The sequence below is a fragment of the Pseudorca crassidens genome, chromosome 4 (genome assembly GCF_039906515.1).
Source record: "Pseudorca crassidens isolate mPseCra1 chromosome 4, mPseCra1.hap1, whole genome shotgun sequence".
In the NCBI taxonomy this organism is placed as follows: Eukaryota; Metazoa; Chordata; class Mammalia; order Artiodactyla; family Delphinidae; genus Pseudorca; species Pseudorca crassidens.
In genome coordinates, this window is record NC_090299.1 from 28,028,272 (window position 1) to 28,100,360 (window position 72,089).

Sequence of the window (72,089 nt, forward strand, 5' to 3'; positions counted from 1 at the left end):
ATGGAACACAGTGAAATGTTAAGTCTCTCTCTCCCCTGTGCCCCAGTTTCCCTACTCAGAAGCAACGTCTATTACCAGTGTCTGGTATAATCTTCCAGAGATGTTACACATACAGACACACACACACACACACACACACACACACACACACACACACACACACGTGTTTTAAAGTTCTCTTTATAGTATTTATTGGTGAAAATTATACATCATGGATGGTTTAAGACAATGGGTCCCTTTTCTGGTCTAATGTGGTTTCTTTTTCTTTTTGTTTGCTCCACTTCTGTTGATCCTATTCTTTGCCTATTATTTTGCAGAATTACCAGTCTCTTTGTGTATGTTCCATATTCTCTTGAAGTATTGAGTTTTTATAAATGGTATTCCTAAGAAAGTATACTTCTACAATATGCTCTGTAAAATATCTGTAGTAGTTACACAAAGAAAAGTTTTACCTTTCATAGTTTCCTTAAACTTGCTCTGAGTGCTCTAATTTATACCTCTATAGGGACTGGAGAAGGCATTTTAAATTCTGTTCCTTTTGGCAGAAAAAGTAATTTCTTGATTGAGCCTTAGCCAGTAATGGATTTCTCCATTGAGCAGAAGCGTGGGCATCTTTATCCTGACTGTGAAATACTATTAATACTTCCTAGGGGCATAAGGTTTAACTATTTCACTCTCAGTATCATGTATCTTACAAATATACAGAGAAGCTGGGAATGTTTCTGCGTTTGAATTGATAATAAATTTGGCTTTCTGGAATTTGTTGCTGATACTTTGCTGTGAAATCTTCCTGAAGCAGAGTTAAACTTTTTCTGAAATAAGCATTTTCTACTACTTTTTCTTTTTTTCTTCCTTCCTTCCACCATTGACTATTTCATCCTTCCTTTCATAAGAGGATGGGAATTTAGGGATTTTAGACATAAAATTAACTTTCTCATGGTACCATTTCCCTTACCTGTAGTTTAGTTCTGTAATATCTGATCATCTGTGATGGTGTCAGAGAAAATGTAATTTTTTGAGTAAATTACTATATATTGACTTTCTGGACTTAAGAAACTCCCACATTATTTACATACCCACTGCAATTTGAAAACTTTCATATTGGTTGTCTGTCTTATTAACAAAATATCCTCTTAATTAAAATGCATAAAGACACTCATACTTAATGTATCCTTGATCTTTATTATGTATATTAAGAAATAAAAAAAATTAAATGAACTCCCAAAGCATACCGTTGAATTGTAGACTTTTTTCTTTGGTGATTTTACTTCAGTTGTAATATGAAGACAGCAGGGAGGCTGGAACGACCATGTGACCAGACGCCTTGAGACCTGTGTGGTTATCCCAGGTCTGGAACAAAGAAGCTGGCTTCACTTGGGCAAATTACTAATCTGAGCCATAGTTTTCTCACTTCTAAAATGACACAGATGGACTTAGTATTCAGTGTCCCTCTCAACTTGTAAGGCCATGATTTTAGTTCAAAAAAATTGATAGAATGAAAAAGAAAGATCCCAGGGGAGAGACAGGATGACTAATGGCAAAGCGAAACAAAAGATGAAATTAAAGAAAGGGGCTGGCAGACAAACACTGAAGACAAATTCCAGTTCATCATAATTTCTTTGCCTACCTTTGTTACCTCAGTAGCATGTAGCTCAATAATACTGCCCAGTGGGTTTCTGTCTGCCTGTGACTCTGAAGTGGAAGGATTTGCCCTTAATCTCTCTCCCTGACAGACTCAGTTCAGGACTGGTAGATAGGGAATCAAGACTGGGTCCTACTGAGCTGTAAGGAGCTAGCAAACATCACATCTAGTCAAATTCTGTTAATAGAGACCTAAGCAAGTAAGTCAAGGACTGAGAAAATAGTAACTGCGCTGTTGGGTATTTATAAGAAGCCAGACTCATTATCCCTAGCTGTCAGAACATCTCAACAAGGTACAGATGAGAAAATTGAGAGATCAGAAATTAGGAGGTAGGGAAGCTGAGATTTAGACCCAGGTCTGTTTTGTTCTAGAGTCCATGCTCTATCCTGATTTATGCAGCTCTCTGTATATGAGTGAGTCCAGGCTCACCTAAACCCAGATGTAGGAGTTCTGCATCTCCAGTCCAATCAAGGAAAGCAGTGGTTCTTCTTTCCAGAAGTGCATGGGAGAGCAGCTAAAACTATAATTTCTAACATTAGGGGAAGGAACTAAGGTTAGTGTCTCCAAGGAGGGAAAGGAGCAATTCCTAGTGGAGGGAGCTAATCTGGAGTCTAGGTCTGCAGAGTCTAGCTTGGTGCTGGAGAGGGCTGGGGGCCTGGGGCCGCGAGAGCCAGCCTGGTGCTGGGGTAGGTTGAAAGCCTGCGTCTGTGGTAATTGGCCTGGCCCTGGGCCCCGTTGGGAACCTGGGTTTGCAGGGGAGGAGTGGGGGCTGACTTGGAGCCTGGGGCTTGGGAGCTGTCCTGCACGGGGGTGAGCTGGGAGCCTGGTGCTGCAAGAGCTGCCTGGGGCCTCAGGAGTTACCTGCGGCTGCTGGAACCAGTAGACACTGGGGTGAGCCCGGGGCCTGGTTTCACAGAAGCCCACATGGAGCCAGCTAGGGCTGTGGGAGTCATCCTGGTGCTGGGGTCTGAGGTTAAGGCGGCTGGTCCCTTCACTCTCCTTCCACGGGGAGGGTCCTCTCTCCATGTTCGGGGGCCTGGGCTTGGGGGAGGAGTGATGGGGATAATGTGAATCTATCTTTCCTGTCTTCCTCACTGCATCTTTTCTTATTTCTATGCTTTACCCAGGTGCTGTAATCCCTCGCCTGGAATCCTTGGCTCTGTGAAGGTAAATATTTTCATGCATGGATAATTGTTCAATTTGATGGTTTGTTTTTTTGGCGGGGGGCAAGCACTAGAAATTCCTATGCCACGATTTTGCTGATGTCACTCCCCCATATAATAGTATTCTAACTTTATCATATTCAACCACAGAATTGGAACTATAACCTATTTTTATCTCTTGTTGCTATTAAAATTTTCACATTTATTTCTGATTTCTTCCAGCTAGATTATAAACTCTGTAACAGCTAATACCAGGCTTTATAATTTGAATTTCTTATAGCATGTCATGCCTGCGTTGTTTTGCAGATTGTAGGTGTTTCATAAGTGTTTGCAGGTTGAGTGATTCAACAGAAAAAGCAGACCTACAAAATTTTTCCATAATAAAACAAAACCCCAAAATCTCAGTACAGAAAGCAAATGCCAAGTGAAGGCGCAGACTGCTTTTCCAAAGGGTTCTCCTCCCTGCAAATGTCTGGATAACATATAGGTGAGAAATTTTTACTTTGCCCATTGTTTTGAGAAAATATTGAAGAAAGTAAGAAAATCTTCTAAAAATCTGTAACTGGGGCTTCCCTGGTGGCGCAGTGGTCGAGAGTCCGCCTGCCGATGCAGGGGACACGGGTTCATGCCCCGGTCCGGGAAGATCCCACATGCCGCGGAGAGGCGGGGCCCGTGAGCCATGGCCACTGAGCCTGCGCGTCCGGAGCCTGTGCTCCACAACGGGAGAGGCCACAGCAGTAAGAGGCCTGCGTACCGCAAAAAAAAAAAAAAAAATCTGTAACTGAACTTTTTTTTTTTTTTACTTTTGCAATATTTAAATAAGTTCTGTACAATTTTACATGAAAGGAAATGAGGAAAGCAGTCATAATGTTTGGGAGATAGACACTTAGACTTGAGCAAATCACTTGAGAGCTGGGCCGTATTATTTAGTTTCAGCTACTACCTAACTCCCAGACTATCCAGAATGTGGCAAAGCCTGGTTAAGCAGGTCTGCAAGGCACTTTGATTATGTATAAGGGAAGAATTAAGATTTAAGAAATAAGAATTTTGGACTTGCTGTTTATTTGATTAGTTAGATTAAAATAGGCATTTTTGCCAACTTGAGGGAGAGAACAGGACTGCTCCAGCAGATGGTCCAAGTGGGCTTCAAAAGGAACTTGTCTTGGCCTTGTTTGGAATTATTCCCCTCTTTCCTAGCATTCTGTTATGATGGGAGTGGAAGAGCAGCAGAGGTAAGGAACTCCCTGAAAAATGTTTTCAGGGATTCCAGAATTTAAACTTTCATTATTTGTCCTGGGTATGCAAACAGTTGAACAAAATAACTGTATAAAAATTACGTTCAGGGCTTCCCTGGTGGTGCAGTGGTTGAGAGTCTGCCTGCCGATGCAGGGGACACGGGTTTGTGCCCCGGTCCGGGAGGATCCCACATGCCGCGGAGCGGCTCGGCCCGTGAGCCATGGCCGCTGAGCCTGCGCGTCCGGAGCCTGTGCTCCGCAGCGGGAGAGGCCACAACAGTGAGAGGGCCGCGAACCGCAAAAAAAAAAAAAAAAAAAAAAATTACGTTCAAAGTACAGTGATAAGAAGTTATTTCAAATGGTTTTCAGTGTTACGATTGACCTTTCTGTGACATTAAGCTCATTTTCCCAACAACAAATTACGACATCAGCTTTGGAGAACTTTGGGCTCCCATAGACCAGGTGCAGTGCAAAGAAAACAGCTCAGCATATGGGCCTTATTATCCTTTTTGTCATCTAGGCATCACCAAGTTTCCCCATCTGTGTTCAGGCCTGACCACTCATGCAATTTTTATAGTAGCAAGTGAAAACAGTTTGGAAATTTCCATCTTGAAGGCCAATACCTCATGGAAAACTTCGAGAAGCATTTTATTTATGAATAAAAACTCAGTTTATTAACATTGTTAGTATGTATTTTTGCAGGTTTTCTATTTCATTAAATAGAGTATCCTTTAAAAAAATCACTTTTCTGCCAGGCAGGGAGCAGATAGAAGGTAGAGAAATTTAATGTACTGAAGGCATAAATTAGCATAGATTAAAAACAATAGCCTTTTGCTACTAGTGTACATGGACTGCATTGTAGAAAATAAATTAAGCAAAAATGATTAAATAAAAACATGTCCACCACTGTTAACACCTTACTATGTCTTCTGGAAAATGTATATAAAAATTAAATAAGTATAATAAATATTCATAATAAATATATATATAACTGTAACCCAATAATTTAAATTTAATATTTAACCAAAGTCAAGATGTTTTTTAAACCTTATCTGATACTGTTTTACCCCTTTGAGAGTTAGATTAAATTGACATTTACAAACAGGAAAACCAAAGCACAGCCTGCTTCCTCGAGGGCAGGAGTGAAGAATAGATTGCAAGTGAAATTCCTTCTTCTCTGTTATGTCACCTGTTCATTGTATAGATAGTCTCCATAATCACCATTGGATAGTTAGAATCGCTGACCTTCAAAAAATGATAGGGAATATACTGAAGATACTCAGGCAGAAATAGTTTCAAACGCTCAGAAAGCACAAGATCGCTTAATGAGAAGAAAACAGGTGTTGCTGTCAGAAGCAGTTATCAAACCTTGTAAAGCCTTACCCTATAGAGAGTACCCAGCACCTGTTATTCTCCCCTGAGAAGGCCTCTTAGTGACATGCAGATATGAGTGCAAAAGGAAGTTGCCAGGCTGCAGGACCCATCCTTGCATGCTTCCTCTCCAGGGTCCTTAAGGCTGCAGGGGCATATTGATATGAACCTTGGAGGCTGCCCTGGAAAGACTTTTAAAGATGTTTACAGCCTAGGAACTCTCTTCTGGGTAGGCTCTAAGATTAAGACTTTTCTTTGGGTGTTGGTGGGGGAAGGAGACGGCGTTCCAGTTTGGTGTGTCCTGAGCAGGTCAGAACACTCAACAGTGGTAAGGCTCGTCAGGACCTCTGAGCCAGCAGACTCTCTGTTGCATTCACAGTGTGTCCACTTCCAGGGCATTCTGGAAGCACACTCCACACCCAGAAGGAACATCTACAAGTACAGGAGTATATGTCAAACCCAAAGGCTCTCTTGGGTATGAGCTAATTGCTTTGTATCAGGACATTTAGATTCCTATTCTTTTCCCTTCCCCTGGAAATTTATTAAGCATTAATCAGATGCTCACATGGAAAGTTACAGGTCAATGATTTTTCAAAGAAGAGTGAATTAGCATGAATTTCATATTGCTGTTATAAAATAATATATAAAGAGGATGAAAGGAAATCATCAGAAACTCATGTTGTCTGATAACACAAATTAAATTTACAGTAAAGGGGATAATACACAGTTACTGACATGACTAAGGGTTTAGGTGGAATTCATTAAATTACTTTTTTAAAAATAAACTTTTAATTCTAGAATAGTTTTAGATTTGTGGAAAAGTTGCAAAGATTGTACATAGGGTTCCTATCTATCCAAGCATCCAGTTTCTCCTATTAACATCTTACATTTACATTTGTACTTATAGTATTGTACATTTGTCACAACTGATGAACCAATATTGATACATTATTATTAACTGAAGTCCATATACTATTCAGAATTCCTTAGTTTTACCTAATGTCCTTTTTCTGTTCCAGAATCCTTTCCAGGATACCACATTACATTCAACAGTCATGTCTCCTTAGCCTCCACTTGTCTGGAACATTAACTCAGAATTTCCTTGTTCTTAATGACCCTGACAGTTTTCAGGAGTACCAGTCAGATATTTTGTAGAAAGATACTCAATCTGGATTTGTCAGATGTTTTCCCCATGGTTAGCATGGCGATATGGTTTCTTGAGAGGAAGATCACAGATGTAAAGTAACATTCTTATCATATCCCATCAAGGGTACGTGCTGTTAACATGACTTACCACAGATGAAACTGAGCTTGATAACATGGCTGAGGTAATCAGGCTTCTCGACTATAAAGTTACTTCCCCATCTCCCTTTCATACAGTAATCTTTGGAAAGTAAAAGCCCATACTTAAGGGGTGAGGAGTTATGCTCCATCTTCTTGAGGGGGCAGTATCTATATTAATTATTCTGAATTCTTCTGTACAGGAGATTTGTCTGTTCTCCCACAGTTATTTATTTATATCAGGATGAACTCATGGGTATTTATATTATACTTTGTGTTACAATACAATACTACTTCATATATTTTCTTGTTCAAATTGTTCCAGCTTTGGTCACTGGGAACTCTTTCAGTTGTCTCTTATACCCCTTCTCTGTGTGTGTGTGTGTGTGTGTGTGTGTATGTGTGTGTTTGAGAGACAGAGACAGAGACAGAAAGAGACAGAGAGAAACATAGAGAGAGACACACACACAGAGAATAGAGAGAGAGACACACACAGAGACACAGAGAGAGAAAGAGAGAGACTGACTGATTTTAGCCCTTACTTTCTGGCACTGTTAGATATCCCAGGCTCATCTTGTATATTCCCTGCCCAGGCTAGAATCGGCCATTTCTTCAGGAAGCCTGGGTTCCTTTTATTAGAGAATGGTATTAGAAACAAAGGTCTGGGTGCTGGTGTACTGATTACCACTGGGGTGTTTTTACTTCTAGGTGCTCTCAGTTTGGAAATATATGAGTGTGTGCTGCAGGGAAGCAAAGACTTCCCCTCTATCCTCCTGGATTGGATAGCTGTGTCTTTGAAATAAACTGACGACAGGCAGATTAATAGGAGACAAGGTATACAAATTCATTAAATTTTAATATTTCATGCATGGGAGCATCACAGGAAAAAAACCGAATTAACCCTCACCCCGCCAATCGGTGAGATTTGAGAACTTATATACCACCTTAATAGGGGAAGGGGAGTGGGGATGTAGGCAATTTAGAAAATTATTTTTAGGAAGGTTGAATGGGCTCTTAGAAGAATGGGAGATGGGAGGTATGATGGTTTGTGACAAAGTGTATCTGGCTGTGGTGTCCACTAGTCATCTCCCCTGTGATAGGTGTCAATGTTCCCTGGTTGATGAAACTCATGTCAAGAGGATTTATGACTGAGTTCCTTTTAGAGGATCTGTCTTTAGGCAGATAAGGGGAGTTCAGAGAAAGCCTCCTCTGCATTTGCGGCTTTTCAGGTGCTTTCAGCTCAAAATAATCAATGTACCAAAGTGGTATATTTTGGGGTGGCATGTCCTGAACTCTTTCAATACTAAGCCATTGCATATACTCATATCTATACTTATTTCTGTCTTTATTTATCTGTATCTATATTAGGCTAAACATGAGTTCATACTGATGTTCCTTGTTCCGTAAAGAAAAAAGTTGGCAACAGATGGTGTCTCACAGCAAGTTTCCTTTCAGTCTTGCTATGATTATATGTGCCAAATCTATGAAAAAAAATTATTGTCCATTCTCTAGGCCTCCTCTGAAGATTAGATTGTATTGAAAAACATGGTTCTATGAGGCACAAAGCCCTGCATAGAACTGGAAGCTCGGTCAACGTTAGAGGAAATAGAAGAGTCGGGAAGGTGGGGCAACAACCTTGCTCTTTGACTAGATGGCAATGAAGAGATGAAGTACGGAGTTTAGAAATACTTTGAGGATTCACTAGGATCATTTTTTCCTGATGTGACCACTTCCACTAGGCACTGATGGAGAGAAGTGACTCACCTAGTAAAGAGGTAGTTTTCACAGCAGTTTGTCTTACTTGCTTTGGCAGAGGTGAAGCAGCAGCACCTAGCACTAGTAAATGATATCAGTAAAGCACCTGCAATTTAAAACAGGCATGGAAGTTCAGGCCTTTTTGTGTCTAAACCTTTCTGCATTACAAAAATAATGTCTTCTTTGTTACCCTAGGTCTTTTGCAAGTCAGGCTGGTGGAAAAAAAGCCTGTCATTGACTTGAGTGTCAGTGATATGGCAGGGGAAGGAAAAGCACAGTATCTTTCCATTACAGAGGAAGGAGATTGTGATGATTAGGTAGCTAGGCATGGAGCTCTCAAGAAATGTTTCTTACAAGTTGAAAAAGGAAGAAATGCCTGAGGAGAGCTCTATTTTGCCAACATTAGCTCTATCTGAGCATCTTATAAAAATATCTGAAAGCATAAACTGACAGTTAAGGAAAATGTGGGAGAACCAGTTTTGAAGTGCGCTAGGAGATGGCACTAAAGATATGCCATAGTTTATTATAAAACATTCATATCCATAAACATCTGATTTGAGGAACTTTCACTTTTCAGGTAGGGAGAATACTTAAAAGAAAAGGAAGTATGAAAGAGAAACCCAGGGTGGAGCGATGTAATTGAAGATTTACTACAATAGAAATTAAGATCATAATATGCTTTTAGCATGTTTTTACAGACTAAAAAGATAAGACTTCATGAACAAATTAATAAAACTCTTTTAAACACTATATATTAATAATCTTTACTGGCTTATACTATCTACCTGTGTACAGAATGTATCCATGTATGTAACGGATTTTTTATGTGAGAGTACTAGTGTTCAATTATATATATCTTGGTGATAACATTTCTAGTGCACATTGAAAATGTAATATAACATATAAACCAACAGATTAGTCTGAAATTTCACTTTGGAATCAAAGCAAGATACCGTTTGCAATTCTATAAACATAACATAGTATTCTTGGCCTATGCAATGGAGTAAAACTTAGAAAAGTATTTTCAGAATTGATTTCATTTTATAAACTGTGCAAATCCACAGCAGAATTGTGTATGCATTGGTGAGTGTGATTCTGCACCTAAGTTTACTAAGGCAAAGGAGCAGTAGAAAGTGCATGGTATTGTGGTAAGCAGGTGTTTCGAGAAAACAACATCTCGTTAAGGAAGGTGTGGTTGTACAGAGGATAGTTCATTTCTATTCAAGTCTTTAGGCTCTTGAGTCCTTATTTCTTTTTTTTTGATTCCTTATTTTTATGACCATTTTGATTCATGAAGCACTAATAGTTGAAATTAATAAGACAATTCACAGAAGTTTCAATCATGAAGAATTGTGAACCATAGCATTGTAATAGAATTCGCTTGTATTTATCTATCTTTTGGCAACAATAAAATACTCACCTTTTATGGCTCTGAATGTATCCATGGATAATGAAGAATGTCCTCTCTTATGTGTGAATGTTTATATTTAATGACTGTCGTTTATTGAAAGCTGGCTATGTGTAAGGCACTACGATAAGATATGCGATAATTTATTCAGCCTTACATAAAATTACCCCATTTTACAGGTGAGAATCTTGGAGTTTAAAGAGATGTGGGTGTGACTTATACAAATTATACAGTTAGTAAGTGCAGAACCAAGTCTTAAATTCATGTCTAAAATTCATGTCTAACATAAAGAGATCTTTTTATCCGATCTTTTTATCTGTACGTTTTTCTAAAATTTTTCTATAACCAAAGAGAGAAATCATGCCTAAACAGTGCTATAGCTTTAGTATATAACTGGCTTGGGGCCACTGTCTTGCTTGATCTTGCTCACTCCTAAAATTCCAGGGATAAAAATAGTAAGTAAAATTACTCTTAGGGGCCCCCAAAATATTCTGGGCCAAGACTGGAGAAAGTTCAAGTGCCTACTGAATTACCAAATTCAGCTGCTGAGACTTTTGTGCTAAAAATAAATAGAAAAGCCATGATTCGGGCCAAATCTCCACAAGTCATAAATCAGTTGCAGTAGTGTGTTGGGGGCAAGGGGAATATGGTTTCTTTACAAGTGAGTTCTGCTCTGCCATTGAAAATTTTATTTTAAACATGCTCCAAAAGTTTGAGGATTAAAACTGCTTTGGAACTTGGGAAAGGGGCCAGAAAGCACAAGACACTTACCTACGTCTAGGCTTGAACCTACCTAGCTCCCAAGACACGCCCTGATGGTTTGTCCTGATGTCTTGTAGGCACTATCTGAGGGACTTATTAGCATAAATTTTGGCGTAAGCAGTTTACATATACAAAATTTCATAGATTTCCTACTCCTGATTTTAAGTAATGGGCCTTTCTGTCAATCATTTGCCCACCTGTTTGTAATAACTTCAAGCCGTTTTTGAACTCTGGGCATAGTGTTTAGTCAACTAAAACTTTATCATAATTGGAGACCTGAATCTCATAATAGAAGCAGGCAACACAACAGAATAAAGGTTGTACCCGTTTTAAAATTTTTTAACCTACCTTGACCAATGAGTTTATTACTTAAGTTAGTCATCTTCATTCTGTACTCTGAAGAGTGAGGTTTTTGGAAGCGGCTCAGGGATCATGGAAGATGAGGTGAGAAAAGAATAGAGTCTACGTGGATGCTGTGTTGTGCTGCTCAGACCCTTCCTTCAGAACCAAAGGTTCTCTGATGGCTGCTGGAATGCTGCTAGAGGACAACCCCCAGCTGTCAGTCCTCTCTGGCGGTTACTTTTGGCTGAAGAGGGCTCCCTTGTCCCAACTATAGGTCAATCCCTAAGGGTCATCCCTGTTTGGGAGCACCCGGTAGAGTCACTGAGGCCTTGCTGTGACTGTATTGAACTGCCCAATCCTGCTTCTTTTACTTCCTTCACAGGTGTTGATCCCAGAGCACTCCCTAATAAATTTCTCGCATGCTAATGTCTTCCCAGAGTCTGCCGCCCAGGGAACTGGGACCTACAGCAAAATCAATTATAGCAGCTCTGCTTTTATCATTTATAAATATTGGATATTTATGTAAGATTTCACTTAAAGCAAAACAAACTAAAACCTTTGAAGGCCACTGATCCAACAATTAAACAATGTTTCACCTTATATGAAAAATCATCATTATGGTTTTGTGCAAGATTAATTTATGTAGGTTCATCTTTCCAAACCAACATCTAAGGAGTGTAATTGTTTCTTCTTGATCTTTATTTGTATGTTACGTTTACACATATACTCTTGTGCCTTTTAAAAAGCTGAAAATACATTAAATAATAGACATGAATATTTTTTATATTACATATGTAAAACCAGGAAAATATATAACAAGTTATCATGACAGACCAGAGGAGGGCATTCAGTAGATGGCATATATTCTCAAATATTGAGTCTTTACATATCTCACTCCCCTAGCCCCACAAAAATAATTCTTAAGATTTTGTCTTAAAGCAGCTATGGTATAACTAACTATATTGTATATAGAGTTTTCATTCTTCCCTTTAAAAAAAATCTCACATTAAAAAATATACCATCAGCTAGCCTCTTGTAATACAGGGGTAAACCCGTAACAAAAAAGGTCCATAGTCTTGTAGTAAAAGTCACTATATTCTATGGTGCTTTGGAAAACTAGCAAAGAAATTTCCAACTGATTAACTTGATGAAAGGTTAAATGATAAAACTTTAGCTGCTGATGTGTATAAAATGGATGACTAATAAGACCTGCTGTATAAAAAAAATATAAAATTCAAAAATTCCAAAAAAAAAAAAAGTCCAAGATGGTACCTGTTAAAACTATACTGTGGTCCCACCTTTGAACTCGGCTCCCCTCAAAAAAAAAAAAACAAAAAACTTTAGCTGCTGAAAAGATAACAATTCAAATTTAATAAGCATACGAATGACCAAGTTCTGAATCTTAGCAGGCTCCTGCTAAGCTCATTCAATAATTCTAATTTACACAGTAGTCAACAGAAAGAAGAAATACAATTTGGTTGTTATTGATCTAGATTTTCCCACTACTCTATTGCCTGGGAAGCTATACACATATCAGGCCTTGGCTTTCTGCTCCAGCAATATGGATGAGGAAAATAAGCTGTTTTCACTCTCAGGTGACAATTTCCAAACTTGATGTGGCAGCAGTTAACTGACAAGTAGAACACAATATAAGGAGTCAGAAGGGAGACTCAGAATGCAGGGGTGTGAAAGAGTATTATTTATTAGAAAGAATAACAAAGTATTTATTCTGGAGCCCAAAATACCAAGCTTACATACTTGAGAATTCCTGCTTACAATTCTGAGAGTTTTAGAAAATTAAAGTTTAGTAAATAAAGGTCTATTGAAAAATACTGGAAAAATATGAAATATTTTTTATATGTTACTCAGGTAACATGAGTGACCCTATGCATTTTGGAGAAACAGTGATTCCACCAAGCACAGCACTGAAAATACATTTTCTCCTAAAAAAGGCAAGCATATAGTAGCAATACTGTATATGTATGCAAATAACAGCAATATTCTTCCATCAAAAGCGAATAAACTTTATAAATGATAACATATACATCAATCACTCTATGCACAATAAGTACATTTTTGGAGTCAAAAAACTCTAAAGTACAACCAACTCTAGATCTTCTGTTAATGTACTCTGGGGAGAGCATGAATAAATGAAGGTGATTTATTCATTTGACAAAGATTTTGAACACATACTGTATGCCAGGCAGTGTTAGACAGTGCAGTTATGAACACGAGAGACATGTTTTCTGCGGTATGAAGCCTATTGTTTAATGGAAGAAGCTGACCATAAGCTTTTACAATATGTCAATAGCATGATAAATGCTGATAGGGGAAATACAGGGTTCTCTGAAAGCACGTGAAGTACCAAAACTGGATTTAAAAGAGTCAGAGAAGTTTGCCCTGGGGACGCGATGTCTAAATTGCGGCCTTACAGTCGTGGATATGTTGGTCAGTTTGGTAGGGAGGAGTTAAAGAAAGAAGGTAAAGTATGCACAGAGTCATGGAAGGGAGAAACACATCACTCAACTGAAAACAAAATAGTGAATCTTGGAAAGAGAAAGTGGAAGTATAGAGAGGTGAGGTCTGTAAGAACCAGTTCATGAAGGACCTTGTAAAACATATTAAGGAGTAAGGATTTTATCATAATGGTAACAGGAAGCCATTGAAGAGATTTAGGCCAAGGAGATTAGAGTCACATTTTAGAAAGATTATTCTGATTATAAAGTGGAAAAACGAAGGCAGGAGACCAATGAGGATTCTGAGATAGCAATCTATGGATGATGGCATGGACTAAGTGATACTGGGAATGGAGAGAAGTGGAAAGGTTAAAGATACTTTTAGGAAGTAAAAGAGCAGGGCTTGGTGACTGGTTACAATGTGGGCAGTGTAGGAGGGGATTTTGTCATTTGCTGAGACTGGAAACAGGAAGAGGAAAAAGTTTGGGAGAAAGATGTTGAGTTCCTTTTTGGACATATTAAATTTGGGGTACTAAGGGCTAAGCAAGTACAAATGTTGGACAAGCAACTGAATGTATGAATCTTATATTCTGTATGGAACTCTCTGAACTGGAGATGTAGACTGGAGAGCTGTTAGTATGAAATGGTAACTGAAGCCATGGGAGTGGTGATACTGCCCAGGGCAAGGTGTAGAGAGATGAGAGAACCGTCAAAACACCAAAAATTAAGGGTTGGGCAGAGAAATATGACTTACAAAATACACTTAAGTCCAGCAATAATACGAAGCCGTAATTCGTACATTAGTTTATATTCTCCTTGGTCAAGTCCAGTACTAGAAGTCCTAATAGGTATGAAAGTCTTATTTGATTTTTTTCTCTTCTTTGACCTTGTAAAGCCATTAGTTTGCAATGAAAACATTTAAAATAAAGTGAAATCAATAAACTTTTGTAAAATAACTCAAAATAATCACAAACCAAACAAACAGTCCTTTATTGCTCAATACCTAGCTTTGATTATTTTGAGGTTAATACTTTACAACAGACCTTTACTTAGGCTGTAATTTGCCCTCTATCAGTTCTGTAACTGTTTCTTATTTCCTGATCATCTGGATAGTCTTTAATGGATTTGCAGATTAGTGATAGCCCGGAGAGATTTTCTCTGATCAAAATGTGATTAAACAGAGATATATGTGGTCAGAAGACACCCATGGTCCATAGTTCCCACATGGAAAAGATTCAAATACAGTTTCTGGATGGGTCCATGGGGATTTCCCTTAATATGCTTCCTTTATATTTGTAGGAGTAGAAATGGAAATGGGGCCTCTAGAGTGGCTAATCAGTGATGTGCTGGCATATGTTTAACAACTGGCTTGCTGGGAAAAAAGAGCCCTGATTTGTTGTGTTTGCCAGTTTTTATAGTGTAAATACTGCCCCCATACTCAATGACAAGCCACCAACTTGATGTCACTAAAGGCAGAGTAGGGATAAAATGTATGCAGCTGGCTCTTGCAAGCCAGTGAATGCTGGCTCCAGCACACTACTGGACCAAGAATGATCTGACTGGTGCCTAGGAACGGAAGAATGCCTTGTATATGACAGCTTAACATATGAGACAACTGAATTCTACAAAACTGAGTTTTTCCCTTAATGAAAATTGATTTATTCAACTATAGTCAGTTTACTTGTAGGTCTTGACCGTTTCCCTTTGAATCGAGGGCTGGTGGTATGAGTGATATATACACTAATCTAGTAATGCAGCCTTGTAACTTTTATCTCTTTATTCATAGCAGTACTGGTTTCTAAAACTGGCTCGTATCTGAGATTGAAATGATGGAGAGTCATTTTTTCTCCTCCCCCTCACTTTTTTTTGGCCTCATTGCGCGTCATGTGGGATTGAACCTGGGCCCCCTGCAGTGGAAGCACGGAGTCTTAACCACTGGACCACCAGAGAAGTCCCTGAGAACCATTTTTGAACAAATTCCTTATACCAGTGGTCCCCAACCTTTTTGGCGCCAGAGACCGGTTTTGTGAAAGCCTTTTCTTCCATGGACAGGGTGAGGCGGGTGGCAATGGTTCAGGCGGTAATGTGAGCGATGGTTCAGGCGGTAGTGCGTCGCGGCAGACGAAGCTTCGCTCGCTCGCCCGCTGCTCGCCTCCTGCTGTTCCTAACAGGCCCCCGACTGTACCGGTCTGTGGCCCATGGGTTGGGGACCCCTGCCTTATATCATGAAGCAAAGAAATGACCAGTTTCTTTTCATTTCAAGATATCAGTATAATTTGCATTCTATTATATTTCATAAGAGAAAATATTTTATTTCCATCAAATGAGCAAAGTTTGTTTTTTCCCTATAAAAGCAAATAATTTGATGGTATACTGCTCTAATAATATATGCCAAAAGAATAGCAGCAAAATATCTCATTTCTTTATAGAATTTAATATATATTCTATTAACAGCAGTGTGTAGATGCATAGTATTTGACCGTATACTAAATAATTACAATTAAAACTTACTTTTAAAATATTGTCAATATTAGGCACTGGTGGAACCAGAGCTTTTATTATGCATACTATATCTTTTTACATTCCAAAAGGAAATTAAAATTCTTAGTAGTATTAGAAAAGAATACACTTTTTAATATTGAATGCAGATATACAAAATCTCATGACTTCTATTAAAAACCTCTCAATTCTACTGGACACAAATAAAGACACCTTTTCAAATAACTCGCACTTATGCCAGGTTCTATAAAATATTCTATAAAAATATTACAAATCCAATAAAAACACAATAATATAGTACAAAGTCTTTTTTTTAAGTCAAACTTCAAAAGTTCTGTATTTATACAAATGCACAATACTTTTTAGTGCCCTCTGACTGGTATTGTTGGTTCAGGATGATCTAATTTTAGAAATCTAAATTGAACATTTTCATCATTTTTCTGCTTCGGAATGGAAGACACTGAGAACTTATAGAATAAATTTTAAAACTAGGATTGGATAAAAACTTTATAAAGTAGAATAGTAAACACATTACACACTTTAGTTATTGCCCTGCCAAAGATAAAAATGCTCCATTGTTCCATTTTTCCTCTATTTAACTTAAATGTCTAGATAATTATCTTAACTACCTATCGTTTGTCTACATAGAAAGTCTTTCAGATGAAAGTGTAAAGATTTTAGATTCTCTAACAAAATCCAAAATATCAGTAAGCCATTTTCATTTTCTAAGTATATTGAAAGAAATGCTTATTTCAATATAAAACCCCAAAGTGCTGAATTAAGACACATTAATAACATGCCTGGCCAATTACTATCTTGGCTTTAGCCTTAGAGGAATATTATACAATTGGCTGCTGAGTTCCAAATTTAAGCATTTGGTTTTATACTGTAATACTGTACTTTCTAGTACAGATATCAAAGAAAATGAGATGATTTTTTTTTTAAAGAAATAGTAAATAATTTCAGCCATAATACAAATCAATTTTTTGGGGAAAAATATCCATGTCAAGATAGGAAATAGATTTTTAAAATCATAGAATAATTGCTATAAAAGAACTAAAAAATATAAATTTCTGAAAAAAATACACTGAAAATGCCTCTCTAGGAAAAAAATACACAACTGGTTAGATACAAGAAAATATTCATTACCATGGGGTACAGCCAACTATGAACCTGGCTTATGAGACTTTAAAAATTCACAAAAAGTACTTAGCACCAAAACTGTCTAAAACTCCAAATGACATACTGAAGTGATTCTAAGCCCAAATATTACATTATAAAAAAGTTACATTTAACTTGGGAAGTTTCCCCAGCAATAATAAATATATTTCTTTTCAATCTTTAGAAAATGTGCTAGCTTTACTGATTTTCATCAAAATATTAAGTTAGTATATAGAAGTTATCATTTATATTGGTTTGGGCTAAGCAGGGACAATGGAAGTTCAAATTATTTCCCAGATAATATGGGTTTATTTGGTGGGGGTAGGTGGGGAGCAGTTCTCCAATTACAACTTATTTTTAGCTGCTTGTTTCATCCTTTTTCTTCTAAAATGTTTTAGAACATTTAGAAGAGTGAACAGGGGAACATTCCCTGCTCACTTTTTGGTGTTATTCAAGATTTGGCATGGGAATAGGAGTGTTTAAAAGTGGGCACAGATCACAGTAGTTAAACAAGAGTTATGAATAAGCTACAAAATATATATTCAACCCTGTTATAATCGAGTTGAGTTTAATTTTATAACAACATCAACTTATAAATTTAATTACAAAACAGCACACAATTTGAAACAAGGCAAAATTTTCAGCCTTTATGTGGTGAAATACATAACTTCACTAATTATATATATGGCTGCCAAATGTCAGTAGTTCATTCGGCCATATTTTACTGTTGCACATAAATAATGACAAGGCAAAGAATAGCAACTAGTCCAAGGGCTGGTAGGCCAAGGAACCACAGCATAAGCCAAAAGAAAATGACTATTACTGGTTCTACAATTTGGTCTCCAAAATACATCCTTGTAAAGCCCATGTTGATGAGGTTTTTGTTCAGTTCACCAAAAAGTGTTCCCATCTTTTTGTAGTCATCTCCAACAGGCTCGCCAGTGGGGTTTTGTGATTCTTCAATATCCTTAAAAAAACAGAACAAGACAAAACAAAACATAAACATAAAATGAGAAATAGGTGAAGGTCTTTAAGAATAATGACTATCTCACAGTTCTTCTTTATCTTCCAAAGTATGTACTGGGCACACTTCTGATAATTATTCAATAACACTTGGGGATGTTCCTTTTGATTGTCATCAAAAACAGAGGCAGGCTCTGATTGCTCTGTCCTGGTAAATAAGCCTCTTTTTTAGTCCATTCCTTTGACACTAAGACTTTAAGGAACCCAGCCTCAGCTGACTGGAGCAGGGCTTGCTGCTACTATTGAGCCATCCTCAGCTATTACAGCTGTGATCTTTCAGTTTTAGCTGGGGAGCTAAGAACACTTCAGTGTAGGTCCTTGCGTAGTTTCCTGTCCAGATTCTATAGATGTCCTAAATGTTTCTTATTAATCTCATCAGGAGAAACATATAGTCTCCAAATAGGAATCATTTTGTAATATAAGCCCAAAAATCTACCTAGATATCAGTCGCCTAGAAAATGTCCATCTGTACCCAATTATAGATACCAAAAATTAAGTACTATTTCTATTACCTCTCAGTCTTACTACAATTATGGTCTTTATGTCAGTTAATTAAGCTACTATCTCTCAGCTTCAATCCCACCCTTTGGAATTCTGGAAACAATCTGTCTCCCTGTTAGGCTCTGCCAGTAGAGGAACTAGAGAGACACTGCACAGCTGGAGGAGGAAGGGATTTGCTCTTTCCTTGTTTGCCTCTCATGGGTTTCTTGATCCTGTCAGTCTCTAGTCATAGTTCACTCTGGCAGTAGTAGGTCCTTCCGGTAGCAGCCACTGATCTCAATTTAGTGGCTTCCCAACACTTGCAGAACCAATCTCAATGTGCCTTCTTGAGACACCAGATCAAACTTGTGGGTTCCTTTTCCTCAGATATCTGGTTCCCAAGGCCTATGGTGTCTCTCCTTTGAGCTCAGAAACACCAGCACCAGGTGAGCAGTGATCAGTTCTTGGAGGTCTGAGTTTCAGCTGCATGGGATGGGGCTGTCCCCAGTCTTCTCAGTTTTAGTATTCTACCTCTCTTCTTTACTCCCTCAGGCCCAGGAGTGGTTGCTGCTTCCTGCTGTTACTGTCTGTGGCCCTCTAGCCTACTTTAGTGCAGTGGTTTTTAAAATTTAGTATAAGTTACGATCCCTTGGAGGGCTTTTAAAGCATGGACTGCTGGCCCACTGCCAGGGTTTCTGATTTAGTAAGCCATGAGTGGGGTTTGGAGTCTGAGAATTTGTACTTCTAGCAAGTTCCAGGGGATGCTTATGATGCTGTCTTTTTACCATCTTTTGAATATCACTGCCTTAATGTTTTTGCCTTTTCTATTCTTCAATGCCTACTTAACAATTCTTTTTTACATTTTTATTGGAGTATAATTGGTTTACAATGGTGTGTTAGTTTCTGCTTTATAACAAAGTGAATCAGTTATACATATGTTCCCATATCTCTTCCCTCTTGCGTCTCCCTCCCTCCCACCCTCCCTATCCCACCCCTCTAGGCGGTCACAAAGCACTGAGCTGATCTCCCTGTGCTATGCGGCTGCTTCCCACTAGCTATCTATTTTACGTTTGGTACTGTATGTATGTCCATTCCACTCTCTCGCTTTGTCACAGCTTACCCTTCCCCCTCCCCATATCCTCAAGTCCATTCTCTAGTAGGTCTGTGTCTTTATTCCTGTCTTACCCCTAGGTTCTTCATGACATTTTTTTCTCTTAAATTCCATATATATGTGTTAGCATACAGTATTTGTCTTTCTCTTTCTGACTTACTTCACTCTGTATGACAGACTCTACGTCCATCCACCTCATTACAAATAGCTCAATTTCGTTTCTTTTTATGGCTGAGTAATATTCCGTTGTACATATGTGCCACATCTTCTTTATCCATTCATCCGATGATGGACACTTAGGTTGTTTCCAACAATTCTTTATATTAGATTATCTTTGTTAAAATAATTGGTATAGTTTCCCTCTCTTCACTAGCCCCTAATGCAGTCACAAAAGAAAAACTGTCATGTAGATGACATAGTTGTAATTATAATTTATTAAACCTAATTTCTTTTAGGAGTGATGATTCAAATCAGTAATTATTTATTGAACATATACTTGCTCATAGTAGGTGCAAGGTAGAAAATTACTCATGTGTAAAAAGAAGACTTTAGGTATAGGGTTTCACATAATAACAGGTAAGTATTAAATGCCATTAATTTTGCTGTCTATGCCAAAAATAGTTAATTATCTTAACTTGAGGCACTCTTCAAACACATGAATCAAACTTAGATTCCTTTAGTAGAAACCAAAGCTTAACCATTTCAGTAATCAGTACGTAAATAACTAAAAATATTTTTTCGTTTAAAAAAATGCCTTATTTTCTGTTCTACATATACAGTTTAAGGAAAGAGAGTGAAAAAATCTAACTTTATTCGCCATAGTCAGAAAAAATGATTTTCAATATGATTTTAAGGTGGTGTTTTCCCATATAACAGTAATTTGTGTAGCACACAGTGTCATTGGTGTTGTGGAAAAATGAGACTCAAAGGGGCATCACTGTTAAGTCTATATTTTAAGTTTAAGCCAGAATTATTTTTGAGTTAACAAGTACATATAATTTAATAAATCACTTTTGGATTTCCATTTCCACCAAAAAAAGAGAAAAACCAAATGTTGTAGAGATATCTGGAGAGTTCAGATTTAGTCTCCCAACACTTCAAGTGAATGACCTTGACCAAGTTACTTCATTTTCCTGAGCTTCAGTTTTCTAATCCATAAAATGGGATTTATATGAACCCCTTTTGATACTGATAATACCCTCTTGAATTATAATTTGTTAACCCTTCCTTATTTTTTGTATTTTAACTTCTAAGTTATCTTTTCCTTCACTGATGTGCTGTAATCAATTTTATGTTTCTCAGCTTCTCATACTTTTCTATGTGTTCCATGATAATATACTATATTAAAAAAGAAAAACAAAAATCTTGTTCTTTCCTGAGATTAAGGCTTTCTTTTCTTTAGGACAGAACTTGAACAGTTCTTGATTTAGTTTGTAATTCTTCTGGTCCCTCAACTCTCTCTTCTACTCCAGTGTCTAGCATTGCTGGTATCATTTTTGGCCTCTTTTTTTTAATTAAAGTTTTTTTTTCTTTTTTACCACCTCTAATTTCTTTTAATCTATGCACTTATTGTACTTTGGGGTTTTCTGTTGTTACTGAAGCTTTTTAAGACTTTTTCAGTATTTTTGTGGTTTTAGTACAAAGCAAGTACCCTAATCTGAAATGGTTCTTTCTGAAGATTTCTTTGAATTCTTTTACAAACTGCTTGTGGGTTTTTCAGGGGAAGAGGCAGGTGTTGCAATGCTTAGTTAACTCCTAGAGGCCAGGTGGGGAGGCAGCAGTTAATCATATCATCTCAGATCCTGGGAGCAGCTGGGGGGACTGAGAAGGGAAGTAGAAGGCCTAATAAGGACTGGCCTAGGCATGCTGTGGCAGCCTGCCGCTTCTTTTTTTAATATGAAAAATTTCAAACACACAAAATTAGAGAAAATAGTACAATGAACCCCTAAATACCTATCAACCAGATTAAATAATTACTAAAAATTTGCCACTTTACTGAAGCACTTCTTAATCTGGGCAATCTAAAGGAGAGGAAAAAAGTAAAGTCACTAGAAGAATGCCTAAAAGCGGCATATGTTCACAAATGAAGTTCTGTGGAAACATCAAAGATATCCAGCAATGAACTGGATGGGGGTTTGAATAATCCTAGAGGAAAGACACTTAAAAACATGGAAAAGAAAATAGGCAGGATTCTTAAATCACTGGCATTACAGTTAATCTCATTACAGTATTTTCTGTATCAGTAAATATTTGTTGAATAGATGGAGAGAATTTATCATGTGTCTGGCAAGCATTAAAGCAATATCTTGATAGGTTTTCTACCTGCTCCACTTTTTGCCAAACAAAAGATGGTCTCATTTTTCCAAAGTATTATTTATTATAGTAATCTCAAAACAACGTATCAATTTTTATGGAATTAGCAGTCCTTTTTGGTTGTGGATATTAATAAGCATCCATTCACTCTTTCCTCTTTCCTATTCGAACCTTAATCCAGTCTGCATTCTTTATGTGAGGAAAATCCCATCTACAGCTTCAGAGGTGATGGGTCTAAGAGTAATCCCCTTCCCTTCACTAGAAGCTGGCTTTTGGAAAGGCCATGTGATCTACTTTGGAATGATGACTTTTGTGGGTTTTCTGGGAAAATTCTTCCTAGCTCTTCTGATACAACTTTGGAAAGTGATCCTTATTCTATTTCTCCACATACAGAGCTTAGGTAGAGAGAATTTACTGTATTTGTATTAATTTTCTATTGGTGCCATACAAAATTACTACAAATTTAGTGGCTTAAAACAACACAAATGTATCACTTTATAGTTCTGCAGGTTAGAAGTTATGTCATCAGGATTGTGTTTCTTTCTGAAGGCTCTAGGAGAGGATCTATTTCTCTACCTTTTCTAGCTGCTAGAGGAGGTCCATATTGCTTGGCTCCTCCTCCCCTTCCTCTGTCTTCAAAGCCAGCAATGTTGCAGCTCTCAGACCATCCTTCTGTAGTTAACTTTTCCCTCTGACCACAGCAGGGGAAGGTTCTCTGTTTTTAAGAACTCATGTGATTAGGTCTAGTCCAGTTAGATAATCCAGGATCATTTCCCCATCTCAAAGTCCTTAAATTTGATCACATCTACAAAAATCTCTTTTGCCATGTAAGGTATCATATTCATAGGTACTAAGGATTAAGATGTGGACATCTTTGGGGGGGGTGGGGAGAAACCGTTATTCCGTGCACCACAATATTTAATTTTAAAATTATTTCTTTTTATATCTATTCTTACTATCTTTGATAGGAAAGGTCACGTCATTCAAGGCAAAAACCATATCATATAGTACTAACATGAGTACTTAGTATAGTGCATTGTGCCTGGCCCATTGTAGGCTCATAATAAATATTAGTTGAATAAACAATAGAAATATTCTATAATAACATATCAGGTAAAAAACAACTCAAAAAATAAAAACAAACTTTACATGTAACATAAATTATTTTATTTTCCCCATGAGTACAGTTGTGAATTTGTTCAAATATTTGTAAATAAGTTCTAGATTTAGATTATAAGGTATGGGAGCTGTTAGCTAAAATTCACATGCTCAGTTCAATTCCTAAACCACTGCATTTTAAGAGCAGAGGCTAATATGAACGGATGAGTTCTTGAGTCCTTGGCTCACTCTCAGATGTGTGTAATTTTCAGAGTAATAGTAGTGGTGGTACTATTGTTAACGGTATAGTAGAAAAGCTAACACTCAGTGCTTACTATATGGCAGGGACTGTGTTGTGCATGTATTCTCTTGTTTAGTCTTTCCAACAGGCTGTGAGGGAGGCACTGTTATTTTCACCATCTGCAGATAAGGCAACTAACTTGCAGCAGAGTTAAATGTCTGGCCATTGACTTATACTTAGTAACTGAAGGAGCTATGATATGAACTCAGACATTCTTACTCCAGAGACAACACCATTAATCCCTATGTTATACTCCCTCCAGTTATTATTATATTATTAATAGCTAGCAGCTGTCTAATGCTGCAGAGAGAAATATTGATCTCTGAAAAAAGACAAGCTATGTAAGCACATTTTCATTTTTCATAGAAAGGGTACACTTAACATAGTGAAATCAACATCAGTATCTTTTTTGCATTACATCTTTTTTCAGTTTACACTTGAAGGTGAGTTTATCAAGCACAAAACTTGCTCAAACTTTAATTTTCATCTTATATAAAAATTTAAACAAGGTAAAGCTATTTGCAGCAGTTTAGCAAATTTTTCATAGCCTTTTCAGTATTGATTAGAATTCAGATTCAAATGTGAGAAAAAAAAAAAAAAAACTCCAAGCAAGAATGAGGAGATAGGCTTGGCCGAGTTGCAATTAGGCAAAAATCCAACCAACCAACCAAACACACACACACAAACACTTCACACATAAAATAAACCAATGCAAAGTGCAGATGGCATTTCCCCCCTGTTCTAACATTAGTCACTTTGTGTCTTTGCCAAATTTTATTCTTTGTATGTGAGGTCCCAATGGAAGAATATTTGTCAAATGTACAGTTTCCTTCATGATCATATGATAGTACTGACTATGACATACACATTAAAAAGTGTTCTCAGCAAAATAGTGATATTATTTTTGTCCATAATTAATGACATAGGGGTGTTATAATTGATTGAAAACCCTTCTTTAAAAATATGCAAAATTAGTGATGAGAAATTAAAGGTGGGGACTTCCCTGGTGGTGCAGTGGTTAAGAATCCTCCTGCCAAGGCAGGGGACACGGGTTCCATCCCTAGTCCGGGAAGATCCCACAGGCCACACAGCAACTAAGCCCATGTGCCACAACTACTGAGCCTGCGCTCTAGGGCCTGCGAGCCACAACTACTGAGCCCTCGTGCCACAACCACTGAAGCCTGCGTGCCTAGAGCCTGTGCTCTGCAACAAGAGAAGCCACCGCAATGAGAAGCTGGTACACCGAAATGAAGAGTAGCCCCTGCTCGCTGCAACTAGAGAAAGCCTGTGTGCAGCAACGAAGACTCAACGCAGCCAAAAATAAATAAATAAATTTATTTTTAAAAAAAGAAATTAAAGGTGAACCCTTAAATAATCATAGGATTATTAAGAGCAAAGGGTCCTTAAAGATAATTTAAACAAAGCCTCTTACTTCAGAAACAAGAAATAAGAGGTTAAGTCACACAGCTTATTAACAAAAAACATAGGCTTTGGAAGCAAGGTGGACAGATTCAAATCTTTCTCTGTCACTTATACAAGGCAAATTACTTAACCGCTGACCCTCAGTTTCCCCAGGTATGAAAGGAGCATATTAATATCTACCTCATAGGGTTGTGATAATAAAATGAGGAAGCAGATAAAAAGCTTTTAGAATAGATACAACAGTCATTCAGTATATGGTAACTAATATTATTACTACAGTTTTGGTAGAATTTATGTCTTGTGATTTTAACTTCTATTTTCTTTCTATTGTAACATGCTGCCTGAGACAATTAATACCTTATGATCACCTTTCTTGTGATAATTAAATTCAGTTGTATTTCTCTTCAAGTGTTAACGACAATTTCATTATATAGAAGTTGAGGTGGGATGTTTTCTATGGCACATCCTTACCTGTGGAACAATCTGCACATTAGTATGGCAGAGCCTCTTATTTACTTTAAGAAGAGTACAAGCTACATTCTATAAACAGGCTTTCACTGAGTGGGTGACAATTTAAGATTCACTTTCAGCTGTTTTCCCGAGTGCAGTATTGGAAGTCTGCTGTTTTTGCCTGTCTGATTTTTATGCTACTTTCTTCTGCAGGTATCACCTTGATTTAACTTTGGGAAAACCCTCCCCCACCCACTCTTGGTTCATGTGTTTTGGTTGAATGTGTGCCCATTCCCCAGTTCCAGGCCTGAACAATCAGAACATTTCATTTCCTTGGGCATATGATTAGTTAAGGAATGAGCATGTGACCCAAGACAGGCCAATGAAAGCTCTACCTGAGACTTTTGCTGCAACTATTGAAAAAGTGACATTTTTTCCCCCCTGCTGATATTGGTTAGCTGGCAAAATGGAGGGCATCTTATTGGGTTGGCCAAAAAGTTCATTTGGTTTTAAGTAAAAATAAAAGACACATTTTTCATTTTTACCAAGAACTTTATTGAACAACATACTCATTAACCAAACTTTTTGGCCAACCCACTATTACAATGAGGAGAAAGCTGGCTATGAATGAAGCTAATATAAAGTAAAGCCAAGAAATTACATAGTTGATGTTGTTTGAATACTTGAATCCAGCTAGGGCATCTACCTGTTTTTTTTTTTTGTTGTTGTTGTTGTTGTTGTTTTTAATAACATGAGCCAGTAAATTCCTATTTTGCAAAACCTAGTAAAAGTTGAATTTTTGTTGCTTGGAACTAAGAGTTCGGACTATAGATGATGATGATTATGATGATAAAAAGTAGTAATAGCTACCATTAGGGACTTCCCTGGCAGGCCAGTGGTTAAGACTCTACACTTCCAATGCAGGGCATGCGGGCTCAATCCCTGGTCAGGGAACTAAGGTCCCACATGCTGCGCAGTGCAGGCAAAAAAAAGGGCCTGAAACTTGGAGGCAGAAGTAGGGTTTGGGACTTCCCTGGTGGTCCAGTGGTTATGACTCCATGCTCCCAGTGCAGAGGGCATGGGTTTGATCCCTGGTTGGGGAACTAAGTTCCCACATGCCATGCAGCCAAAAAAAAAAAAAAAAAAAAAAAGTAGTAATAACTACCATTAACTGAATGTTTTCTACTGCTAGATATTGTGTTAAGCACTTTACATTCATTATGCCATCTAATTATTATAATAAGTATTACTAGTTAATTTCGAAGCCTGTGTTTTTAACTATAGTGCTCAAGAACTTCCTCATTAATTTGGTCTTATTGCTACTAGCAATAATTAACATGAAGGATGTATTAATAATATTAAAAATAATAATGGGGGTTATGCAAGTAGAAATTTTTAGATATAACTTTCTAAAAGTGTTTAAAAACTACGTAAGAATACATGGATAAATGGTTATTGTATTCAGATAACACGAATACAGAGTAAAGACTAAGATGCTGATTTCTCCTTGCCACTTTAGGTTAACCTTCCCTAGCTATCAAGCAGAGCCAGCCTCAGTAACCCAAGCCCATGGAAATCATAACTGGGAAGGTAAATTTATTTTGGTATACATTTCAAGATGTGCATACTGAGCAAAAGTATTTTTGGATAGCACATAGTAGTCTGTGAACTGAGGTTTATTAAATGAATGAAGAAACAAATGAATGAATGAACAACTCCTTAATCTTCTTGCTGCAACCTCTTCTCCTTTCAACTTGTTCACTCAACTGTAGGTTTCCCCTGCTATCCAAAAGTAAAGTGTTCCTATAAAAGCTTTCGTAAACCGAAATGGTGTAAAGCAAAGAAGCAATTATCTTAGGGCACGTCTTGCTAATGGATACACAAAACAAAATGAGAAAAAGCACAGATGCTCACAGACACAGTTCAAAACTATGGTGGCCTGATGCTGAGATGGTGAGTGTAGTTATTGGGGAAGGAGCTTGATGTTGTCACTCTAGCTACTTGGGATGTGTGCTGCCTCTCTAACTTGCTACAAAACAAATGCTGAATGCTATTTTTGCTTTACACCTTTTTTTCTTAAAAGCAAAAATCCTCTTTGGATTTCTTTTGCTTATCGAAAACAGGTACAAACTAATGTAGGTCTTTCATAAAAGTGAAGTGGCAGAAAGCAAATTTTCGAAAGCAGGGAATACCTGTACTCCCACTGTTTTTCAACTTCACTGGGATTGTAGTCCCATCTCTAACTTCTCTCAATCCACTAGCCCTCTTCTTCACTTTTCACATTCAGCTTCATTTCTATGATGCAAAGTTTAAAAAACTTTAATAAAACTCCTTTGTCTAATAGGGGAAACCCTAATCTTAGAGTAACAACTATTTTCTATGTCTGCACCTGAGTACCTGTGGTGCTAGAGAAAGTCACACCATAGGGTGCCAAGAGTTTATGACAACCCCAAACAGATCTTCAAGTACATTCCTACTTCATTTCTCTGCTCTACTCTTTTTGTTTTGGGGTTTTTTTTTTTGCTCTCTACACAGGGCTGTTTCAAATCTCTTCTTTTAAAAATCTTGAACTGCCTCCTACTCCTCTCTTTATCCCTCTCCTCCAGCAAATTACCTGACCTCCTATTTCTCAGGAAAAAGAGAAGCAGTCAGAAGAGTTTCCTTAACTTTGTGATACTAAATGTATCAACTACCGAAGTTTACATCCAACTTCTCTTCATTCTCTTTTGTTACAAATAAAGAAATAAGGACGTATTCCTCTTTCTATGTCCAATTTCTCTTACCTATGCTTAGGCTCGCATCCTTTCCTACCTTATATTATACCTTTTCCATTATCCCTCTGTCTCATATATATTCAACCTTCCCCTTTCAGTTGGCTGCTTCTCATCAGTGTTTATACATGCTTAGATTTTTCCTCCTTAACGCCACTAGCTCTGCCTTGCCTTTTCTTCTCCTTCATAACCAAACTGTTTGAAACAATTCACTCTGCTTGTTTCCATATTTTCATCTTTGTCAGGAACTGTGAAGGGGCTGATGTTTTATCCTACTTGCAAGTTAACAAGTTAGCCTGTCTTGGTTTCATGGATACTGGCAGGAGACACAAGCCTCCTCGGTCAGAGACAAAGGACTTTATTCCTCATGCCACAGGAAGCAGCCTGAGTTTCATGTTGATGTTGGTCCCCTTTACCTCCTAAGTCCCACAGGGTGACAGAGTGGCACAGGTAGATGCTGCATGCAGTGGGCTTATGTCTCAGCTGAAGAACTCTGAGCTTAGGGAACTCTCATCTTTTACAATGGGCTATAAGCAAATCTGCCTGATGTTTGTCCCAGAGGGAGACATCATTTTTATTACACTGGGTAGCAGACAATCTGCCCTCTGCTCCAAAAGGAGACAATATTCTGATCTTCCAAGTCTGTTCATTTAACAAACATCCTTGAAAAACAGTCCTAAACAAAAGTTCTCAATGCAAGAGATCCATGGAGAATTGCTCCCCACAATCTTCCAGTCAGACCTCAACTTACTCCAATGTGGCCTCTGTTCCTATTACACCACCAAAACAGTTCTTGAAAAGGTTACCAGTAAACTGCCGTATCAGTAAATTAGAGGGTTTCTTTTGGTGGCAGGGGGGAGGGGCACTCCCTGGCGGTGCAGTGGTTAGGACTCCACGCTCTCACTGCCAAGGGCCCACGTTCAATCCCTGGTCGGGGAACTAGGATCCCACAAGCCACGCAGCGGGGCCAAAAAAAAAAGAAAAAAAAAATTAGAGTTTTTCAGTTCTAATTTTATTCAAACCCTAAGCAGAATTAATAACCATTTTTTTCTTTTCTTTTGAATTATATGGTATTACATTCTCCTGGTTCTACTTGTTCTATTTTCATCCCTCTGGCTATGCCTTTCTCAGTCTGCTTTGTGGGTTCACCATCCTCAACCTAGCTATTAAATATTGATCCTTAACCTCTGGTCTTAAGGCCTTATCTCTCTCTCTCTTTTTTTTAAATAAATTTATTTGTTTATTTACTTATTGCTTTTTGGCTGCATTGGGTCTTCGTTGCTGTGCGCGGGCTTTCTCTAGTTGCGTCGAGCGGGGGCTACTCTTCCTGGCGGTGCACGGGCTTCTCATTGCGGTGGCTTCTCTTGCTGCGGAGCACGGGCTCTAGGAGCACGGGCTTTAGGAGCACGGGCTTCAGTAGTTGTGGCTCGCGGGCTCTAGAGCGCAGGAGCAGTTGTTGTGGTGCACAGGCTTATTTGCTCTGCGGCATGTGGGATCTTCCCAGACCAAGGCTCGAACCCGTGTCCCCTGCATTGGCAGGTGGATTCCTAACCACTGTGCCACCAGGGAAGTCCCCAGCCCTTATCTCTTTTCTTTCCATAGTCTCTTCCCAAATAAGCTCATCTAAACTTTACAGTTTCAATTACCACCAGTAAATCAGTTATTTAAGTATTATAGCCAGCTCAGACCTTTCTTCTGCACTCTAGACCCATATATTCAACTTCCTTCTCGACATTTACACTTGGATATCTTGAATATACTTCAATATTCGACACACCCAAGGCCAAACCCATGATTTTCCTCCTCAAAACTGGTCTTCATTCAGTGAACAGATTCTCAGGAATAAAATCCATCCTTAATTTCTGCAAGTAAGAAACTCAGGAATGATCTGCAAAACCTTCTTTTCCCTAATTTCCTATTATCCAAATTATCAGTGGGTTCTGTTGAATTTAAATCCTAAATATCTCAGGCATTTATAGTTTTCTAATCTTTCTTGTTTGTTGTCTGGTATACAATCTGTCTTCTCAACACCTTCCTTTCTGGTTCTTTTTATTCCTTCCTGTGGATGTGAGTCACTATTTGGTGTCATTTCCTTACTCCAATACAACTTTGTTTCCACCTTTGTATTTTGTGCTGATATTGTCAAATATATTATATTTCAGTATGTTATAGGCCCAACAATATAATTATATATACATATTGTTTTATGCAACTGCTTTTAAATCAGTCAAGAGAAGATGGTGCGATTATACTATCCTTTGTAATTATCTACATTATTGCCTTTACCAGTGCTTTTTGTTTTTTTGTGTGGATTCAAAGTAGTGTCTGATATCAGATGCTTTCATCCTTATAATTTCCTTTGATCATTCTTGTAAGACAGGTGTGCTGGCAAAAAATTCTGTTTTTATCTGGGAATGTGTTTTACGTTTATTATTATTATTATTATTTTTGCGGTACGCGGGCCTCTCACTGTTGTGGCCTCTCCCGTCACGGAGCACAGGCTCCGGACGCGCAGGCTCAGCAGCCATGGCCCACGGGCCTAGCCGCTCCGCGGCATGTGGGATCCTCCCGGACCAGGGCACGAACCCGTGTCCCCTGCATCGGCAGGCGGACTCTCAACCACTGCGCCACCAGGGAAGCCGCTACCTTTATTTTTGAAAAGTAATTTTGCTGGATATAAGACTGTGGACAGGTTTTTACTTTCAGCGCTTTGAATGTGTTGTCCAATTGCCTCTGTCCTCCAAGTCTCTGATGAGAAATCAACTATTGATCTTACTGGGGTTTCCTTTTATGTGATTTGTTTTTCCTTTGCTGCTTTCAAGATTTTCTCTTTCTTATTCAACATTTTGACCATAATGTGTCTAGATGTGGATCACTCTGTTTATCCTCCTTGAATTTCATCAAATTTCTTGTATGTGTAGCTTAATGCTTTTCATTAAGTTTGAAACATTTTCAGCCATATATATCTTAGAATATTTCTTCTGTCCCTTTCTCTCCTCTCCTCATAGTCCCATTATTTGTGTGCTGATGTGTTTAATCATGTCCTACAGTTCTCTGAGGCTCTGTTCATTTTTTTCCATTCTTTTTTCTCTCTGTTCTTCAGATTGCATAGTTTATATTGCTCTATCTACAAGTTCACTGATTTTTATCTTCTGCCCACTCAATTTTCATTTGGGTTACTGTACTTTCAACTCCAGAATTTCCACTTAATTCAAAAGAAAAACAATTTCTCTTAATTAATATTCTCTATTTGATGAGACACTGTCATCATACTTTAACTCTTTAAGCATGTTTCCTTTAGTTTTTTGAATATATTTATAAGAGCTCTTTTGAAGTCTTTGTCTGCTAAGTATATCACTGGGCCCCATCAAAGACATTTTCTATTGTCTGATTTTTTTCCTACTTATGGATCATACTTTCCTGTTTCTTTCCATGTTTCATCATTTTTTTCGTCAGTAACTGGACATTTTAGATATATTTTTGCAACACTATATACTGATCCCCTACCACTACTCTCGGGGTGGCGGTGGTTGTTATTCTCATGATTATTTGTTTAGTGACTTGGCTGAACTAATTCTGCAAAGTCTATTGCTTTGCAGTGTGCAGCCTCTGATGTCCCTACTCACATTTTTTCCCCTTATTTTCATCTTTTAGTCTCATTACCTAGGGGTTGTCCCTGGGCTAGTATAGCCATTTCTTGGTTAGCGGTTGTGCTTACGGTCCCTTAGCCAGTTATTTTCATGCTTTACCATTGGCTGTATCTGTAGCTTGGAAACTGCTATCATAGTTCAGAGATTTTACTTCTTTGCCCCACATTCAGCGAGGGACTAGTAGCTTGGATGGTCCTACTCTTACTACCCCTGAGAGGGTATAGCCTTGGGCATGTATACAATTTTCCGACTGTCACAGGTGATTGTGATATTTTGGAGCCCTGCTTCCTAGGAGTTATCCCTGGGTCAGAGTAGCATATTGTTCAATCAGTGTTTGGTCACAGGTTGTATTTAAGCCCCTTGTTCTTTGTAAGGCTTCTTCCCTGTGTTGATGGGTCTGTGTGCAGCTTAGGGAATGCTTTCAAGTCTGCCCCACATCCTGCTACAATTGTTCCTGAGTGGGTGCAGCCTAACACATGCACACTTGCCTTCCTGATCCTCACAGGTGACTATGATCCCAAGAAGGTTCTTCATGGCCGACTCTTTCCCTGGTTCTTTCTTTAAAACCTCTGGCTGCTCTGGTGTTTTGATGTATTATGGAGCTACCAGCCTCCTCTTAATTGCTCTTCATCAAGATCTGTACTGTTTTCAACAACACCTTTAGGCATGGAGTTCTCCATTCCTTCTTCCAGTTGAAGTCAGTCTTCTCAGGCAGATCCAAAGAGCTCTTTACTTCTGTGGTCTGCCTTTTCTCCTGGGCAGAACACCTGCACCACTGCACTGGAGTTGGGGTCAGGGACCCTATTTTCCTAGAGTGACAATCTGGCTCTATAAGGAGGTCCTGGGGGTGGGGAGCAGCTCTTGGTCGTGGCTTGCCTCTCTTGGTGTGGAATCTCTACATTATAGAGAGTTGGGATGGGTAATTCGGCCTCAGTGTTCTCAGCTTGCTGTGCCTAGGGTGGGGGTTGCTTGGGGGGAGGGAGACTTGGTCCTTTTAGCCATGCTTGCCTGGAATAGACTTCCTGTAACATGGAGCTGAGGGGGAAGGGAGGAAAGGGATGAGAAGGCCTACCCTTGCAGGTGAAACTGTAGCCCTAGACTGGGAGTTAGCGGGAGAGGGGAATTTCAGCTTCTTGGCTACACATGCTGGGGTTGCAGCTTCTATAACACAGCACTGTGATGGGGAGGTAATGGGTTAGGTTGTGGCTCAAATGCCACAAATACTCACTGTTCTTACCTAGATTTTGTAGATTTTCTTTAATGAATGTTCCTTCATTTGCTGTATGCTCTTAGGGTGATTCCCAAAGATTTTAAATGATATTTTATTTTAAAATAATTTTCACCAGTTAAATTGTTGTTTTGCTGGGATAAAATCTACTGAGTTCCCTACTTCATTGTTCTGGAAGTCCTGCCATGTTGTTTCTGGACACTAATTACTTCTGATGGTGAACTGAAGGATAATTCCTGTAAGGATGAACCAGGGGATCCTGGGTAGTACTCAGGTAGTTTTCTGGAATCATCCATAGAACCTTAAGCACTTTGAAGAGTATTTATTTTATTTTATTTTAAACAAAGTGAAATTTGAGGGTTTTTTTTGGCTGCATTGGGTCTTCGTTGCTGTGCGTGGGCTTTTCTCTAGTTGCGGCGAGCAGGGGCTACTCTTGTTGTGGAGCACAGGCTCTAGGCGTGCAGGCTTCAGTAGTTGTGGCCAGCTAACATATTTGCTAGACTCTGCTAAGCAAAGAAGGAAAACTGCCTCTTTAATGGTTGGTATGAAAGGAAATGAGAAAGAAGGAAAAGAAACCCATTGTTTTTTATTCATTTAAGCTTTAAATATAAGTAAATATTTAAAGACTTTTTTCAAAACAGGGTTAGTAGAAGAACCATATGATTAAATGGAACTTCAAAAGTTGAACTTCAGCTGGCAATTAACTCATTTTTAAAAAATTAAGTCTAAGGAAAGTTAACTGGAAATTCTAGTCTCAGAATAGTCCTGATTTTCCCTTTAGTTGCATCTAATACATTAAATTTTACACCCAAGTCTGTATTTTAAAATAATTTTTAGCATAGTAAAATACTTTTTATCGGTATTTATAACTCTCTGGAAAAGTTTCTAAGAGTTGCAGAAATGTCAGAAGTAAATCAAGAATGCTTTGTGAGCATTAAAATCATCTCCACCTTCCTAACTCCCCATACTAAATATCTGGCAGCCCAGAAAGAAAATAATAAACGAAGAAATAAATATACTAATACATATAAGAACAAATAAAACTATCTTAAGCTATCATATATATTCAGTAAAATATTTAAGATTATTTTACTGTAAAAACACTTCTGCTTTATAGAGCCAATTAAATTCAACAAAATTTTCGTGATACCTAAAATGTGTTAGATAAATAAGACTATATCCTTAACTTCAAGAAGCTAAGAATTTAATAAAAAGGTTAACATTTATAAAAAAGTAAGTATATTTTAAGGCAAAAATATGATGTGTTGCAAAATGCTTGGCATTTAGTTCAAAAAGCGTCAGTATAGTCAAAAAATTAAATCAGGAGAGCTGGCAAAACAGTTAATGCAATGCTTTCAAATATTTAGATGATGTTTTAAAAAATGATATGGCATGTTTAACTGCTTTTGTCTTATCATATAACAGAATAGTGGTTTATAGCACTAATGTACTGCAAATTGATTCTGTGGTTAAAACATCTTTACTTCAAAAACAAAAACGATCTTTACTTCAGCATTTAGTTACCTAAAAAGACTCATTTTTTGCTTTTTATTCCTCTTCATTGCAAAGGCTGGCTCTTTGTGGAGATGCTCTGATATATAAGCCTTAAATACAATAAATAATGTTAAAATGAAGTTTTTAATGAATTTCACAATATATTAATTTTAAAAGCCCTAATACTTATTGCATATCTATTATGTGTTGGATAGTGTCTTAAGTACTTTGACCTTCAAAACATAAAGAAAACTGAAGAAGAAGGATTATGTAATTTAGTCAAGATCACCTAATAACTGGTGAAGACACATATTCAGGCATTCTGCCCTAAAACCCATGTTCTAAAACCCTATACTATATGCTTTCTTATAAATATAAAATCACTCTGTAATCACTCACATTCTATTTATTTTAAAAAATATTTATTTATTTATTTGGTTGCATGGGGTCTTAGTTGCAGCAGGCGGGCTCCTTAGTTGTGGCATGCATGTGGAATCTAGTTCCCTGGCCAGGGATTGAACCCGGGGCCCCTGCATTGGGAGCACGGAGTCCTAACCACTGCAGCACCAGGAAAGTCCCTCCTTCTATTTATTTTAATATATCAGTTTCTAACAGCAGTTCAAACAGTTACACTTGTCTTGATTAATTTATATTCAGTAAAAATAATGTCATTTAAAAATGGTTTTGTGATGGTTACATTTGACTCACTGTACAATATAGCAACTGGTTTAATTGTGATACAGTTTGACCGGATTTAAAATTTTTCTTTCTTTAAAACTAAAAACCAAACCAACATCGAATTCTTAATTCCACCACTTCTCCCCAGAAGAAAAGCAACATAAACTGGCATAAAGACTAAGCACATAGAACACTATTGAAGCAGATTTTTGGTTTCATTTTTTTAACTACTTCCAGTTAAGAGAGAAACATATATTTTATTTGGACATAAAATAAACTTTTCTTTCCCTTTGAAATTTTCTTGCCTTCATAGTATGAACAATGAACTTGTAACATAGTAGAATGTGCTCCAATGATCATAGAAAGGCTGCCTTTATAAATAACGTAATTTTTGATTGAATATAATTATGGAGAGACAAAAATGAAAGATGAAGGACCACAATAGAAACAAGCTGGGAATCAGTTTCAGAGGGATTTTAGACTGAAAGTCTTCCCCTCAAAAAAATACTGTAATTTTGTTTCTCTCAATCCATCTCACCAGTCCACTGGACCTCTCAAAAGAAAGACCTGTTTTGAAAAAGATCTTGTTGCTTTCTTTTAAAAGGGCAGGAGTCTCACATTTGCAAAACATCAAGAGACAGTATCATACTGTGATAAACAACTTTGTGAAAATAGATATTAAGAAAGAAGTAGTTATAAAATTTAAAAGCCTCTGGATTTGTTATAGATTTAGCTCTTTATTTTCTCCTTGCAGTTTAGAACCCACAGTCTACCATTTCAACCACGAATTCATAGCCACATATTCTCCCGTACTTTCTGACTTTCAGCAGCCTCCGATTTCCCTGCTGCTTCTTCTAGGCTGCTAAGTGTTGTTGTTGGTAAAAACTGTGCTGAGATGACTCGTTATAAAATCATGTTCTCTCAGTGTTCTTGGTACTACTTCTATACTCTTAAGTGGAGAGAGTCACCTCTCAGTAACTATCCATCCAATTCCAAATATTTATTGTTCCACATCTTTCCCACTCTATCATCTCCTTCTTAGAGGTGTTGCTGTTTGTTTTTAAGGTTAACCAAGATTCATAATCCCAAATTCTCACATCCATACATTTAAGTACAAAAATGGATTTTATACTGTAACATACTTTCATTCCTAAAGCAAAAGAAGCAAAACAGAGATCCTGATTGAAACTGGAACATTTGTGCATTAGGCAAGTCACACTTCCTTTTAAGACAAAACCAAGAAAGGCAAAGATATTACAAAATCAAAGACACTGGTCAGAATCTGAGGCATTAAGTAGGTGAGGACTGATTCTCAAAAGCACTGGGTCTGTCACTGCTGTTCCAGTTGCTTGACCATATCTATTGAAAGAATCATCAACATTTGTGACTTTGTGAATGCCCTCTTTTAAAATTAAATTTTATCATAGGAGTTTTAAGGTTGCAAAGGAAGTATTTAGCTTTATGAAAGTTGAAAATTCTACTTGCTTATGCTGTTAAATATCTTTTCCGTATTATATTTGAAGAGTTAAAGATAAATATGGCTGGTATGTCTAATAGAACTAGGCAAAAATATGATCCATCCTTGTTAGAATTAAGTTGCCTTTAAAGTTAGCTTTTTATCATTAATTTGTTACTAAGATCCATAATGGGATTTTGTCTCAAAGAAAATTTAACAGTACTTATGAGTGGGACAATTTTTAAGAAAGCTATGAAAATGCCACTCACATAACAATGGGAGTTGTTTATTGTGTTCTGTACAATAACAGCTTCTTGTTTTATATACTGCACTTTTTGTCCAATCCAGTGACTTGGCTGATATTTTTCTTTGTGTTCTGAAATAACCACTGCAGTGCAATTCTTATGAAATGAAATGCCTGTTGAGTTATTAATCAACCATTTGGACTAAGTGGGGAAAAATTTTAATTGCTTCTCACTATTTATGACATTAAAGAATCTGTAGGAATCTAGTTTTGTAAATAAAAGTATGTGGATTTATAAAATTTCTTATGGAAGAAATTCTTTGACGAACAGTATATCTATATAAAGCCATCTTATTTTATAATGGAATATATTAGTTATTTAAATTTTGGGTGAATAGTGATATAGTGAAAATGACAAGTTTTCTGCCTACTGTAATGAAGTCTGTAGTCATGTTCTGAAGTTATGATCCTCTCCTCTCAGCATGTTTTACACCTGCATTTTATGCAAGATGTGTTGTGTGCTACTTGTGGCAAGCCTGCACAGACCTGACTGATTTGCCAGACTGACAGCTGCTTACTTTCAGGAAACCGCACTCTGGTTCTTAGTGTGTGTCACGTCCTCCCTGAGTATCACTAATCTTTGATTACTAAACTCCAACTCTGATAATCACAGCCCTTGACTCATAGAATAGTCTGGCTTGCAAAATAAATCCTTTAGGCAATTTAGTTCAATTCAATAAATAATAATAGGATGGCTACCATGAACAAGGCAAGTGCTGTGAGGTACAGAAAGCAAATAACCTATACTCCTTGCCATTAAGCTGCTTAATATATAAGGAAAGATATGTACTCAAATCACCATATTCAAATCCCCTAACAATTAAAATGACCCATACTTTTATAAAAGATTCATAGTTTCCTTCTGATCTTTCTCAGCTCAGGCAGTTTTTCAGATTTCCAGACTTGTATGCTCAATTGCATGTTCAGCATTTCCCAGATGTCTTAGAGGACCTCAGACTCAACATGCCCTCAACTCATAATGATCTGCCTTAAAATTGGTCTTCCTCCATGCGTCCCTTACCTCAGTGAATGGCACAACCCAGAAGTACAAGCAAGAAGCCTGCTAGTCATTCTAGATGTCTTTACCTCCTTTGTCTTGCTTGGTCGACTTTTGCGGGCTCATCTCCCTCTGAGTCTGTGTTGGAACTTCTTAGGGACTTACCTATAGGCCTTCTTCTCTTCTTACTCTACAGTCTCTCTTCATGGAGCTTTCATGTACTCTAATGATTTTATTAATTCTTAGATGGTTTATATGTTGAAGACTCTCACTTTTTAAATCACACCCAGGCCAAGAGAAAATTATTAGTGAAATGTTTTTAATTTCTTCAGGAAAAATATTCCTGTAGTTTTGATTCTCCCCTCACCATTTTTTAAAAATAAATTTATTTATTTTATTTATTTTTATTTTTGGCTGCGTTGGGTCTTCGTTGCTGTGCTCGGGCTTTCTCTGGTTGTGACGAGCGGGGGCTACTCTTCGTTGTGGTGCGCAGGCTTCTCATTGCGGTGGCTCCTCTTACTGAGGAACACCGGCTCTAGGCGTGCGGGCTTCAGTAGTTGTGGCTTGCGTGCATCAGTGGTTGTGGCTTATAGGCTCTAGAGCGCAGGCTCAGTAGTTGTGGTGCATGGGCTTCATTGCTCCGTGGCATGTGGGATCTTACCAGGCCAGGGCTCGAACCTGTGTCCCCTGCATTGGCAGGCAGATTCTTAACCACTGTGCCACCAGGGAAGCCCTCCCCCCAACCATTTTTTAAATGGAATCCTCTCCCCATTTTATTTGCTTACTAGTCATTTGTTCAATAAACTTATTAAACACACATACTCCAAGCATTTGCTCCTCACAAAAATACCGTAAGGTGGGTATTTCTAGACTCTAGAGGTCAAGTGACTTCCCCAGAATCAGACAACCAGCCAGAATTTGAGCACAGGAGTCTTCTGACTATAAATTCTGAGCTCTTTCCAATAACCTGCACTGCAGACCTCTAAATCCCTTAGTACAAAGGAACTAAACCAGGTATTAAGAAGAAAGCAAAATAGTTAAACAAATTCATTATAAGGTATGATTATATAATACTCCTTAAGAAATATACCTTTTTTTTTTTTTTTTTTTTTTGCGGTACGCGGGCCTCTCACTGTTGTGGCCTCTTCCGTTGCGGAGCACAGGCTCCAGATGCTCCGGCTCAGCGGCCATGGCTCACGGACCCAGCCGCTCCGCGGCATGTGGGATCTTCCTGGACCGGGGCACGAACCCGTGTGCCCTGCATCGGTAGGCGGACTCTCAACCACTGCGCCACCAGGGAAGCCCAAGAAATATACTTTTTAAAAGATGAAGTCTTTAGTTAATTTACTTAAGTCCATAATTAATTTGGTTTTTCCTCTCATCTTTCCACAAGGGATTTGAATTTGCTTATAGTAGGAATAAATGAATAAAATAGTAATAAAATATAGAAAACTGGAAGGGGGGATGGATGAGAGATAATTGAGAGTCTAGACTGGGGAAAGATACGTTACCATGATTACTTCGACTGAGCCTCAAATTTGGCTCTACCCGCCATGGAGTCAAAGTAAAAGGAGGGGGCAAACCAGTAATTCTCACTTCCTTAAGACTCTGCTCATATTTACCTTAGTGAGCACTTACATGATCATCTTATTTAAAAAAGCACCCCTACCCTATACACATACTCCCCATCCACCTTCCCTACTTTATTTTTTTTTTCCATAGCATTTATAACCCACTGATGTACTTGTTTATTTATTCGTAGTCTCTCACTACTACAATGCAAGATTAATGAGAGGAGAGATTTGGCCTGTTTCTGTTTGTTTCTTTGTGTCCCGGTGCCTACAGCACTGCCCAGGAAATAGTAGGAGCTCAGTAAATGTTTTGAGTGAATGAATTAAAAGCTACCAAGAAAATAAGGAACAAACAAATAACAAATAATAACTGATAAATAATAATAAATAATGAATACAAATAATAAATACAGAAAACCATCCATAATACAATGACTGTTATCAGTTGTTAAAGCAATTGATGTTCCATATGACACAAATGGATAAGGAAAATATCTTTAGTATATGGCCGGGTTGTTAGCACAACTGAAGTCTTAAATTAGTAGCCTAACATAGCATACTCAAAGACTGATTTCCAAATACTTAGTCATTTAAACTCCAAAGGGAAAATACTATCATCCAGAAATGGCACAATCATTATACCATTTTTATGATATTACTGTTAAATAAACTTTACATACTGAATAATAAAGAAAGAAGTTTAGTATTTAATTTTTTCTTCATATATTTATTCTCAAGTGTTCTACACTGAGTATTTTTATTGATATCAAAAATGGTTATAACTAACTGGTTAATTCTCTATGAAGAAATCACTTCATTCTTGCCCTCCTTTAAATTTAAAAGCTTAAACCAAATGTGCTTCTACACTCCCATGAAACTCCTTAGTAGACAAAGTTGTCTGTGAAACCAGTAACCATTCAACACGTGGAGAAAGTATGCTAGGATGCTAGGAACAAGCAATTGGGATTTGTGTGCTGAATAAAAAATAGACATGAATATGGAATCCTTGGAGCAGCCATCTTGTTCTTATCAAAATTTGTTTTTAGTAGTTATCTGACTATCAGGTTAATTTTAGTTATAACTCAACAGAAAGAACTTCAAATATAACTCAATCCTTGCTTTTCACATGCATACAAATCATACATTTCCACATGTACATTGAATGTATGTATACAGTACTGCCATGGAAGAAGACTAGAATAGAATTAATCTTTTCTAGCAGCATGAGACATTGTAAAGGGAGAGATCAAGTACCCTCACTATCCACAAATTAATCTACTCTGTGTAGCAAATTTTAGAAATTACTTTTTTTCTTTATTACTATAAGAAAATTAAGAATAAGCAAAAAAAAATTATGGGTGTCTCCATGGAAAACTGCATTGTTTATAATACTACTGTTTGGTCTTTATGGCTTTTGAGATATTTTACAAGTCTGTAAATTACAGATAACCAATAGCAATGCAAATAATTCATATCTATAGACAAGCAAACAAATTCTGTTCCAGTAGAGGTTCAATTGTCTTTCCTCCCTGCCTATGGAAAAAGCCAGTCTCGTGGCCATTTGTAAATTCATTTCAACATACCTTTTCCACACATACATTTCTGACTGATTTCTCCTTTGAAGCAGTTGTAACATTTGCCTGGTTCCCTCTTTAATGACGAGTTAAATAAACTCCTTAACATGTGTTCATTTTATATTTAATAAGCACTATAATTTTACCTCTTTTTGAAAATTATCCTTTAACATTTTGCCATTATTGAAATGGCTGATCTGAATTTAAATCTATGTTAGCTTTGGGTTTCATTTACTGTCTTTCCTATGTTTAGTTTAAGAAAAATTAAAAACAAAATTGCAAGTTTTTACCAATTACATAAATTAATGCCAGTTAGTATTCCAAGATTCTGTTTGTCAGCCTTTCACCTTCTTGATATTGTGGTGGTTTTTAAACACATCACATCAAGGAACACAATCCTTGCCTAAATTCTTACAAATGTTTTACAGGGACCTTTAGCTCAATGCACAAACTAACACCACTCGTTTCTTTTCTGTTGATTCTGACAATAGAGTATGTTCCTGTTACACACAAAGTCCTTTCTCTCTTCAAAACTAAATTTTGTTATGAAAGTTTCCCCTGGGAAACCACATTGCTTCAGCAAAAACATCAATTGAGTTTTTACCAGCAGTGTCATTTTAGATTGAAATTTTTATAGACTCTGTACTACCTCAGAGATGCCAAAATAAATGTCCGAAGCATTTGCCTTATGCAATCTCTTCTCTCATAGAGATGATGTTTTAGTGTTAGCCTGTGAAGGAGAGAGTGGGAAGTGGCAGAGAATAAACATGTTAGCAAACAAATAAATAAAATACTTTCAAATAGTGTGAGAGCTATGAAGAAAATAAAAGAGTAATGGAAGAGAGGAAGAGGGTGTAGACTGGAGGTTCTTTCTATATATTAGAGCTGAGCTGAGATCTCAGAAAGGTTATAGTTAAGCTGATGATATGAAGATCTGCCAAGGGAAGATTTGGGGAAAAGAGTCTAGGCAGAGGCCTTGAGACAGAATTGAGCTTCCTGGGCTAGTGCAGTGATCTTGATTGTGGTCCACAATAAAATATTTTGTTTCTTGGCCCAGTACATATAAATTTCCACGAAATGACATTCATACCATGTGTGATGCATTCTAACAATTTCTGTCCTATCCTATCCTGTTCACAATCCACTAAATTGATTTCATGGACCAACACTAGCTTGGTTGTTAAGAACTCGGGCTTCAAGCATGGGTTTGAATCTTAACTCAGCAACTTACTAGCTGTGATACTTTCAATATGTTACTTAACATCCCTGTGCTGCAGTTTGTACACCTTTAGAGTGAGGGGCAACAGCAGTCCCTACCCATGAGGGTTGAAACCAGACTTCCCTCCAGAAAGACTGAATCAATTTTACTTCTAACTTTAGTGTATTCTTATTTCATACACTGTTTCTTTAAACCCACACCATTCACCTTTTTAATCTTTATCAACTTGATAGATGAAATATTATCCCTAATAATTTTAATTTGAATTTCTTTTATTTCTAGTGAGGCTGGACATGTTTTCCTCCTCATTGGATACTAAATGTAGTTGCAGTTTTTATTTCCTACAAAATGTACAAAAATAATATGTTAAATATAAAATTTTACTAGGTATTGTATTTATAACTTGTTTGTTATTTTTTAATTAAATGCAAAGTTATAACATTTATTTACACATATCTTCCACTAAACTACATATAACCAATAAAGGAAAAAAACTTTTGGGGGGATGGATACAAATCAATGAGAACATCAGCTAGTTCTTGAATAAGTCTTTGAAATGATTATAAATGGAGAAATACTAAAATTTGTATTCATTTTCATTTTAACCAATAGAATTCAATATTTTAAATCATAGTTACAAACGTAGACAGATGGAACCATCTTCAGGCATACCTACCAAAAATATTAAAAGAGTTGCCTATTGTAGTAGAAGAGAATGGTTCTGCAATGAAAATATAAATTAATTAAAATTTATTGATGTGCATGAACTAATGATAGATAATAATAGGCCATGAAGTGAAGAATATGATTAATTCAAGCTGCAAATTAAAAATTTCTACATTTTGAACTTTCTCTAAAATCTACTTTTTATTTTTTAAAGAAATGAAGTTTCTGGTGACATTACTGAGTACCTTGTATGCTGGCTGCTACCACAGGTGGAATCGCTTGTTTATTTAAAGAAGCCAAAACCAAACATTTTTCCTTAAAAATGACTTTCCTTCTCAATTCTCAATTTGTGACAGTGACAATAGCTTCTGTTATATTTTATTACCTCTGAAAACCATGGAATAAGGAATTCTGAATTCAATCAAACTGATGAAATTTGCCAGCCATGGGAAATCAAACTTAAATTCCCTGCCTCTGTAGATGGTCTGCATACATCCCAGTAAAATTTTGATCAAGAGGATAAAAGACAAATTAATTGGATTAATTGGAAGAGGGGATAAAAAAAATTTCACAGATGTTAGAAAAAATTATATCAAATGGAATATAGTAAAAACCACAAATGGAAATTTAATTTTCTTAACACTGTTTTAAAAAAAATTTAGGTATTAAGTATTAAGAGATATTAGATGTTAAGTATTAATATTGTTTAGATATTAAGTATTAATAATTAGTTTATCCTTTATTTCCCGTAAAGTTCAAAATATTTGCACCATGCTTTCTCTTTGATCAGAAATCTGATAAGATCAAGTTGTTGCTATAAGAAAACAGCAATAACAAATAAAGCCAACTGTTTCCTCTTCCTTAGCCAAGATAAGGCACAGCTGACAATGATGTTAAATGGAAAAAAAAAAAACCCAAAACACTGGATACGGGAAAAATTAGATCAGCAGATAGAAAGTAACTTCTGCATTAAGTTAATTAGAAATTCAGTTTCTCTGCTCGGATGAAACTACTCTTTGATTATCTTATTAATTGCCTTACACACACGCACATGCACACGAACACAGCACACACTTAATGAACCAAAACATGACTAGTGGAGACTCTTAAGGGTTTTTGAAGATATGTGGCTGTTACTGCAAGACAAGACTCCAGAGAAGACAACGATGGGAGCCAAAGCTAGTGTGGCTGGGGCTTAAAGAAGGCCTGGGAAAGATACAGTTTCTACTTAGGTCTCTTAGGGCAAGGTTAATGTCATGGTACTACTTTAAGTTTTACCCTTTAACCTTGCTTTACCACTTCTCTTGAATAGTAAATTGAGAATAACTTGTACAGAGGAGGGTGGGTATTTTTCTCATCAAGGGTCAGTGATCCACAACAGAAAAAAAAAATCAACTGGCGATCTATACAAAAAGCAACATATTAATAATTTAGGTTGGTGGGTTAAATTTTTTTAAAGAAATACCTGATTTTTAGATGAGTAAATCTTAATACTTTGTTCAATAAATAATATTTATTCTATAAATCTGAAAATTACATGTACTAAAAATAGTTCTATGATGTGGTTAGTTAAGAAGAAGAAGAAAAAGGGAACCAGAAAAAAAAGATGGAAGAGAAGATCAGGGCAAAATAGGGAGCTAGGGGCTTCCCTGGTGGCGCAGTGGTTGAGAGTCCGCCTGCCTATCCAGGGACACGCGTTCGTGCCCCGGTCTGGGAGGATCCCACATGCCGCGGAGCGGCTAGGCTCGTGAGCCATGGCCGCTGAGCCTGCGCGTCCGGAGCCTGTGCTCCGCAGCGGGAGGGGCCGCAGCGGTGAGAGGCCCGCGTACAGCAAAAAAAAAAAAAAAAAAATAGGGAGCTAATATTCACTGAGGACCTACTGTATGCTAGGCATTTCATACACAAAATGTTACTGAATCCTCATAAGAACTTTAAGTGGATAGCATTATACCCATTACAATGAGGAAACTGAGTCTCTGAGGGATTAAGTTATTAGGATGACAAGGCTCAAACTTAGAACTGTCATTACCCAAAACCTTTTTCATTGCTCCATAATGCTCAGCTTCTACAGAAGAAGGAGGCAGTGGGGTGGAGAAGACGTATAGAAAAAAAGAGAAAGTGGCTGAGATGGGAGGTGGGGAAGAATAACAGACAATGGGAGAATGAGACACAGTAGGGCGAGATGAAAAAACGATGGGTAGTAGGACAGAGGAGCAGAAAAAGAATATGAGAGTATATGGCCGTTAGCATAACCGATGCCATCCTGGGCCCATACAGTTCCTCTTGTCCTTCCGCTGATCCCACCCAGAACAGTATTGTGAGGTAAATCACATCTCTGTTGTCAAGGGCTTTGTAGCTAATAGATATTGTTTAATAATCGTTGGGACCAGGTTGGCCTCTTTGCTCTGTAATCCTCAAACAGTGATGAAAACCTTTGCTGACTTATTCCCTGTGTCCACAACAGGGGTCCCCAACTCCCGGTCCTAGGCCTGTTAGGAACCGGGCCGCAGAGCAGGAGATGAGCTGTGGGTGAGCGAGTGAAGCTTCATCTGCCGCTCCCCATGGCTCCCCATGGCCCCCCATCCCTCCCCATCCCTCCCCATCGCTCCCCATCCCTCCCCATCGCTCCCCATCGCTCCCCATCCCTCCCCATCGCTCCCCATCGCTCCCCATCCCTCCCCATCGCTCCCCATCCCTCACCATCGCTCCCCATCCCTCCCCATCCCTCCCCATCGCTCCCCATCCCTCCCCATCGCTCCCCATCCCTCCCCATCACTCCCCATCCCTCCCCTTCGCCCCCCATCACTCCCCATCGCTCCGCATCCCTCCCCATCGCTGGCATTACCGCCTGAACCATCCCCCAACCTCCGTGGAAAAACCGTCTTCCTCGAAACAGGTCCCTGGTGCCAAAATGGTTGGGGACTGCTGGTCCACAAGACTAGTTACCCATTCATAAATATTGACTTAGGAATGCATTTCCTGTTTCCAAGCACATACCCCTATACCCTATGTTAACTATAAAATTGTCTCAGTGGCCCCTTGGCAGTGTGGAGTGCAGCTGCAAATGCTTACAGATCATCTGCCTGATCCCACCCTGTGAGCAAGTTATCCTGTAATATACTGATCCATTGATTATATGGAGCTGCCTGCCTTGTTTTTCAATCTCAAGATAACTTCTCAGTTTGGTGGGCACTTTTTGTTCCCTCTGTTCTCCAACAAAGAGGGAAAGCAAAATAGAGAAAGTTGCATATAAGGAGTTGCTAGAAGAAGAGATACAAGAAAAGATCTGTAGGGAGACTACCTGTTTGGAATGTAGGTGTCAAAAAAATAAACAATTATTACCTATCCATTGGAATATCTATCAACAGAGTAATTATTCTTGACAACTCAAACCACTATAATCCTAATACATTTTGAGCAGAGTTTCTCAACGTCAGCACTACTGACATTTTGGGTCAGGCAATGCTTTGCTGTAGGTGACTGTTCTGCACATTATAGGATGTTTAGCAGTAACCCTGGACTATTCCTATTAGATGCTGACGGTACTGTACCCCCTTCGTCTTAATATTCAAAAATGTCTCCAGACATTGCCAAATGTCCCCCATGAGCAAAACTGCCCCCAATTAAGAACCACTGATTTAGAAGTTCCATTCTTGAAATAATGATAAAAAATGGACAAAAGATATCTACCATATACAAAATTATTCCCTGAGTTAGTGACTAGATGCCCATTGGAAAAAAATTAGATTTAAGTTTAGGGCTGAGTTCATCTAAACTCAAAGCACTTGCTACAGTATTGCTTGCAAACTGCTTTTAAAAGATGTGAAAGGAAGTGGGTATAAACAGATATCTATTTTTGAACTATACAATCTAAGGGGGAGCAGCAGATTTATCAGACTGTTCTCCCATCATAGGTGAGGGCTCTTTGCATTTCTGAAACAAAAACAAAGCCGGCTTTGGAGTTTGGAGACCTGGGTTCTGGTGTGCTCTAGTACTAGCTAATTGTAAGCTCTAGGGCAAATCACTTGGCCTGGAGAAGCAAGGCTTGTTGGCTTCTTACACTTTACCAAGAGTTCTAATATACCCTTCTAGGGAAATAGTAAAATAACTTCCTTATGTATATATATCTATTACTGATACTATGTCGAAGGGCAAGTTTGTTGAATACTGTGGATTGGTTTGCTTATTATTCTCTTGCCACTCAAAGTGTGGTCCTTGGGCATAGCATCAGCATCACTTTAGGAGCTTGTTAGAGATGCAAAATCTTGGGCCTCACCCCAGAACAACAAAATCACAACCTGCAAGAGATAATTTGTCTACACATTAAAACTGAGGAGCACTGTTCTATTCCACCTTCCTCCTAGGGTGGCTTTCTAACTGCAGAGTCTGGAAAACTTAAAAATAACATTTCTCAGATATCTTTTCACTTAGGTTCTAGTTGAAAATTAGGTCCAAAAGCTAACCCTTACACGCTTATTATATGCTAAGTACTGCTCTAACACTTTACATATATTACATACACACATATAACAGTTCTATGGTGTTGATACAACTATTATTCCCTTGTTATTTCTTCAGATGAAGAAACTGAAGGCCAAGGAGGTTAATTAACTTGCCCAAAGTTACAGTTAGTAAGTGGCAGAGTTAGGATTCAAACCTAGGTATTCTGGATCTAGAATATGTACTGCTAATCATATCTTTGATGATAGATCAAAAAGGAGGTATAAGGCTTCCCTCTGGTATCATTTTTTTTTTTTTACAGATGATCTCATGGAACATTCTTTGATAAATGCCATTATACAGGTTCCTTCATTTATTTACTTAAATATCTATAAGCCAGCATTTATCTGAAAGTTCCAGCATTGCAAAAGGCAAGAAATAGAAATGAAGCATTACCATCTGAAAGGAAACAAAATCAACCTTATCTATAGAGTGGATGATTATATACCTAGAAGATGCAAAAGAATCAAGTCTAAGAGATACTAGTATATATTAGTATTAGAATTAACAAAAGAATTCAGAAAGGTAGCTAGTTTAAAAAGAACTAAATAAAAACCAATAGCTAGAAACCAGCAGCAAAAACATGATGTGGAAAAAGAAATCCCTTTCACAATGCCAACAGAAACATAAAAGCTTGATATAGACTTCAGTATTTATAACTACTATAAAGGATTGCAAAGCCAGGGAGAAAGTGGATTATTCAATGATTAGGAAAAACAAAAAAGATCAGCTCCATACCTCACACAATACATAAAGTCATTCTAAAGAGATTAAATATATAGAGTAAAAAAAAGAAAAACTATAAACACACATAAGAAAATATTGGTGGATAGTTTAAGTGTAGGATTAGAAAGAATTTTCTAAACAAATATAATAGATATATGTATGTATGTGTGGGGTGTGTGTGTGTGCATGTATAAGGGTGTGAGGTGTGTGTATGAAACTAACAAAAAAATTCCTTTGGCTAATAAAAATTTAAAGCATTTCTAAGTCAAAAACATCATAAACAAAATTATAAAGTAAACAGCAAGCAGGGAAAATAATTATAATCATTGTGAAATATGAGTTTAATATCTTATAATAATGCCAAAAGAAAAAATGGTCAAAGAACACAATTAAAAAGAAATACAAATGCTCAATAAATATACGAATGGTTTAGTAAACCTCTCCAGCAGTATCTTACGACAATAAGATAATTTTTGCCTATTAAGTTGGCAAAGATTAAACTATAAATTATACTGTTTGTTGCTGGAATGGATGGTTTCCAACTGGCACTCTTACATACTAATGCCAGAAGAGCACAATGGTGCAACCTTTTCTGAATGCAGTTTTTTAGGATGTTTCAAGAGGATTCAAAGAGTTTGACTTATTGACCTAGTTCTTCCAGTTCTAGGAATTTATTCCAAGGTGGAACTGTGAGAAAAAGGTAGAACTTTATAAGCAAAGATTTTCATTACAGCATTATCTATAAAAGAAGGTTTGAAGCAACTTAAATATGTAGTATTAGGGGAATGATTATTAGGCAACCCTAAAAATAATTTTTACAAAGAATTTTTGATAACATGGGAAAATGATACAACATGCTAAGTAGATAAAAACAAGATACCAAATCCAAATATTACATTAAAACATGTTAAAAAATATGTGTGTATATATGCATATACACATACAGAGAGATATATGAATGTAGTAACATCAAATGTTTCATATTTTATAGCACAATATTACTTAGTGAGATATCAAATGCTTTTGTTTTCTTCTTTAGATTGTTTTTTTTTTTGCGGTACGCGGGCCTCTCACTGTTGTGGCCTCTCCCATCGCGGAGCACAGGCTCTGGACGCGCAGGCTCAGCGGCCATGGCTCACAGGCCTAGCCGCTCCGCGGCACGTGGGATCTTCCCGGACTGGGGCACAAACCCGTGTCTCCTGCATCGGCAGGCATACTCTTAACCACTGCACCACCAGGGAAGCCCCCAGATTGTTTTATAGTTCTACATTTTCCGAAGTACACATTACTTTTATAATCATAAAGAAAGACCTTAAAGCTAAAAATAATGATTCTAAAGTCAATCCAAGGACGGTGGGACCTTTCTATCCCACCTAAGGCAGGGCCATCTTAGGTTATTCAGGTTGTAAAATGCCACATACATACATAAATGTAATAAAAGGACTGGAGATATTTAACCTTCCAGGTATGCAGCAGGGCAGGGACTCTCTTACCTAAAGGGACCTGGCATTCACAGTCATGAACATACTTGGATCACCTCTCATGCACACAATTACCAACACACATGTAGGACAGCTATGCCCTGTCCCTTCAGTTCCTTGGGCGTTTTGCCTCTCTCCCTGGCTTATCTTTCTTAGAGGCCAAACTCCTACTTCAGACTTGACAGTTCTTTCATCTAGGGAACCTGGTCCAGTCTATCAAGTCCTCCTTTCCTAGGATAGAGGCTGCCTTGTCAATCATGTACCTGGAAAGATTTAGGCCAGAAAGACAGAGGAACCTTAGTTTTCTCTCAGATGGAGTAGTACTTAAGGATAAATAGTAAAAAAAAAAAAAAAAAAAAAAATGATGCTTATCTTAGTTATTAAGAAAACACCTATATAAATACTGGTATTTTGGTATTACAGGAAATAAATACCATTTTGATCTGGTATCATAATAACAATGAGCCAAAGATACGTTTTGTAAAGTCAAAGCTGATGCAAGAGGCTTCCAGGTAGAGGGAAGGGCATGAGTCTTTCAGACAGGAATAGAAAGAAAAATCAGTGAAGGTAAGGATATATGTAGAGGAGACTTTAGGCTGGGGAATAGCCAAAGGAAGAAAGCTCCTTCATCAAATGATCAGCTAAGGGCAAACTGTGAAGGAACTAGAAATAGAAAGGGATTTAATACAGCAAATTAGGGGCTGACAAAAATCTTTGAAAGAGCTGGAGGAGCAAAAGTCAGGTGCCTTCTGGAGCTGTTGCATTCAAGAGCACACCACCTGTAACCCTGATCCAGATATAAAGGAGCCTCTGCTATTACTGCTGCCGCTGCCACTACTACCAATTCTCTCTTAACATCCGCGACGCTACTCAGATTCTGGAACATTAAGTGAGTGTGCTAAGCAGAAAGGACAGCAGGGAGATGGCCTCTGTCTCATTTCCAGCTAATTAGTTTTGGTTCTGTTTCTGTTTATATCACTGTTTCTATGGAAAAGCTCACTTTAAGTTCTAAGCAACAAGTTTACAAACCAAGTTTTCAAAAATACTCTGTTTGTAATTTGGAGTCCATGTGTCCTTAAAACAACAAAACAAACACACACCATCTGCCTAAAGAAAAACAAAATAAAACAAATCCTTAGACTATGTTTTATAGTTGTTAATTTCATTTACCTCTCCCTCAAATATCTTTATATCTCTACCATCATTGCAAGGCAGTGCATACAAATTTTAAATTTCATTTTCAGGACTTGAAAAAAAAGCTACACTTATTACCAAGAAATGACTTATCACAAAAGCTTGATTTTTACACCAATGAGTTGGGTTGTATCAATTTTTTGTTCATTTTTGACTTCTTTATAAGAAATTCTTCTTTGGTGCTGATATAGGAGAAAATGCATATCTCAGGTGTAATTTTCAAGTATTGTGTATGTGGACTTAGAGTACATAAATAAATCATGTGATAAAAATAAATGATAACATTTTCAAAGGAGTACAGGAAAATAAATTTACATGACATGCAATGAAAGAAGCAGGTATGCAAAGTATATCTGTTTTCTAGGCTATATGTTTCATTCTTTTTTCGTTTCATCCCTTGTCGTTGTACCATAAACAATTTTGTTAAGACCAGAGCTACTGATGATGAAAAATCCACAGAAGCTTAAATGAAATATTTTACATGCTCCCTTAAAACCACTTGAAAATTACTTTGGGTCCTTTAGCTCAAATACCTCCACCCCCTGCTCCCCGCCAGGGAGTTCCTGTTGCTGTTTTCTTCACTTTTCCAGTTGAACAACTAAAGTAAGAGGAAACAGTCCTTTAGCTACTGAGTCATGGTACAGTTAATGGGGTAAAACTACCAGGAAAGCAGTCAGGAAGATCTCCTAGCTACCAATTATTTGCTTCAGTCACCATCTCTTACATTGTCAAAAGAATGAAAAATTACACTTCCACACGGTGAGCAAACCTAATGCTAAGGCATATTTTGTATGTGCCACACAATTATTTCTGTTTTCTAAACAATGCTGAGACACTAGAACTTATACTTTATCTATTAATGCATTTACTGATGATGTTGGAGTTTGTGAAATGTGACAAAAAGAACAGATGCAGAAGGATAATGAGAGGAGACAGGTATCAACTGATCTCAACAGTATACACTGTAATAAAGGCAAATAATCATTTTAATTCTTGGTCTTTACTGTGATTCTGAAGGCTAGCTTATCTTGGTTATTTTTGAAGGTCTAATTACTGTATTTGCTGGTGAAAATTCATCCCACATATAATTCAATTTCTTTTATTAAACTTCTTGCCTAATCTTGAAGATAAATGATGTGTTATAATGCCTATTATCACATACTTAACTTAGTGAAAGCAAATTCTGAGAGTTTCAAAAACTACCCAACTTCTCTTTTCCCTTATTATGGCTGGACTCATACTTTTTTCCCCTTTGGTACCAACTGAAAGCAATTTTCTTGCCTTTTCAGTTTTTTTTCTTTCTGCCTTAGGCATTATTTTTTTAACTTAATTATTACTCAGCTTTTTCAGTTTTTAAATGAAGTTTAGATCCCCTTTGGGTTCATGTGAAAAACTTGCTCTCGGAGAGTCCCTGTCAAGACACTTATTGTAATACTCGCTCCTACACGTCTTCAGATACTGATTGCATGTCTAGAGAAATACACCCACACCTTACAAGAGGCGCTAGGTGTGAGTTCAGAAATGACAAGATGGAAGTCGAGAGGGGAGCCACTGGCCCCTAAAACACAGCACCGGGGTATGAACTCGAAGTTGAAGAATGTTTACATGTAAGGCTTTTAGATAAGTGACCGTTATGGAGGGCACTTCCACAGACCCCCGGGCTCCGGCCTGAGAAGCCTCTGCCCGACGGGTGGGTAAGGGCGGCGCTGACCCCGCCAGGCACGCGACTCCTGCCGGCACTTGGCAGCGCACACGCGACCCCGCGGCCCGGCCCCGAGGGCTCCGTCCAAACGCTCTCCGGGGCCGCTTTCCAGAACGCCGCGGCGACCAGCGCCCCACGCCGAGCACAGCCCCGGCGCCGCCCGCCCTCCGGGCCACTTCCCTCTGCCGCCGCGTGGGGCTCGGGAAACCGGCCGGACCGCGCCGCCCCTCCTGGATCACCTGCTCTTGCTCCTCCTGCGGCCGCCGGTCGCGCCGCCGCGGGCTCGCCCCGTGATCCGGCTCGGTCCCCGCCGCCGCCCGCTCCGCCAGCGCGTCCCCGTCCTCGTCGCGCTCTCCGCCGCCGCCGCTGCCGCCGCCGCCGCCGCCGCCAAGCAGCTCCCCGGCCGAGCACATCCCGCCGCCAACTCCTGCCGCCCGGGACGGCCGCCGGAGGGGCCAAGCCACGAAGCCGGAGGCAGCGATCGCCGCCCGAGGGCCGCCCTGGGATCGGCCACACTCGCCGCTGACAGGAGCCTACGGAGCGCGCCCCGGCGGCCTGGGCGCCGCAAGTACCAGCCCGGCCCGGCCTCTCCTGTCACCGGCTCGCCCCGCCCTCGGCCGCCGGGGCGGAGCCCACCCGGGGAAGGGAGGGGCCAGGGCAGAGGCGGGGCCAACGGGGCGCGCGCGCTCGCGTGTGTGTGTGTGTGTGTGTGTGTGTGTGTGTGTGTGTGTGTGTGTGTTCGCGCGCACGCGTTTGTGAGAGAATATGAGTGTGTGACTATGTACATTACAGACTGTGTGTGAGAGATTGTGAGAGAGAGGCTCTGTGTGTGTGTGTGTGAGAGACTATGAGAGAGAGTGTGTATATGAGAGACTACGTACGTAAAGACTGTGAGAGATTGTGTATAAGAAATTGTATGTGCATGAGACTGTGTGTGTGAGAGCTCGTGTGTGTGAGAGCCTGATAGGCACTGTGTTGAGAGAGACTGTGAAAGACGCGGTGTATGCGTTTGTGAGGGAGAGGGGAGAGCGTGTGTTGGTAGGTGTGTGAGAGAGGGAAACACACGCAGACACAGAGCTCCACACTCCAGCGGAGCCCCTCTGTGCTTGCCTGGCACTGGCAGTGTGCCTGGGTGTGATGCCGGCTGCCTGTCCTGAGTAGCTGTCCATCCTTTACAAGTAATACACATTCTCCGTCTATTTTGTTCCTTTTGCCTCCTCTCTGTGTCTCTCTGAAGGTCTGAAGGTCTCTCTCTGTTGAGTGCTTCCCTGGTGTGTGTTGGTTGTTGGAGCCTTGGGAGCATTTGGTGGTGTATCTGCCTTTGTGTATATTTCTATAAATGGGTAAGAATATGTCACTCAGTGTGTGGTAAGGGAGACATCTTAGTTTATAATTCTTTTTCATGCTACCTGTGGTATCGCAATTTATAATAAGTAACATATATATATATAGCCTTTGTCCCCATTCCTGGCACAGAGCTCCTAAAACCTTGGAGTTTCCTAAGTGGTGAAAGGGATAAATATGTCTTTTGTTATGTTAATGAGGCAACTTTTTGATAGCCCCTAGGTAACTTAAGGGTGGGGCCTGGTTGTCAGAAGAACCAGCCTTGTGATTAGAGGATTGGAACTTTCAGTCCCCCCTCTGATCTCCTGGGAGGGGAGCGGGGCTGGAGGTTGAATTGACCACCAACGGTCAGTAGTTTAGTCAATCATGCCTTTGTAATGAAGACTCCATAGAAACCCAAAGGATAGGGCTTTAGAGAACTTCCGGGTTGGTGAACACGTGGAGATGGGGGGAGAGTGGCAGCTTAGAAAGGGCATGGAAGCTCTGCGCCCCTTACTGCATACCTCGCCCTATGTACCTTTTCATCTGACTGTGCCCCTGTATTCTTTGTAATATCCTTTATAATAAACTCCTAAAAGTAAGTAAACGTTTCTCTGAGTTCTGTGAGCAGCTCTAAGCAAATTAGTGGAACCCATAGAGGGGATCGTGGGAACCTTCAATATATAGGTGGCTGGTAGAAGCACAGGTAACAGCCCGGGGTTGCAATTGGCAGCTGACGTGTGTGTGTGGTGGGTGGAGTTGGAGCGAGGGGGAGGTGGGGGGGGAGGGGCAGCCTTGCGGAACTGAGTCCTTGGCCTGTAAGATCTGTGAACTTATCCCCAGATAGGTAGTGCCAGAACTGAGTTAACTGCTTAGTGGTGTTGAAAAACACACATCAGACTACCCTACCCATTTTGTTAAAGGGAAGTTGAGGGCACTTAAATAATGTATCAAATTTTGTATATCTCTTATCTGTATTTTGAAAAGATAATAAACTATTGTATAGATAAAATATCAGGCTATCTTTCAATGGAAAGTAAATATGCCTAGGTATGGAGAAGACTGAATTATTTGAGATATTCTATTAAAATGTCTCTAGGCCCAGAGGAATAGGCGGGAATGTAAAGACTTATTTTAAAGACCTGTTTCCTGGTTTTGGTAATCAGGATTGTAGAAGCTAGAAAATATGCCTTTGGCTATCACAAATTAGAAAGAAAATGAATTTGGTTTATTTCCTTTCTTAAAAGCCTTTAAAACCCCAGAGGAAAGTATTTAATATTATATATATATATAATCAGAAACAAATGTCACCATGGGAACCCAAAAGCATTCCCTGTTGGACCTCATTGCTTTCCTCTAATGACATTTTCATTCCTGAAATTTTGCTTTGGCTGTTAGTAGTGTTTCTTATAAAAAATGACCTTATATATCTATTTAAAACAAAACTTTAGGATTATGTATGTGGCACAGAGAATATCCGCTTTTTACTGCCAACTCTGTGGAGCTTAAGGCACATTTTGAAGTTCACCCTCTTTTGGCTTGTAGCTGTTAACTTGGTAAATCGAGCGGCTATGCACTCTTCAATCAGGTTACAGGGTGAACAGAAACTCCTTCTATACTTGAGGACTCAGAAGGCATAGAATTTATATATCTGGCCAGGAAAAAAAGAATAATACAGAATTTAGCTTTGTTCAACTTAGGGGACAAGTCTTACTTAAGTGCTTTAGAACATACTGTCTGGCCTTTTGGAAAGTCAGGCTTCTCGATTCTTTGAGAAGTGTATTCATTCATTCAGTTATTTAGCAGATATTTATTGAACACCTCTAGGCATTAGGCCCAGGTCTAGGTCCCTCCTCTCACGTAGCTTCCATTTAATTTTCTTTTGAGTTCTATTCTGCTTTCCCTGGCAAAAGCCAAGAACTTTCACCAAAAGGTGGCCAGAATCCTCTGATTCCTGCCTAGGACTGATGTCAGAACCTCTTCATTTTCTTATTTTATTTAGTGCTTGGGTTTCCTCTTTGAACTGTTATTCATTTGTTTATAGAGACTTTAGTCTTTCCTGAAGATTTAGAGAATCACCTCTTATTAAAAAACCCAGTAGTAGCATTTTATACAAAAGACATTATTCAGGTTACATCACAGATAACATACTTTCAAGTGTGTCTTATGAGAGGGGAGGACTGTTTTCCCTCTGTTGCATACTATGAATAATAAATATATAAAGCTATTACTTCCCGTTTCCCATGGGAAATATAAGATTCTAATTACCTAGGCAACTATAATGTGTTGGTCTCAAATTGTATGCAGTTTAGTTGTGATTTTATTAGTGTATTTACCTTGTGTTTTCCCAGGAATTAATGAGTGGCAAAAAACAGACTCATTTCTCAGGAGTGGCCTGTGTAGTGCAAAGGTGTCTTGTGCAGTTGCTGTGGGAACTCTCTCACTTTCACACCTTTAATATCTTATTTTTAACGTTCTTCCACTCTTATGTGTACAACTTTCCAGAGAGAAAAGTTAACAAATCAGAGTGATCTGTACTCATTTAGTAATATAATATTAGAAACAAATGCAGTTATTTGTAGAAACTGCGCCAAACTTCATTTTTCAGTTTAATTTTTGACATACTATGATGTTATTATATGCTTCCTGTGCTTTAATTTTTGCCTCTCATTTTTTTAAAAAATCTGTTTCCTTCCCGTTTAGCAGAGCCTTTGGTATGGGGAATAATTTTTGAGATGTTTGAAATCTTAACTAAAATCCCAGGAAAAACTATGGTTTCTGGACAACATGTGAATTTAAAGGAAAAGGAACTTATTGGAGAACACTCACTTCCTTTATCGTTCCTTTATTTTAAGGAAGCTATATCAGAAGCATGGTGAACCAATGCTTTCTCAATGTTCTCTAGCCATTCCAGAGAGTCCATTCTGATTGGGAGAAGGAAAAATTTACCTTTCTTCTTGGAATTAATTTCTATTCTCTCTTTTGTTAAAGAATAAAATTCAACTGAATAAATTTTAAAGATCTTATTGGTTTTATTCAGCCATTCATGAATCAGGCAGCATCCAATCTAGCAGATAGAAAGGAACTCCAAAGAAGTGTACAACTTAACAGGGTTTTATAGACCAAAGTGAGCAGGAACAGGAAAGTTATACTGGGCATTCGCTGATTGGTTAATGCTGGGTTATCCCCTTATATGGAGCAAAGGAAGTCTTGGGGCCTGGTGAGGTAACTTGTGCTGGGCAGGCAAGGGCTGATCAGTTGACCTAGGCCTTCCTTCTCTGAGGCTCGAAATTTAGTTAAGTTTTGGTTTGTCGATGTGGTGTTTAGCATGAGTGATTTCATCTTGAGCCTAATCTGTTTACCTTAACTGTTTTATTCTCTTTTTGTGGTGTGACTTCTTTGCATCCACATGTACTACTGAGTTCTCTCCTTATAGTAGGAATGTAGATTAAGAGTTGTGTTTTCACTGAAAAAAAAAAAAAAAAAAAGAGTTGAGAAGGCTATTCAAACTCACTAGTAGAGAAAAAAATGGAAAAGTAAACAATTATAAAGTACTACTTAATATATGTTAGCAATTTTTAAAGTGTTGAACAAAACCTAATGTGGACAAGCCTTAGAGAAATGGTTAAACTCAACTACTGCTAGTAGCACTGCAAACTGATGGCATTCTTTTGGTGGTACATATTCAGAACCATAAAAATATTCATACTCTTTGGCCACTAACTGCAGACCTAGAAAAAAATTCAAAAGAGGTTAAAAAAAAAACAAAACTGTTTGGTGTTCAAGGCAAAACTATAGTGAAAAGTTGAAAGAAGCCTAAATGCTCTCCAGTAGGGACATGTCTGAGTAAACTATGGAATTCCAACACAATTAAATGTATAAGGCCTGGAAATAGTAATGATAAAGATTTTATATCAATGTGACAAACACATTTAATATGATGTTAAGTGGAAAAGTGCAGCCTGACAGTAGCAGAGCCACTTAGCCTGTATCTCAGGAGCTGGGAAGATAAAAAGTGTAATACGGAACTTAATTCTGTTCAATTTAGGGAATAAGTCTGACAGAAGTGAAATTATGTGAACATATAGATCAAATTTGGAAGAGAAATTTTTAAAATGTTTTCTGGGTTGTATGTTTCCTAGTAAAATTAATTTTAACGTTGTAATTTAAAAATAATCATTTTTAAAGATCTGTTTCTGTTTTCTTTGTAAAATTGAATGGCTGGCACGCAAAGCCTGGTTGCCTCAACTTCATAGCTGAAAGTTGTTACCTTTTGTTGAATAATTTAGTTGTTGAATGGGTTTGGATCTTTTATTCATGCTGTTCTCAATAATTTAGAATCTTAAGTTGGAAGGAATCTAAGAAGCATTTTAGAACAACCTCCTACCAGTATAGGGATCCCTTCTATAACATTCCTGACAGACGGTCACCCTCCTTCTGTTTGAAGGCTTCCAACTATGGGAAACTCATTACTTCATGATGCCACCTGTTCAATTACTGGATATCTCTAGTTGTTAGAAAGTTCTTAACAGCTACTGAGTTGAATCTGTATCCTTGTCTCCTCTGCCTACTGGTCCTAATTCTTTCCTGAAGTACAAGAGAACTGATAAATCTTTTTTTTTTTTTTCCCCCTCAAGACAGTCTTTTGAATGTTTTTTAAAAGGCAGTTTTTGTCTTCTCTTAGCCTTTATTCTTTCAGCTGTTATTTATGGATAGATGTAGAATTTGTAGATTTTGCCATTTATTATCTGTACCTACTTCTTATGTTAACAGTACCTCAGCTTTTTTTATTGATTCAACTCTCTCCCACTCTGTCTGTGATTTCAGTGAAGATGACGCTATTCCTGGATCCAGGAGTGGAGAATAACACCTTTACTAAGTAAGTCAAATGCATTTCACCCTTCCTACCTCCCATGGCTATAGTGACTGATTTGAGGATGTGCACATGGCCCAAATCAGGACCGTAAGGGCCAGTGAAACTCAATTCTGGGATTTTTGTTTGTACTGTAGAAAAAGCAAAGTCTTGTCTACAGAATTGGTGTGTGGTGATATGAGCTTGGAACTACAGGAGAACCATCTTATAAGGGCCTGAGAATGAAGTCTGTCCAGCAGAATGCATGACTGAGAGATGAGCTTTTTGTGGTACGCAGGCCTCTCACTGTTGTGGCCTCTCCCGTTGCAGAACACAGGCTCCGGACGCGCAGGCTCAGCGGCCATGGCTCACGGGCCCAGCCGCTCCGCGGCATGTGGGATCTTCCCGGACCGGGTCACGAACCCGTGTCTCCTGCATTGGCAGGCGGACTCTCAACCACTGCGCCACCAGGGAAGCCCTTGGGTTGGCTTTTTATCACTTACTAAAGAAGTTAGAATGATACAAGCTCTAAACTAGGGTACAGAGGAAATGAAGTAGTTCTGCTACTATCAGACTGCAGAAATGAGGGCAGTTCATTTAAAGTCTCTGGTACTGAATTGCATCATCAGTAAAATGAACAAGTTTAACTGGACAATTTGAAAAACCTCCTCCTCCTTTAAACTTCTATGATTTCTGTATGACTTTTCCTCTAGATCTAACCTGAGTGTCTTGGCTGCTGTCATTTGCTTTTATTCCAATTGGTCAAGTTGTTCTTCTCGGAGGGGTTAACTCTCAAAAGCAAAAGGATAGAAAGAATTTTCCTATGCTGCATCTTTTTTTAATCACTCATATTTAAATTATTTTCCCTATTCCCTACCCCTCAATCTTTTAAAATGTTTTAATGAACATATAAATTGTCCTAATATGATTCTAAGACATCTATAATTTTAAGACTTTGTCATGAAATAACTCCCTTTACTCAGTGAAAATTAGGTCTATTACCCTTTTGTCTCTAACTTTTCATTTTGAAAAATTTCAAAACTTCAGAAAAATTGCAAGAATAGTGCAATGAACACCAGCAGAGCTTTTACCTAGATTGGCCTGTTGTTGATATTTTTCTGTATTTGCTTTCCTGTGTGTGTTTTCCTAAATAAATCTATTATTCTTAATGTGTCTTTAAAACAGTATGTATTAAGAAAAGTAAGGACTTCTAAGAGGATTCCTGGAACCATTTAGAAGGATCTGGAAAAGTAGAGTTTGTACAGGGTAGGGACTAACAATTCAGAGTCTTCACTTTTCCTGAATTTCAATCCTGGCTCTCTCTAATCGTCAGTTCTCACATTTGTGAAATATGGGTATTATTGGCACCTATTAATTAGTATTAATTAATTAGTATTAATATTAAATACATTGATTAGTATTATTATGTGAGTAGAGCTCACATGAGGTGTTTGTGATTTTTCATTGCTTGTGGGAAACCATAGTTATCTGTGCTCTGCTAATGACGTTGGACCTTGAGTTTCCTCACATGGGAAATAAATTTGTGGTTGGTTCAAAAGGGAATGCAAAGCGCTGAAACGGAAATGAAAGAATATGTGTTTTTGGCTGGGCAAGAAATTAGACCCCATGCTGCAAATTTCAAATAGCATCTGCCAGCAAGGTACTAGTGGAAGTAAAACTAGATAAGGGTAGCAGATGGGTTTATCTCATGTGCCAGTTACTCTTCATGGCTGCCTGGTACACTGTATAAGATAGCTTGTGAGAACTTTTTGGGAAAGAATAACTGCCATGGCACGGGAGATATGAGCACTGGCACAAGTGCCATGTATTTGCCCCTCCGATCTAGGTCTGAAAGACAAAGGAGGCAAGTTTCAGGGATGGGAAGTGAACTTGACAACTGGCTAGTAAATACATTTAAAACTGAGGAGATTTTCTGCCCGTTCCTGTGAGCTGGAAGCTTCCCTCCAGCCAGGCTGCTGGCAGCCAGAGCCTGTCCCTTTTCCTCTTGCACCCAGAGGAGTGTTTGCACTCTTAACCAGAGCTCACAGGGCGTCTGCGGAGATTACATCCTACTGCATCCTTGACTTTCCTGGTGCGGTGCCACCTTGGTGCCACAGTCCCTAATTATTAGGATGAAACCCGTTCCGAGAAGCAGCATCCGCCCTCCCACCCTGTCCTCCCTGTGGGTGTGGGGGCAGCATCAGTGTTTGGACGCCAAGCAAGGACCTGCGCTGTGTCTCCAAAGGCAGTCTGTTCAGGGATGGAGGTCAACCCAGAGTAAGGACTTGAGTAATTGGGGGCCCACATTAGAAGACCCTGAGCCTGGAGGAGAACCAAGGTGGCGGAGTAGAAGGCCGTGCTCTCAGTCCCTCTTGCGAGAACACCAGAATCACAACTAACTGTTGAACAATCATCCACAGGAAGACACTGGAACTCACCAAAAAAGATACCCCGCATCCAAAGACAAAGGAGAAGCCACAATGAGAAGATAGGAGGGGCGCAATCACAGTAAAATCAAATCCCATAACTGGTGGGTGGGTGACTCACAGAACAATTATACCACAGAAGTCCACCCACTGGAGTGAAGGTTCTGAGCCCCATGCCAGGATTTCCAACCTGGTTGTCCAGCAATGGGAGGAGGAATTCCTAGAGAATCAGACTTTGAAGCCTAGTGGGAATTGATTGCAGGACTCTGACAGGGCTGGGGGAAACAGAGACTCCACTCTTGGAGGGCACACACAAAGTAATGTGCGGGGGAAGGAGCCCAGGGGAAGGAGCAGTGACCCCAGGGGAGACTGAACCAGACCTACCTGCTAGTGTTGAAGGGTCTCCTGTAGAGGCGGGTGGTGGCTGTGGCTCACTGTGAGGACAAGGACACTGGCAGCAGAAGTTCTGGGAAGTACTCCTTGGCGTGAGCCCTCCCAGAGTCTACCATTAGCCCAACCAAAGAGCCCAGCTAGGCTCCAGTGTTGGGTTGCCTCAGGCCAAACAACCAACAGGGAGGGAACCCAGCCCCACCCATCAGCAGACAAGCAGATTAAAGCTTTACTGAGCTCTGCCCACCAGAGTAACACCCACCACCAGTCCCTCCATCAGGAAACGTGCTCAATCCTCTTAGATAGCCTCATCCACCAGAGGGCAGACAGCAGAAGCAAGAAGAACTACAATCCTGCAGCCTGTGGAACAAAAACCACATTCACAGGAAGATAGACAAGATGAAAAAGCAGAGGGCTATGTACCAGATGAATGAACAAGATAAAACCCCAGAAAAACAACTAAATGAAATGGAGATAGGCAACCTTCCAGAAAAATAATTCAGAATACTGATAGTGAAGATGATCCAAGACCCTGGACAAAGAATGGAGGCAAAGATCGAGAAGATGCAAGAAATGTTTAACAAAGACCTAGAAGAATTAAAGTACAAACAATTAAAGTACAAACAAACAGAGATGAACACTACAATAACTGAAATTAAAACTACACTGGAAGGAATCAATAGCAGAATAACTGAGGCAGAAGAATGGATAAGTGACCTGGAAGACAGAATGGTGGAATTCACTGCTGTGGAACAGAATAAAGAAAAAAGAATGAAAAGAAATGAAGACAGCCTAAGAGACATCTAGGACAACATTAAACACAACAACATTCACATTATAGGGGTCGCAGAAGGAGAAGAGAGAGAGAAAGGACCCGAGAAAATATTTGAAGAGATTATAGTCGAAAACTTCCCTAACATGGGAAAGGAAATAGCTATGCAAGTCCAGGAAGCACAGAGAGTCCCATACAGGATAAACCCAAGGAGAAACACACCGAGACACATAGAAATCAAACTGGCAAAAATTAAAGACAAAGAAAAATTCTTGAAAGCAGCAAGGGAAAAATGACAAATAACATACAAAGGGCTTCCTGTTCTGATGGACGCTCCGGCAGTAACAATGATCGGGGACATCCTGCTGTTTGGGATGCTGTTGATGAACGCCGGGGCAGTGCTCAACTTTAAGCTGAAAAAGAAGGACACGCAAGGCTTTGAGGAGGAGTCGAGGGAGCCCAGCACAGGTGACAACATCCAGGAGTTCTTGCTGAGCCTCAGATATTTTCGAACCTTCATTGCCCTATGGAATGTCTTCATGATGTTCTGCATGATCGTGCTCTTTGGCTCCTGAGCTCCAGGTACAGAACCGGAAACACACCTTCACAGAGTGTCTCTTCCTCCATCCTGACGACTTCAAGAATGTTTCTGACCAGAAAAGCAGTGACCTTCCCAGAAAGTCCAAGCTTGTGGTGGGTGGAAAAAATGTTTGCCAAGATGAACACAGTTTCCCAGCCACGTCACTGTTGTCTTTTCAAAGATATTTTCATTTTGACCTCTGCCTTGAAATGCTGTCTACTTAAAAGAGTTTGAAGGGTGTTTATGTGAGGGGCTGTGGTGTCTAGATTGTTTAATCAGATCGGAATCCCTCTTCTACCAAACTTTCACAGGAAACCCATTTCTGGGTATTTCTTGGTTTATTTTTAATAACCATCATTTTTTTGGTTCAAATTATACAGATTTTAAAAAATCTTTTGTATCCAGGAATCTGAAGCAGAAAAGTTGGCTTTTAAGTTTGATGCAGCCTCTCATTGGACTACATTTGTGAGGAATGAACAAGTTCATTGTTGTTGCGTCTGTGTCCAAATTCATTCCCTATCCCAATGGGCTCTGCTTGGCCACTCCATGCTGCTGAGGTTGTCCCCAGGACTTGAAGGGTGAAGTGTTATGGGTTCCTGTGGAACAGAGGTGCAGAGCAGTTGGCAGGGTGGATGGGGGTTTTATAAGAAACTTTGGCTTGCCTTGAAGCCCTCTATTAAAGTAACTTTTGGGCCCATTAATTGTATAGTTTTTAGAATGAGAGTGATTTATGTGGTGATATTGGGACCCAGTTCTGAAAGCTTGGGTTTTGGGGTCTGCTTTTCAAGTGGATGATTTCAAGGTTGAAAAACAAGCCTCATTGGAGGAAATACAGCATTTTGCATAGAAGCTTCTTTGAAAGGGAGTCCTGGTTTAATTGCCAACATGACACTTGGGTGGTCAGTGCCCGGATCCTATAGGTGTTTGATTTGTTTGTTGTGGTTTTTGAAATCCTAACTTGCAGTTAACCTGGTGGGAGGAAAAAATAATTATACAGGCTCTTAGAACTAAAGAGCATTGAAAATAAAGCTCATTTCTAAAAAGGAAAAAAAAAAAAAAACATACAAGGGAACTCCCGTAAGGTTAACAGCTGATTTCTCAGCAGAAACTGTACAAGCCAGAAGGGAGTGGCATGATATACTTAAAGTGATGAAAGGGAAGAACCTACAACCAAGATTACTCTACCAGCAAGGATCTCATTCAGATTCGATGGAGAAATCAAAAGCTTTACAGACAAGCAAAAGCTAAGAGAATTCAGCACCACCAAACCAGCTCTACAACAAATGCTAAAGGAACTTCTCTAAGTGGGAAACACAAGAGAAGAAAAGGACCTACAAAAACAAAAACAAAACAATTAAGAAAATGGTCATAGGAACATACATATCAATAATTACCTTAAACGTGAATGGATTAAATGCTCCAACCAAAAGACACAGACTTGCTGAATGGATACAAAAACAAGACCCATCTATATGCTGTCTACAAGAGACCCACTTCAGACCTAGGGACACATTCAGACTGAAAGTGAGGGAATGGAAAAAGATATTCCATGCAAATGGAAATCAAAAGAAAGCTGAAGTAGCAATACTCATATCAGATCAAATAGACTTTAAAGTAAAGAATGTTACAAGAGACAAGGAAGGACACTACATAATGATCAAGGGATCATTCCAAGAAGAAGATATAACAATTATAAATATATATGCACCCAACATAGGAGCACCTCAATACATAAGGCAACTGCTAACAGCTAAAAAAGAGGAAATCAACAGTAACACCATAATAGTGGGGGACTTTAACACCTCACTTACGCCAATGGACAGATCATCCAAACAGAAAATTAATAAGGAAACACAAGCTTTAAATGACACAATAGACCTGATAGATTGAATTGATAATTATAGGACATTCCATCCAAAAACAGCAGATTACACTTTCTTCTCAAGTGTGCATGGAACATTCTCCAGGATAGATCACATCTTGGGTTACAAATCAAGCCTCAGTAAATTTAAGAAAATTGAAATCATATCAAGCATCTTTTCTGACCACAACGCTATGAAATTAGAAATGAATTACAGGGGGAAACATGTAAAAAACAGAAACACATGGAGGCTAAACAATACGTTACTAAATAACCAAGAAATCACTGAAGAAATCAAAGAGGAAATAAAAAAATACCTAAAGACAAGTGACAATGAAAACACGACGATCCAAAACCGATGGGATGCAGCAAAAGCAGTTCTAAGAGGGAAGTTTATACCTATAAAGCCCACCTCAAGAAACAAGAAAAATCTCAAACAAACAATCTAACCTTACACCTAAAGGAACTAGAGAAAGAAGAACAAACAAAACCCAAAGTTAGAGGAAGGAAAGAAATCATAAAGATGAGAGCAGGAATAAATGAAATAGAAACAAACAAACAAAAAAAATAGTAAAGATCAATAAAACTAAAAGCTAGTTCTTTAAGAAGATAAACAAAATTGCTAAACCATTAGCCAGACTCATCAAGAAAAAAATCAATAAAATTAGAAATGAAAAAGGAGAAGTTACAACAGACACTGCAGAAATACAAAGCATCCTAAGAGACTACTACAAGCAACTCTATGCCAATAAAATGGACAACCTCGAAGAAATGAACAAATTCTTAGAAAAGCACAACCTTCCAAGACTGAACCAGGAAGAAATAGAAAATATAAACACACCAATCACAAGCTGAAATTGAGACTGTGATTAAAAATCTTCCAACAAACAAAAGCCCAGGATTAGATGGCTTCATATGTGAATTCTATCAAACATTTAGAGAAGAGTTAACACCCATCCTTCTCAAACTCTTCCAAAAATTGCAGAGGAAGGAAGACTCCCATACTCATTCTATGAGGCCACCACCACGCTGATACCAAAACCAGACAAAGATACTACAAAAAAAGAAAATGACAGACCAATATCACTGATGAATATAGATGCAAAAATCCTCAATAAATACTAGCAAACAGAATCCAACAACACATTAAAAGGATCATACACCATAGTCCAGTGAGATTTATCCCAGGGATGCAAGAATTCCTCAGTATATGCAAATCAATCAATGTGATACACCATATTAACAAGTTGAAGAAGAAAAACCATATGATCATCTCAATAGATGCAGAAAAATCTTTTGACAAAATTCAACACTCATTTATGATAAAAACTCTCCAGAAAGTGGGCATAGAGGGAACCTACCTCAACATAATAAAGTCATACAACAAACCCACAGCAAAAATCATTCTCAGTGGTGAAAAACTGAAAGCATTTCCTCTAAGATCAGGAACAAGACAAGGATGTCCACTCTCACCAGTATCATGAAACATAGTTTTGGAAGTCCTAGCCACAGCAATCAGAGAAGAAAAAGAAATAAGAGGAATACAAATTGGAAAAGAAGAAGTAAAACTGTCACTCTTTGCAGATGACATGATACTCTACATAGAAAATCCTAAAGATTCTACCAGAAAACTACTATAGCTAATCAATGTATTTGGTAAAGTAGCAGGATACAAAGTTAATGCACAGAAATCTCTTGCATTCCTGTACACTAATGATGAAATATATGAAAGAGAAATTAAGGAAACACTCCCATTTACCATTACAACAAAAATAATTAAATACCTAGGAATAAACCTACCTAGGGAGACAAAAGACCTGTATGTAGAAAACTATAAGACATGATGAAAGAAATTAAAGGTGATACCAACAGATGGAGAGATATACCATGTTCTTGTATTGGAAGAATCAATATTGTGAAAATGTCTATACCACCCAAAGCAATCTACAGATTCAGTGCAATCCCTATCAAATTACCAATGGCATTTTTTATGGAACTAGAACAGAAAATCTTAAAATTTGTATGGGGACACAAAAGACCCCGAATAGCCTCAAGCAGTCTTGAGGGAGAAAAACGGAGCTGGAGAAATCAGACTCCCTGACTTCAGACTATACTACAAAGCTACAGTAATCAAGACAATATGGTACTGGCACAAAAACAGAAACATAGATCAATGGAACAAGATAGAAAGCCCAGAGATAAACCCACACACCTATGGTCAACTGATCTATGACAAAGGAGGCAAAGATATATAATGGAGAAAAGACAGTCTCTTCAATAAGTGGTACTGAGAAAACTGGACAGCTACATGTAAAAGAATGAAGTTAGAACACACCCTAACACTATACACAAAAATAAACTCAAAATAGATTAGAGACCTAAATGTAAGACTGGACACTATAAAAGTCTTAGAGGAAAACATAGGAAGAACACTCTTTGACATAAATCACAGCAAGATCTTTTTTCATCCACCTCCTAGAGTAATGGAAATAAAAACAGAAATAAACAAATGGGACTAATGAAACTTCAAAGCTTTTGCGTAGCAAAGGAAACCATAAACGAGATGAAAAGACAACTCTCAGAATGGGAGAAAATATTTACAAACGAATCAACAAAGGATTAATCTCCAAAATATATAAACAGCTCATGCAGCTCAATATTAAAAAAACAAACAACCCAATCCCAAAACGGGCTGAAGACCTAAATAGACATTTCTCCAAAGAAGACATACAGATGGCCAATAAGCACATGAAAAGCTCCTCAACATCACTAATTATTAGAGAATGCAAATCAAAACTACAATGAGATATCACCTCACACCAGTTAGAATGGGCATCATCAGAACATCTATAAACAACAAATGCTGGAGAGGGTTTGGAGAAAAGGAAACCCTCTTGCACTCTTCGTGGGAATGTACATTGATACAGCCACTATGGAGAACAGTATGGAGGTTCCTTAAAAAACTAAAAATAAAATTGCCATATGATTCAGCAATCCCACTACTGGGCATATACCCAGGGAAAACCATAATTCAGAAAGACACATTCACCCCAATGTTCATTGCAGCACTCTTTACAATAGCCAGGTCATGGAAGCAACCTAAATGCCCATTGACAGACAAATCGATAAAGAAGATGTGGTACATATATACTATGGAATATTACTCAGCCATAAAAAGGAATGAAATTGGGTCATTTGTAGAGACGTGGGTGGATCTAGAGACTGTCATACAGAGTGAAGTAAGTCAGAAAGAGAAAAACAAATATTGTAAATTAACACATATATGTGGAACCTAGAAAAATGGTACAGATGAACCAGTTTGCAGGGCAAAATTGAGACACAGATGTGGAGAACAAACGTATGGGCACCAATGGGGGAAAGTGGCGGGGTGGTGGTGGTGGTGGGGTGATGAATTGGGCAATTGGGATTGACATGTATACACTGATGTGTATAAAATTGATGACTAATAAGAACCTGCTGTATTAAAAAAAATTTTGTTTTGCCAATATGATGGGTATAAAATGGTAATTCACTAAAAAAAAAAAAAAAGACTGAGGAGAGAGAAAAATTAGCAGATTTAAATGAAGTATTCCGTCAAGGCTGTTAGCAAAGCAGTAAAATGTGCGTATGTCTATCCTAGCATTTACCACATTATATTGATAGTAATTCCTTTGTTTATGTGTTTGTCTCTCCAACTGGAATATAAGTTTCCAGAAGGAAGATCCACTATTATCCTTCATGCTTTACAAACTGCTAGGTATGTAGGAGGTACATAATCAACGTTTGAGCTGATTCAGCTATATCTAAAGTTTTATTAGGTTTGGGTTGAAAGTCCTTATCCTGTAAGGCTTATTCTGTTTCTATGCTTATTTTGGAGCCTCCTGCTTGTTTAGTTTCCTATTAAAAATATCTTTGGAAAATTTCCATCTTATAGCAAGTAAACTAAGAGCAAAAAGATGTTTGCCAAACTTTAATCAGAATAGAGAGGGAGCAGTAAGTCCCTGATTACTAAACCCTTTTGCAGAGTTCATGTAGGACAGAATTCAGGTAGGGAATAGAGATATGGAAGACCCTGGAGATGCAAATTGTAGGCCTTCTGTGCATACTAACCAGCTCCTTTCTACTTCTGCAACCCATTAGACACAGTATCTATTAAAAACTAAAAAACAAAATCAAAATTCTATGATTCTTTGTCTTCCTAAATATTAAAATTGTAGATAGTATTTAAGTCATAATTTCTGAGACTTTGTCCAACTTTTAATTTCCACATCATTAATTGACACTCATAAAAAAAAATGGGTACTGTTATATTCAGCAGCTGAGAATGATTATTCTGAGCCATTAGAGGAAGAGGACCAATAGCTCAGTTTTGGCCCCATTGTCACCTTTTTCTGAACAACAGTGATGATTTATTCAGTTGAATCTTTTTTTTTTTTAACATCTTTATTGGAGTATAATTGCTTTACAATGGTGTGTTAGTTTCTGCTCCATAACAAAGCGAATCAGCCATACATATACACATATTCCCATATCTCTTCCCTCTTGCGTCTCCCTCTCCTCCCACCCTCCCTATCCCACCCCTCCAGGTGGTCACAAAGCACCGAGCTGATCTCCCTGTGCTATGAGGCTGCTTCCCACTAGCTATCTACCTTACGTTTGTATTCAGTTGAATCTTGACATAACATTTTTATAGATATGAGGCAGTGTTCTAGAAAAATAAAAGTTCTGTTGAAATGTAAGAGGTATAGGCCTCATAAACTTAGTTGCAATTGGGCAAAGGTAAAAATCATCCGGCTTGTCCCTCATGGCACAATTTTGGCATTGACAGTACACTAGCTTTAGCGTGTTCAGTTTATCTGTGAGATTCATTTATCAGGGAAGGTAAAAATAAAGTGTTGATACAAATTGCTAGACATGTATTTTCAAATTGCATGACATATATTTTCAAACTGCACCAATTAGATGTACCTACATTTTTTATAGTCTTTAGCCTTCTGAGAATGTACAGTTTTGTTTTATTTTAACATCTTTATTGGAGTATAATTGCTTTACAATGTTGCGTTAGTTTCTGCTGTATAACAAAGTGACTCAGCTATCCATGTACATATATCCCCATATCCCCTGCCTCTTGCATCTCCCTCCCACCCTCCCTATCCCACCTCTCTAGGTGGTCACAAAGCACGGAGCTGATCTCCCTGTGCTATGCAGCTGCTTCCCACTAGCTATCTATTTTACATTTGGTAGTATATGTAAGTCCATGCCACTCTCTCACTTCTTCCCAGCTTACCCTTCCCCCTTCCTGTGTCCTGAAGTCCATTCTCTACATCTGCGTCTTTATTCCTGTCCTGCCCCTAGGTTCTTCAGAACCATTTTTTTTTAAGATTCCATATATATGTGTTAGCATACGGTATTTGTTTTCTGAGAATGTACACAGCTTACTCTCATATAGCTCTTCAGAAATCCATTATATGCAAAAGTACGGACTGCCTATATTTATTTATTTTGATAGTTACCTCTTTTCTCAAGTTGTACTTGAATATCTTCAGTTTTTCTTGCTTTAATGATGTCTTGCTGTTTTCTATTTCTGCCTCTTAATAACCTTATCTGTCGAGAACACAACTGAGAATAAAGAACCAAACAAAAGACCTTCTGAAAGACTCCTGAGCATTATAGTTCCTCTACTCAGAAAAAAATGCTGCTTGGGTCCTTACTCAGAGTCTGTTTATTCACAATCTATTCACATTCTAACAATCTTGGTGCCAAAAGACACCTATATATTGTTTAAATTCTGTATGCAAGGTGGTTGTGTATGGAATGATTTATGTGAAGGGGCACAAAGAATATTGAGACTCTTCTTATTCTCAGGTGGTTAAACCGTAATAAGCTCTATAAAGCATTTACACAACTAAGAGTAAAGCAGTGTAGAATGAGGAAAGTGTCATAAGGAATTACAAACAAAGTCCTTTGTAGTTCAGAAGAGAGGGAGATTACTTAGTTACCGAACTTCCTTAACAGTATACATCTGAAATAGCAAATTTAGAAGAGGGAAGAACTGCTATATGCAGGCATGCTGTCAGCCACTGCCATTACAGCTGATAAGTTAACATCAAGAAGTAAATTAGCAATATTCTAGAAAGCAGGTATGTGAACTTAAAATATCCAGGAGCCACTTAATGTAAGGTCAACTTTTAGAGGCTTTGAGGACATCATTGAGTAATGCAATAATCAGTGCTGTAAAATGATTCATAGACTTTAAAATTAGAAGTTCTCTTAAAGCTTGTCTAGGCTCCACATTTTATTAATGACATTTAGAAAGGGTAAGTTACTTGCCTCAGTCTAGCGGGGGTGAGGGGCTCATACTTGACTCCTTTTTACTCTTTCCTTCACCTTTCCCATTCTTCCCACCTGCCATCTCCACCTAGGCAATCACCTTGTCTTTTTGCCTCCATTTCCCTCAAATTTATATTCCCTTTTCCATTTCAGTTTTCACTGCCTTATATCAGACCTTTGATATCTCTTGCCTGGAATTCTTCCATGGATTCCTAACTCATCTTTCTCCTTCTATTTCTGATCCTTCTTAAATCTATATACCACTTACCCAGCCAGAGACATCTGGCTGAAATGCAAATCTGATGGTAACATTCACTGACTTTATTGCAACAGCTTCCCATTGCCTGCAAGATGAACTTCGAACTCCTATCCAGCCCTTCCCTGCTTTCTACCACTCCTTATACTATATATATAATGGGGGGGGAGGCAGGGTTTGGCACATTGTCCCCCTCTTCCTCCTCACTCTCTCTCAAAATTCACTTGGATAAAATCTCAACCTTTAGGAGTCAGTTCATATGCCATCCCCTCCAGGAAGCCCAGGTTTAGGTAGAGGAGGTCTTCCCTATCCAGTGATGGATTTTCATTATATCCTATTATTGGACTGACTTACACTATAATTACGTATTTGGCTACCCTGTTTGAATGTGAACTCTTTGACAGACCTTGTTTTATCCATCTTTGTATACCAAAGACCATATTAGGTGCTCAATTTTAGGACATATCAGATGTCCAATCATTGTGGTTGAACGCATGCACAGTTCTTGGAAATAAAGCTACCTGAATATTAACGGTCAGGCAAGTGTTCTTCCTCTCATACTCTCGGTTCGTGAAACTGGCTGTGAACCAGAATCACCTGGGAAGATTTTTTTTTTTCTTTTGCGGTACGTGGGCCTCTCACTGCTGTGGCCTCTCCCGTCGTGGAGCACAGGCTCTGGACGCGCAGGCCCAGCGGCCATGGCTCACGGGCCCAGCCGCTCCGCAGCATGTGGGATCTTCCCGGACTGGGGCACGAACCCGCGTCCCCTGCATCGGCAGGCAGACTCTCAACCACTGCGCCACCAGGGAAGCCTC

General features: G+C 38.5%; 1 protein-coding gene and 1 pseudogene across 1 annotated transcript; one reads left to right on the forward strand and one right to left on the reverse strand.

The window, feature by feature from the left end:
• Positions 1 to 12,643: 12,643 nt before the first annotated feature.
• On the reverse strand, positions 12,644 to 53,044 carry FAM241A (family with sequence similarity 241 member A). Its single transcript, XM_067735280.1, has 2 exons — positions 52,724 to 53,044; positions 12,644 to 18,042 (listed from the first exon to the last, which is right to left on the reverse strand). The coding sequence occupies exons 1-2, from the start codon at positions 52,895 to 52,897 to the stop codon at positions 17,797 to 17,799; spliced, it is 420 nt and encodes a 139-aa protein (XP_067591381.1). The 5' UTR covers positions 52,898 to 53,044; the 3' UTR covers positions 12,644 to 17,796.
• Positions 53,045 to 62,564: 9,520 nt separating this feature from the next.
• LOC137223100 (small integral membrane protein 7 pseudogene) lies at positions 62,565 to 62,961 on the forward strand (annotated as a pseudogene).
• The last annotated feature ends 9,128 nt before the right edge of the window (positions 62,962 to 72,089 follow it).

Bases quoted from the DNA above. Each gene is read 5' to 3' on its own strand.
- FAM241A (XM_067735280.1), bottom strand. From the start codon at position 52,897: ATGTGCTCGGCCGGGGAGCTGCTTGGCGGCGGCGGCGGCGGCGGCAGC. The intron at 18,043-52,723 runs GTGATCCAGGAG...TGTTTTTTTAAG, and splicing joins CGCAGGAGGAGCAAGAGCAG to GATATTGAAGAATCACAAAA.